Source organism: Pinus tabuliformis, chromosome J (genome assembly GCF_031772625.1).
Source record: "Pinus tabuliformis cultivar Carrire ecotype Pingquan chromosome J, CPIR1, whole genome shotgun sequence".
Classification (NCBI taxonomy): domain Eukaryota; kingdom Viridiplantae; phylum Streptophyta; class Pinopsida; order Pinales; family Pinaceae; genus Pinus; species Pinus tabuliformis.
The window spans coordinates 592,830,851-592,902,939 of NC_142295.1; positions in this window are offsets into that span (position 1 = coordinate 592,830,851).

The window sequence follows — 72,089 nt, forward strand, 5'->3', positions numbered from 1 at the left end:
ATATGTATTTCTCATTCCCGGTTCCATGGTTTGTTGGAATAAATGTTTGATTGCATTATGAAATGCTTGGAATAAAGATGCTTGAAATTAGATATATAGAAAGAATTGTTGTATGTGCAACATTTTTTAGATCACTTTGGGATGTTGTGAATCTTTGAAATGAAAATAACTGATTGAAATATCAGATTGCAGGTAGAGTGCTAGAATGGGGCATGAGATAGAAACCACCATGATAGCATAATACCACTTACAAAGGATCCTGTTTGGTCAATTTAATGTTCTTAAGTTGCAAGCATAAATTATCGACCAGAGTTGGTAAACTTATGAAGTGCAAGTGCACTATATATCCTAGAAGCCTTTCTTTTAATTTGTAAGATGATGGTTATATTTATTTTGGGGATTTTCATTGTTATCTAGGTTCCTATTTGTAAGCATTAGATTAGATTTATATTTCTACAAATTAATGAGTGGAAGTAGAGCTATTGTTAGACTAATCTACTAGGTCATATCTATATTGAGTATCGTTCTAAAAAATATTATGTTAATCATTCTAAAATTATGAACCTATCCTAAACACCTTGCTGCAATAAAACAGAGTATTGAGATTCAAATGATTCTAAGAGCAAGAAAAAAATCCTTTAAAATTTGTTTGCAAAGTATATACAAATTCTAATTCTAAACAACACGAAGACAATCTTTTAACGCTGACTGCAGAGTATATACAAGTTCTAATTCTAAAAGCATGAAAACAATATATTAATGTTGAATGTAATTCAACGAAAAACATTGAAGAAACTAAACCATTAAACGACTGCAAAAAAATTCAAATGCAAATGAAATAACGAGATTTAATTGACTTATAATGAAATGATAAAATAGTGAATTAAGGAAACTAATCTAGAATGAAATGACAATTCGATAACGAAAAGTGATAAAATGAAATAAACTTAACCTTGACTGTCTGCAGGGGCCCTTCACATACAGTAGGTGTAAATCACACTCAAATACACATCGAATAACAGAAATGTAACTTTAATTCAATATGAGAACAAAGGTTTGTTTCACACAATTTCTTCAGAGATTAACTATTACTTCCTTGTTATCCTTTACAGAGGATACATATTTATATATAAAAGGTGTGCTCAACAGTTTGAGACTTCTATGCCTACAGGTATTTAAATCAATCCTTATTCAAATTCCAAACTTCAACTATAAAAGCATGAGCTCGACGATTTTCTATTTGGAAAGCAAATCAGAGAAACATGATGCATTTAGACTTTTGCTGCTATGTGTTTGACCCATGCCCTTGACCGCACCACTGTGTGATTCCTTTAGTGAATTGGCTCGAGCGAATAGGAGGATATCCATGAAGAAATCGATCCTCAACCACCCATGTGGTTCCTTGCTTCGTTAGTGCACCAGAACCCTGTACACCATGGAGATAGCTGCAAATTTGTAAAATAGCTGCAGAATCATGTTAATTCTATAGCTAATGTGATATTTAACAACATAATAAGGCACATTAACGAATATGAAAAATAAGACATATGAGATTTTTTACCTTATCAAAATCTATGGTTTTACTGCTTTTATTGAGTTGATAGCGATGATGAAAGAGGAAAATGGAGGAAAAAGGGTGTCAAAACAAAACAGTTATGGAACTCTACATTCCCCCACACTGAAGATTTTGTATGTCCTCATACAAAACACAAAATTGGTATCTTTGTTTAACTACTGAATTTTCTTGGACACTTATGCTAGTACATCTAACTTCATCCTTTTCACTTTTTTACCAGTCATTGCCATCCTTGGTTTTCTCATGAGGATCTTGTATTTCAAGTTTATAACTTGTCTCTGTAAAGCCCTATTTTTCTTCTTCAGTTTCCTGTTCTTCTTATACCATAGACTCAGATGTAAAAGGAGGTTGTCACTCTTAGCTATTTGGATTTCATTTTGTGCTTGTAAGGCTTGATTTCATTTTTAATGTACCTGTTTAATGTCTCCAGTTAGAAGATTTCCTGTTTTAATACATTGATTACTGTAGGTTCTTGTGGTTCATTAAACTTGACTTCTTCTTCCTCTTGAATTGGAATCGATGTTCTTGTTGCAGGGTAAAAGCATGTTAATGTGTATCACTTTTTCCTTTTTTGTGGCAAAGAAGTTTTATAAAAATAAATGGAGTTGGAATGTTTACTCTTAAATTTACAAAATCATAAAAAATTAGGTGGTGGCAAAAGAAGACAAAACATGTCAATTTAAATTCAACTTCATGTCATATTTTTTCTAAAATTTAATATATAATTTTTATCTAATTTATTCATTTTCTTTAAAAGATATCATTAATATTTTACATAAATTTTTAAGTAGTGACAAAACTGCGACCCCCCATTTCTCTATTGATTTATGTTTTTTAATTCCAATTTCTTTAAGAGATGTGTTGTAAACATTCTAAAGATTGCTAAACAAACTTAAAAATAAAAGGTAAGCATATTTTTTAATTATTATTAAAATACTAGTAAAAACGTTCATATTTTCGTATATATAAAACCGCGACCCAAGAAACTACCCTTTCAAGTTTATAAAATCAATTTTTTTTAATAGAAATTTGAAAATAACATATAAGAAAATGTTAAAATTAATTTTTGAAAATTCTTAAAATATATTTTATATTTTTTATAATAAAATTTTTAATTATGATTATAATAACGTATTTTATACTATTCCAAATATAATATATAAAAATATTTGTTTAGAAATTCTACTTCTATTTTTATATATATTTTTAAAGAGTTTTAGCATTTCATTTAACTTTACATAAAGTTATTTATATTTTGTGAGTGATTAACCATAGTATTTACCAATATTTACTATCAGTTGACTTATTTGCAAATTTAGTATTTACTTTTTATAACATTATTTATATTTTCTAAACCCATTAAATAGGTTCACTATGGCTTTTACCAAAATTTATTGTGAGTTAGCTTTGTTACAAATTTAGCATTTATTTTTTATAATTAACAAGTATGAAACTCAACTCATTTAATTGATATTTTTATATTATTTTTTTTTATCTTTTTTCATTTGAGTACTTTTTTGCTTTTGCCATATAATGAGACACATTAACATGCTTTTACCCTGCATCCCTTTTCTCCAGGGATTCAATATAATCATAAATCTCTTACTACACAGGATCAATTTCTGGCGTTCTTCGACTTGGACACTGAGGAGGCGAGGTGAAATTTGGTGATGAAACTCTTGGAGATGTTTTAAGAGAAATTCCTGAATCTTCTTCTGCCTTTGATTTTTCTTTTGTCTCTTCATCGATATGCTCTATGATTTTTTAGGGTAATATTTTGCTGAGTTGAGTCTGGTACTCCTTTTGAGACCTGTGATATGGGTCTTTTGATTTTTCTTCCTTTCTGTTTTAGGCTTCTCTGTTTGAGGTGAAATCTCTATCTCTTTACTGGATTTCTTTCTTCTAACATCTCTTTTGTTTATTTTCTCTAAAATTTCTGTAAGAGGGATGTCATCCTCTGACAGTTCCTATGACTAAGTGGTTCTTTTTTCAGTGTTCTATCAATTTTTCTTTTCCTTCCTCTCTTAGTTCTGTTGTTATTTGGCTGCTCATGAGTATCCTCCTGAAAGTGATTCCTTACTAAAAAGCCTTCCCAATTATCACCTATGTTTTGGAGATGAAATTCAACAAGTATTTTGACTAGACCATGGTGATACATTGTATTATCTATGGATTGAATTCTCCTTTGAACATTCCCTGACATCTTTTTTAGACTATTCAACAAGAAATATGGAAGGTTTATCTCATTTTCTTCAAGAAAATTCATTAGCAGCCGAATATGATAGAAAAACATACATCCAAATCTTCCTTCGCAAGTAACAAATTTTTGGATTATTAAAAGTAAATTCCTCCACTTACTTTTCAATGTCATGCTTGGGATGCCCTTTTTGAAAATGGTGGTGTCCATGCTTGGTTTCTTCAGGAAAACCTTCTAGTCTTCTCTTTCAATACCTCTATTTTTGAACCATTTTTCTCCAATCTACGATAGTCTAGTAGCTTCAGCTATAAATGACTCTATCACTGTGAATTTGATGTCTCCTATCTCCACTTCGACTCCATAAAAAGCCTTGGCGAAGGATTTGGTCACTTCTTTATGGAAGCCATCAAATTTCTCTATAAATTCTAGCCATTGCGCCCTCTGCAACAATTCTTTTGTCTGTGGATACCCCTCCAAAAATTTCTTCCTTGTTGGCTCTGTTCTGACTATCACTCCCATGGTTGACAGGGTAGGATGGCTTGATAGGGTTTTTAGAGCGGAAAGGCCGAGGGTGTGAGTGATGGAATAATGAGAGTGTAGGTAGTGAGGGTATAAGGGAATGTGGCAGAATCTACTATTAAGAGCATTTATGTTTATGATTTAAGCGACTAGATCAATAAATTGGGATGTGAGTTGGGATATGAGTTATGATGAGGGGGAGTGAATGGAAGATTATACTCGATTTGACATGATACTATCAACACTTAGCAATAATGATTTTGATTTTTGGTAGTACCATGTCTATATAATTCATATATGAAATGTTTTGATCCTTATTATTAAATTAAATAGTTGCATATCTTTGAATTGTTTGCTTGCTAACCTTTGGTTGCCCTTTTTATGCTGTCTTCAAGTGCTTTGCAGTAGAGGGAGTCAATCATTCCTTCAATTGTATCATTAGAAATTTTTGCCAAATTGGTTGCAGAAATTTGTCAGAGCTGTAGAAAATCAGCGATTCTGTAGCCATTTTATTTATAAAAAAAAGAGCAAGGGATGCAAGAAAAATGGAATTCTAGAAAATGGGATACAAAGAAAATTTAAGATGCCAAGAATTCTTGGTTTTCGTCTTGAATTTTCTATATAAACATGACAACAATCATTGGTTATCATGTTTATACATATTAATTAATTTATTTTTATATATTTATTTATTATATATATATTAGATTGATTTTTTTTAATTTTTTAATTTATTTTTTATATATATGGAAAATAAAGTTTTTAAGATGGAGAAGAAGAAGAATTCTTCTTGACCAACTTCAAATTAGAGTTGTTCTGGAAAATCTTTACAAATTCTGGATGCTCCATTATCAAAAGCATTTTCAATCTCATAAGGCCCAAGCCAGTGAGTTTGAAACTTTCCTTGGAAATTTTTTAACTTTGAATCAAAAAGTAATGCCTAGTCTCCTGGCTGAAATTTTCTTTCTTTGATGTATTTATCATGCCATATGGATCTCTGTTGCTGGACTAAACTAGTCTTCTGGATAGCATCTTGCCTTATTTCATCAAGCTCATTGAGTTGTCCCATTCTTTGCTTTTGTGCTTCTGATAAGTCAAGTCCCAACTTGACTGCTGTCTTATAGGTCTGAATCTGGAACTCAATTGGAAATAGGACTTGCTTCCCATAAACAAGTTCATAGGGAGTATGTCCTGTAGTGCTTCTCCATGTGGTACGGTAGGCCCATAAAGCTTTTGGAAGCTTTTATGCCTAATCCTTTTTGTGCAAGTGAACTGTCTTGGTGAGGATTGCTTCAATCACTTTGTTGGTAGACTCTACTTGTCCATTTTCTTATGGATGGTATGGAGTAGATTTCTGATGCTTGATTTTATATTCTTCCACTATCTTTTGCACTACTCTGGATGTAAATTGCTTTCCTTGATCTGTTACAATTTCTCTTGGGACACTAAAACAAGTAAAAATATCCTAAAAAAGAAATGAAACTACAGCATTTTCAGTAGCAAAAGAAAGTGATTTAGCTTCTACCCATTTAGTAACATAATCAATGCATACAAGAATATATTTTTTTTGTTTTGAAGATGGATTAATTGGTCCAACAAAATCCAAAGCCCATTTTTCAAAAGGTTCAATGAGTACCTGAGGTTGTAGTGGCATTTCATTTGAAGGAATAGGTTTCCCCATTCTTTGATAGCTATCACACCTCTTAACATATTCCTTGGCATCCTTAAAAAGGGAAGGCCAATAATATCCTAAGAGAAGGACTTTATAAGCAGTTCTTTTGTCAGCAAAATGACCTCCACATGGTTCATCATGGCATGCTTTAAGTATCTCAGGTATTTCATCTTCTCTTACACACCTTTGAATGATGAGATCTGGTCATGTCTTGTATAATTCTTCATTTATCCATGAATAAGATGCACTTGTTTGGATTATTCTTCTCTTTTCTCTAGGAAACAAATAGGAGGGTAACTTCCCTGTAACCAAATAATTAGCAATATTTGCAAACCAAGGTGATTTAGTAGATATTGCAAAAAGATACTCATCAGGAAATTTATCCTCTATAGGTGTATCATTGTTATCATTTTGAATTCTAGATAAAAAGTCAGCAATTGTATTTTGTTTTCCAGGTCGGTCCAGAATGGTGATATTAAATTCTTGTAACAGTAATAACCATCTTGTTACTCTACCATTAGTAATTGGTTTTTTCATTAAATATCTAATGGCAGAATGGTCTGTATGAATGAAATCTTCATAGCCAATGATGTAATGTCTGAATTTATTAATGGCATGAATAACAGCTCAAAACTCCTTTTCAGTTATAGTATAATTTAGCTCTGCAAGAGTTAAATTTTTACCAATATAATAAATAGCATAAGGAGTGAGATATTTTTGTCCTAACATAGGTCCTAGAGCTGTGTCTGAAGCATCAACTGATATATGAAAAGGAAATTTCCAATTAGGTCCTTTTAAGATAGGTGCTTCAGAGATCTTTTTCAAAGTTTCAAAGGCCTTTTGACAATCAGAGTTCCAACTAAATTCATAGTCTTTGGTAAGTAATTTGAAGAGTGGAGATGCAATCTTTGTGAAGTTTTCTATAAATATTCTATAATATCCAGTGAAACCAAGAAATCTCCTAACATCTCGTTGACAACTTGGAATTGATAATTTGGAAATAATTTCTACCTTAGATGAGTCTATCTTAATTCCAATTCCTGAAATATGGTGACCTAAAAAATTCCCTCATTAAACATCATAAAACATTTCTCATGACTTAATTAAATATTTTCTTCTTTGCATCTTATGAGAACTTTTTCTAAATTTTCAAGTGTTTCTTCAAAAGAATTTCCATAAACTGTAAAATCATCCATATACACTTCCACACAATCATGAATAAGATCAAAGAAAATTCCTAGTACTGCTCTTTGGAATGTTGTTGGGGAATTGCATAATCCAAAAGGAAGTACTAAGTAAGCATAAGTCCCCCATGGATAGGTGAATGTGGTTTTGTCTCGATCTTTAGGTGCTATCTGAATTTGATTATACCCACTAAAACCATCCAATAATATGAAATATTTTTTCCTGCTAATGTATCTAAAACTTGATCTATGAAAGGAAGTGGAAAATGATCTTTCAAAGTATCTTTATTCAATTCCCTGTAATCAATGCATACTCTCCATTTTCCATATTTTTTAGGAACGATTACTAGGGGTGAAACCCATTGACTGTCTGATATTGGATAAATGAAATTTACATTTAACAGTTTTTGCAATTCCTCTATAACAATTTCCTTTAAGTTTGGATTCATTCTTATTTGTGGTTGTCAAACTGGTCTAGAATTTTCTTCGATATAAATATGATGCATGCAAGTTTTAGGATTGATTCCCTTCGTATCAATGTATTCCCATGCATATGCAGAAGAGTGTTTTTGCAATATTTCTAACAGTTTCTTTTTTCTGTAATTCTTCCAGGTTTTCATTAATGTTCAAAATTTTCCCGGGAAAAATTTATATTGAAGAGTTTCCCAAATTTCCATAGAATGTAAAGACATTTGTCTAGATGATAGATATTCAATATTACATTGTTCTTGAAAATCCTGACTATTGTCACAATATAAAGAGGGTTCATTATTTTCTATTGAATTTAAAATTTGATCCTCTTCATTTATTTGTGCAATAGTGAAAACCGGTTGAATATCATTATCATCATCTATCCATTTTTCATTTTCTACTTCTATCATTGTTTTTGTAGGTGGGTACAATGTAAATTTATTTATTGAGCTTCCATCTAAGATAAACATGTCTCATGATCTAAAACTAATAAAAGCATCAGTTGTAGCTAACCATGGCCTTGCTAAAATTAATTGGTGTCCTCCTAAATTATTCTTGGGTGTTAAAATAATGAAATCAACAGGATATTCCCAAGAATATAAGGATACATATATATCCTCTAACACACCATCGGGTTTAATTACATACCTATCTACTAATTGTAACAATGTTGGTGTGTATTGAAGATTAGGAAGATTCAATTTATCCATAGTTTGTTTGCTCATTATGTTTATGACTGCTCCTAGATCAATCAGCGTGTTTGGTATTTTAGTTCCATTGATGCGTGTTTTCACAATGGGGCTTCCTGGATCTAAATATTTTTGAATTGTTGTCTTCACCATCATGATATCTGCAATTCTCTCGACTAGTTGAATTCTTTTTATTTATTTCCTTTTTCTTCTTGATCCTTGAGTACTCAATTCCTTAATTATTTTTGCAAAAATCAGTATTTATTTCGTTGCTTGTAATAAAGAAATTTTTAAACCTATATTTTTCAATTCATCTAACATATCATAATCAGGCAATATTATTGTTTCTCTACTCCTTTATCGATTTTCAACCTTTCAGGAAAAGGTGGTCTTGAGACAAATACTAAAGGTTGTTCTATAATAGGAGTATTATTAGAATTTATAGGATTTCTTCTGTTTGAATATTTTCTTTCTGAGGAAGGGAAGCCTCTCCTTGAGAGTCATTATTATCTTTTTGGGAATTCTTTTCTATTTCCTTAATAACAACAGATGGTTTCTTCCTTTCTAATACTCTACCAGACCATAATTGAACATTATTCAAATCTAATGGAGTTATCATATAAGTTTGAGGATTCTGTTCTTCTAAGTTGTAAACATGTTGTGAATTTTTATTGTTTGGATTTGGGAGTGGTTGAGCAGGTAATTGATTTGGTCTTTATGGAAATGGCAAAGAAATTTTTTCATTTTGAGCTTGAGTTTGAGGTAACTGGTTGGGTTGAGGGAAGTATTGTGGTGGAAAATTTGGATAAGGTGGCGGATATTGTTGATATTGAGAATATCTTCCATAAGGATGTTTCCATCCTTGATTCCAATATTGTGGTTGATCCCAAGGATACCATGGCATAGGTGGATTCCAATTATTTTGTGAAGATTGTGCAAATTGTTGAGGATTTAAAGCCTTGAGTTTGATTTGTTTGAGGATTTTTCCACGTTCTTTTGGCAATAAAGTAAAGAGGGTCTACTTGATTCGGTATTCCTTCTTCACTAAACACATCCTTAAGACCTGGTATAGAGGGACATTCCTTTTTATCGTGATTTTCCGCACATATAACACATGTTTCTATGCTTTTTAAATATAAACGACATTCTCTCAGAGCATGTTTCTTTCTACACCTAGGAAAAAAGATGAATAATGTAGCATTTTCGGCTTTCTTCTTGTTTTTTATTTTAAGGGTGTTAGTTTTCTCATTGAGACTCCCTAAACTATCTGTCTTAAAATTATCAGTCAAACTGCCTAATTATGCCCTACTTACTGTCCCGGCTGCAGATTTATTTACTCTTGATAAAAGAGGATCCCTTGGAATTTTCCCTGTTTCTTGCTTTACCTCTTGAAATATGTACACATAGATCACAAATATCTGCAAATGGTAACTGAGAAATATCACCTTTTCCCATTAGATTGAGAATATCAATCCACTCATCTTTAATGAATTTTGGTAAGAGATATTTCGAAGTTTCCTCACCCAGATTATTCATTTTTTCCTTTTTGATATTATTAACAAATATTTCGACAAAATCTTCAAGATTTTCATCTTCTTTTTGTACCATTTTAAAGACTACATCTTTAATGCTATGAGACACACAATAATCCTTGTATTTCTCCAAGAATTCTTCTTTCATTTGTCCCCATGTTCTTATCGAATTCGTTCCTAAACTCATAAACCATTTTAATGTTGAATCCTTTAAGGTGGCAGGGAACAATTTTAGTTTTTGAGCATCATGCAGATAATCATATGATCTACATAATACTTCAAATTCAAAGAGAAATGTCTCTAGGTCTTCACTTCTTATTCCATGAAAATTAGGGATGATAGAAGGTGAGTTTTCATTGTTAATGTTGTATCCTCATCAAGAATAGGGAATCCAAAAGGTTCTGGATCTCCTCTCCCTCTTCCTCTACCACCACCTCTTCCACCTCCTCTATTTCCTCCTCCTCCTCCTCCAATCCTATGTTTCTCACCATTGACATTGTGTACTTCTCCTTCTCCCTCTTCAGCCATGACAGATTCCTTAGAATAAATATCCGGTTCTACAACAGGATTATCTAGCTTTTCTTCTAGTTCTTTTGGTTCCTCTATAAATGGTTTGAAGTAGGTTTCTTCTTCCTCTTCTTCAATAGGAACTTCCAACTCTTGAGCTAGAAGTTGTTCTCCAGTTGAAGATAGGAAAATTATTCCTGTTGTTGGGGATGTAGGATCTACTTCAATTACAACTTCTGTTGATGAATTTGGTGAATCTTTAGGTTGGATTTCAGATCTCAAGACTTCAGGAAGTCTATATTGTTAAATAATGAATCCATACAGGTGAGGATGGTTTTAGATAGAGGAGGAATGACCTGTTATAGAGTTTTGTGAACCCAACGTTTCGGACTGCCAAGTGAGTCCATCATCAGGGGATGCGACAATAGATATTCTTCAACCTTAATGATTTATCCATGAGCTATGTTTAGGGTATATATATAGGTTATTAAGGAATGATGTGAGAAATTAGGTCGGCCATTTTTTATTTTATTTTATAATATTTTTTATTTTAATTATAATATCATATATTATTATTTCTATTAATATTATTATTATTATTATTATTAATTAATTATTTTTAATTAATTATTTAATTAATTGATTTATTTATTATTGTGTTTAATTATCTAATTATTAAGTTAGATAGGTGGATTAATTAATTAATTAATTTAATAAATATGTTAAAGGGATAAATAGGTTAATTAATTAATTCTATATTTTATAGGTTTAATTATAATGTTTACTAATTTATTTATATATAAAATTAATTATTTTGAATAATGATTTACTTAATTTATTAATGTGTTTAAATTAATTATTATTATTATTATTAATTATTGATTAATTATTTATTTTATTTACTTATTTTATTTTAATTTTTAATTTTTTATTAAAAGAGTTGATTAAATAATATATATTTTTATTTTATTTTTTAAATATGTTTATTGATTTATTAATTCGATTAATTAAATAATTAATTGATGATATATAAATTAATTACTTAATTTTATTATTTATTGGTTTAATTATTATATTTATTACTTTTATGGAAAAATTATCAATCACTTAACTACTTTATTTGATTTAATTAATAAAAATTAACTTAATTTTAATAATATTTATTTATTTTCTTACCAATTAAAGTATTTATATTTGGTTAGTTGGTTTTATTTAATTTATATATTCAATTAATTAATTTCAATTAAATAATTAATCTTATAGGATTGGTGAGATATTTTTATAGTATTATCTATAATTTCTAGGGTTAATTCTTAATTGTTTAAATTTACAACTATATGTATTTTATTAGTTGTGTTTTAATGTTATCAAGTTATATGAGAAGTAATCTATTCCTGATTTATGTTTAGATTAGTCAAATGATTTAATGTTTAAGGAGGATGATTAAGGTAAATTTTATATTGATTTTTAAGAGAGGAGGGAATAGGTTAATATAAGGGGTAAGTGCTGATTATTGTTTATTTAAGATTTCAAGTAAAGGTTTCCAAGTGTTACTTAGTTTTAATCCATCATCCCGGTTAAAGTTGTTTTTCCTTTTTTCTATTTCAATGGCTTCTTTAATTTTCCTTTTAAGATAGTGTTCTTCTTTTCTAACAAGTTTGGCTTCTTCCATGCAGATGTAATGAGAGGAGGAGTGAACATGTTCTACTAAGGCTGATTTAGAAATTCTTTCTCTTCTTAAGTCAGCAGTGTGTTCTTTAATTCTAACATTAAGAGACCTACTTGTTTCACCTATGTATTCCTTACCGAATGAGCAAGGAATCACATAAATACCTTTTTGAAGGTTAGGAATTATGGGATCTTTAACAGAGTTGAATAATTGTCTGATGGTGTTAGCAGGGGTGAATGCTACATTAATGTTATGTTTATTGAGAACTTTAGTAATTTTATCCGTGGTACCTTTTATGTATGGAAGGGAGACCTTAGGAGTTGATAAATTTTGATCATTAATATTATTGTTATTTTTCTTTAGGGATAGGTGCATGGCTTTCTCGATGGTATTTCTATTATAGCCATTTAGCTCAAACACTTTGTGAAGAATATCTATTGTCGCATCCCCTGATGATGGAATCACTTAGTAGTCCGAAACGTTGGGTTAACAAAACTCTATAACAGTTCATTCCTCCTCTATCTAAAAGTCTATATTGGCCCGCTATGGATGAAATTCGAGTTTGTGTGGGTGGTGTGGCACTATGTGGTTGTGGTGGAGTGAGTGATGATGTGGGAATTAGACTTCTTCCTCGGCCTATAAACCTACCTCTAGAATCTCTTTCCCTATGCATATCATGTTTTTATTTGATTTTTTTTAAGACTTCTATTTACACTTCCCTGACAACGCCGCAAAAATGTTTTGTTAATTTAATGTTCTTAAATTGCAAGCATAAATTATCGGTTGGAGCTGGTAAACTTATGAAGTGCAAGTGAACTATATATGCTAGAATCCTTTCTTTTAATTTGTAAGATGATGGTTATATTTATTTTGGGGATTTTCGTTGTTATCTAGGTTCCTATTTGTAAGCATTATATTAGTGTTAGATTTCTACAAATTAATGAGCAGAAGTAGAGTTATTGTTAGACTAATCTACCAGGTCATATCTATATTGAGTATCATTCTAAAACATCTTATGTTAATCATTCTAAAATTATGAACCTATCCTAAACACCTTACTACAATAAAATAGAGTATTGAGATTCAAATGATTCTAAGAGAAAGAAAACGATCCTTTAAAATTTGTCTGCAAAGTATATACAAATTATGATTCTAAAAAGCATGAAGACAATATTTTAACGTTGACTATAGAGTATATATAAGTTTCGATTCTAAAAGCATGAAAATAATTTTTTAATGCTGACTGTAATTAAGAGAAAAACATTGAAGAAACTAAACCATTAAACGACTACAAAGAAATTCAAATGCAAACAAAATAATGAGATTTAACTGAGTTATAATGAAATGATAAAATAGTAAATTAAGGAAACTAAACTAGAAAGAAATGACAATGCAATAACATAAAGCGATAAAATGAAATAAAATTAACCTCGACTGTCTGTAGGGGCCCTCCGCATACAATAGGTGTAAATCATGCTCAAATACGCATTGAATAACAAAAATGTAACTTTAATTCAATATGAGAACAAAGGTTTGTTTCACACAATTTCTTCAGAGATTAACTATTACTTCCTTGTTATCCTTTACAGAGGATACATATTTATATATAAAATGTGTGCTCAATAGTTTGAGACTTCTACGCCTACATGTATTTTAATCAATCCTTATTCAAATTTGAAACTTAAATAGTAAAAGTGTTATCTCGATGATTTTCTATTTGGAAAGAAAATCAGAGAAATGTGATGCATTCAGACTTCTGCTGCTATGTGTTTGACCCATTTCCTTGACTGCGCCACTGTGTGATTCCTACAGGGAATTGGCTCGAGCGAATAGGAGGAGATCCATGAGGGAATCGATCCTCAACCGCCAATGTGCTTCCTTGCTTCGTTGGTGCACCAGGACCCCGTAAACCATGGAGATAGCTGCAGATTTGTAAAATAGCTACAGAATCATGTTAATTATGTAGCCAATGCAATATTTAACATATTAATATGGCACATTAACGAATATGAAAAATAAGACATATGAGAGTTTTTAGCTTATCAAAATCTATGGTTTTACTCCTTTTATTGAGTCTATAGCGATGATGAAAGAGGAAAATGGAGGAAAAAGGGTGTCAAAACAAAACAGTTATGGAACTCTACAAATCCCAACAACATGAATAAAAATCTCATTCCTATGACATTAGACATTTGAATGAAGCAAAGTTGGGTGGTTAAAATTTCTATTTGAAATTTTTGAGTATATCTCATGGAAAACTAAATGTTGTGACATAGGTGAAATGTTGGAGCATGAGCTCAGGAAGAAGACTTTTGTGATGGCATTGTGGCCCTATGGCACTTTGGGTATCTCATGGAAGCAAGTCATAATTGGTACCTTGATTATGTCTCCATAAGTAGTGTAGTGGATAAATCTAGACCGTTGCTTGGCCATAAGACTCCATGCACATGCCAAATCGATACTTGTTTGCAAGACTCTAATGATTACACCATGTGGGAAAATATTTAGACATGTATATTGCCTCAAATGGGATTTTATTAGTTCTGTAAAGGTGAGTAAGTAATCGGAGCCCATGCAGGAAAACCTTTGGATATGTAGACTACTCATAATGGGGGTGTCCTGGGCCCACCAAGGTGTGTAGTTGATGGGATCCCATGCAAGAAAACCCTTGGATAGGTAGACTACTGAAATGGGGGTTACTTGGGCTTAGAGAGGTGAGTAACTGGTGGGAGAAGAAATATGTCCCACTCTTACTAGGATATGAACACGAGGGGTCTTGTTTAGTAAATATAGATTGGAATGGAGATTGTTTAGTAAAAGTGAGGCTAGAATTATTACTTGAAAAGGCAAAAGAAGCAGAAAATAACGGTAAGATAAATATTGGTTTAAAGAATTATCTGCTAAAATTGTGGTTTAAGTTGATTTAAAATTTTATGATGAAATAGTATGATAATTGGATGGTTGTGATATAGGTGAAATATTGATATAACCAACAAATATATATGAGGTTAACCATAAGCAATGTCAGAGTGGTGTATCGAAAGAATAGTGGAGCTAAATACTTTAGGGACTATGCCATTAGGGTGACATTGGAACCTTATGATAAGCATTGATTTTCATGAGATATGACATGAAAAATGTGTTATGCCTTTAGAGAATTATAGAGGGACACCTTGGCTATGAGACTCCATAAAGCCTTAATATGCAAGCAAGCCTTGCTAAGGAATGGATCGCCTGATGGATTTGGGAGGCAGAGAAGGGAATACCTAAACTTGTAAGGTGTGTGACTGCAAGGAAGAGGAAACTTGAGTAAACTAGTTTTAAAGGAGTCATGTGCATACTCATTGGGATAATAAATTCATTGGGTGTGTCCCAGGAAGCGATGAGCTTATTTTATTCCATATGGAAGCCTTGAGGAGCAACAACAACTAGGCATAAATGGGCTAGAATTCTAGGTGATCTAGAGATAACTAGACTATGAAATATGAATGACATTGCTCAAAGTGGAAAATAGGGACATGGAAGAAGTCACTGATGTAACAGATGTAATTATAAAGGTCATACTTTTTTTTCTATTCCCTATTTATAAAACACCAAGGACGATGTTCCTTTAAGGGGGTGGGGTTTGTAACATCCCCTATTCTAACTCTGCTCTTTGTAATAATAATTAGGATTGCAATAGTAGCATGGGGGAAACCACAATTGGTTGAATATATGATTACACACTTGCTAATTATTACTTAAAACTTATTAATTAATCAACACAATTGAGGAAGGGAAAACCTTACATATCCTTGGTATGAAGGAAGCTTGCTTGCACACCTATTTTTCTTGAAGCCACTTGCTTGCCTTCCTGTTTGAAAAGCCATGACCCATACTAACTTAATTAAATGATGAAGTTACTTGAAAAACTTGAGAAGTCAATTTTATAATAGGTTTAATGAGATGTGATTGGGGCTAGACTGAAGCTGGAAGAGTTCACTGACAATTTGGATGAGATTGGACTAGGGCAGTGGAAGGGTGGGAAGTTCCCATTCCCTTTTTCCTTTGGAAAAATAAAAGATACAAGGCATTCGGTTATGTATGGAGATAACACAGAAGATCAAAAAATTCACACTCAGGGAACACATGAAGAGGGAATTTTGTGCTCTCTCTAGAACATGCAAAGGGATGCCCTTAGGGCACACAGAGAGGAAAAGTTTGGTTCTCTCTCTCTCTCTCATAATGCACCGAGATGTAGAGGAAATGTCTACATATATGCACAATAGAAGAGAAAATGATGTGTTTTGATTTCAACTGATGTACAAGTCATTTATTGTGTGGGAAATAAGGGTGTAGGGAACTATCTCTCACTCGTCTTGACTCAATCGAGCTTTAATATTTTTTTGGGTCAAACTTTGATGCTGGATTCTTGGTGGTTAGCCTTGGCTGAAGGCTTCTTGACTTTTTTTAGATAAAATGGAAGTTGTGGAGTATAACATGAATAACTGAGCAACATTAATGTAGTTGAATTTGGGCTTGTGCCCTGTACTCTTGAGTTGGTGCTCTATGGATTTTGGTGATAATTCTTGTGATTGTGTTTAATACCACTGAAATCCTTGTGAAATTCTATGTTCCCTGTGTAAAGTTTATTTATTGAACTCAGCTACTAAGTTCTTACCTTTGGCTAATGAACAACTTAGTGCTTGTCAAATGGGTTGATTGAACCACTGGGTGCTTGTAGTTAGGCATATGAACCACTTAGTTCTTGTTAAATAGTTGATGAACCACCCTCATAGTGGATTCAATCCCATGGAACTGAGTAACATACATCTCTTGATGTTGGGTGAAACCCTGTGTTTTGAAACTCAGAGAGTAAGTGAACCACTATGGTGCTTTGTAATATTCCTTAGTATGCTTTAACTAAAATATTAGGAAATTTATTTCAAAAAATTATACCACGAATTTCTATTCCAAAGACACCATAAAAATTACACAATTTCACACACTAGAAATTACCAGCAAATTAAATAAAATTTGTAATGTAAAACCCAGAAGTTAGATGAAATGTTGCAATTCCAACAATATTTTGTTAATGGGATTCTTGGGAGGAAATTTACATAAATTATTGAGATAGAACCTGGTGAATAAACCCTGAAAATTCTTTCCCTCAAACTTCTTGATAATTTGGTCCTTCATAAAGAATTTCAGCTAGACAATTTTACCCTTCCTGTCAATGTAATTCGACCCTTCAACAAATCAACTCAGACCTATAGTTTTGGCCTCAGAAAACTCAAGAAACTCATCTCCGCTGCTGGTGGGTAAATTTAGCCTTGATATAATAGTGATTCAACCTCCCACAATTTGTCTCGTCTCCGATATGAATTAGAAATTTGAACTTCAACTCAGCCTTCATGAATTTGTCCTTGGAAAATATGAAACTTGGTCTCCTGCAATAATTTCGTCCCTAAAAATTTAATTAATTCAGCCTCTAGTGATCTTCTCCCCAAGATGGTAAATTCACACTAGTTTCCTTGGAGAAATTAGACCTTTAGTAATCGATTATTTCAACCCTATTCTATTGGTCAATTCGCCCCCTGAGAAGGTAACTTAGCCTTGATAAACACAAAAAATTTGACCTCCTAGATAGATAATAAATTTACCTCTCTCATGATGGATATGTGTCCTCTCCGATGGATGGTTCAATCTTCCTACAAATTAGATAATCAAGTAGGGTGGCTTGAAAACCATTGAAACTTGCCACCACCAGCTAGGGCGTATATTTCTACATCGAAATTGGGAAATAACAAGGGTTGCGCTTTCTCTTAGTAAGCTACTTGATCTCCTTAACAAATTCACCAAGAATTCTTCACATATCTCCCCTTAAGCTCCTTATCTATTTAAAATATTTCCTCCTATGAAAACCATGGGTGGTGAGCAAAAACCATGGGTCACTTTATTTTTCTAAAATGACTTTTTACCATCATGCTTTAATTATTTATTACTTTATTTTGTTGACCCCCTTGTTTCCTGTCAATATCCCATGGGATAAAGATAGGCTATGACTCAAAACCTCTCATACTCATATGAGAGTAGGAAGATTCTCTTTGTGGATAGAGACAATCCCTCTAGCCTAGGGGAGAGGGTCTAGCCACAAACAAGACAATCATACATAAGTTTTCTTAGATTGAGAATGGATAATATCCTACCTCTTGTATCACTTATCCTTGTTTTATGAAGCCTTTGTGTCTTTTCTCCAGTGATCAACTCCTTAATGTCAATCAAGCACTTGAAACAAATAGATAAGAAACCAAAGCACACATGATAGCATAAAATAGTTTCAACCTACTTAAGAGGCTACGGAGTCTTAAGCTACAAAATACCATATGCAATTGATATAGGAAACAAAATATCAGTTGTATTATTATGACAAAAAGGAAAGTACAACCTTCGCCTTAGCGTTGCAAGTTTCCATCGACATGTCCCGATTCCAACACCACTGTTAGCATCTCATGATTCACCTCAAACAATAGAAATTCAAGGCTTCTTCCTCTTTGATTAAAATTAAACAAACTACAAACTTATTCTCCTTTTACAAGTGCGAACTAGAAGGCTAAGGCTATCAAGGATTGTTTAGGCTATCAAGATTTTGCAAATTATTCAAGCCCTTTCATTAGCTAGTTGAGGTTGGAATAGGAGAAGTTTATATAGATTGAGAGAGGGGACATGGATTCTCTTATGATAGGAGAGGTCTCATCCCAATTGGTTTGTTCCATTTTAATAGGGGAAAGGAGCCCATACAGTCTCTCTCAGCTCTATCTTGACTAACCATTTACTAGACTTTCATTCACGAAGCTTCTAGAGCTGGAAGCTCCGACTCTATTTTTAAAAAACTTTCCAAAAGAGGGTCAACACGGGTAATGGATGGATAAAAGCACTGATCGGTGCTAGGCTCATTGTTAAACTTTACGAATTAGCGTGGGGAAGAAACTGAGGGATAGCGCTAAGATTTAAAACTGATTTTGAAGGAATATTCTCTAGAAATGATGTAAGAGGGAAATTTTCTGCAGATGAAGAGTGATGTGAAGACATGTTCTTCATGATAGGAAAACACATGAGGTTCACTGTAGAGGTCCTCCAGGATCGAGGAACAGGGAGTACAGGGATAATGACAAAATGTTGTGTAACAGATGCCCCCTAAAGCATGAAGGTCGAACAAGAGTGAGGGGTGAAATGCCTTACGAGTAGATGCATGGAATCAGAAACTATCATCGGGAAACCTGAAAGAAAGCATAGATACATATACATTACTGAAATATCTGATAAAAGATGCATGAATCGTGGTATGGACGCAGCCATCTAGAAAAAGATCATGTAAATGGATCCAAGGTATGGGCGCAACCATCCAGTAAGAAGGATCATATCTAACCCAAGGTATGGTGGTAGCCATCCAGTAATGAGAGGGATCACATATAACAGACTCATGATATGGTTGCAGCCATCCATCTGAAAGAGACATGTGTGTAAGCATGATCATGCCACATTGCCTCGCAACTTGGACTTTTGTAATTTGAGCCTAGGGTCTTGCGCTCCAACACAACCTGATAAAAGCACAAATTCTAATATGTGAATAGATGTGTCGAAGTCAAACACACTAGAAAGTCACTTGATTACTGATCAATGATGTGAACCGTTAACAAGCGTGAGAGAAACCACCAATAATGGCAATGTCTCTCAAGATACTAGCAACACAATTCACGGAGTGTGAATAAGGAATTGAATTCGAACACCCGTGAAGTCACTCGATTGAAAGACAATGATGAGAACCTATCATCGAGTGCGAAGAACTTGTCATTAGGGCATGCAAGCTCTAAGGTACTGGAAGGGAGTCTCTCGGCCAACTTCCCAGATAATGAGTTGAAGTCGACAGGAAGTGACCTTGTTGAAGGAGGGCCATGATGTATCCCACATCATCGACGCAAGACAAGGGGATGCAATGATTATGGATGATACAGAGAATCAGGAATGAGTGTAAACTGCAAAAGGATTAACTCTTGAACATATTGGTGACACGACTTCGGAGTTTAGCAACTCTTTGGATCCATAGGATCAGAGGTCATGATGACGTGGCAAAGATAAAATGGAAAGGCAAAAAGTGGATGACCCAAACCTAGGAAGGTCAATGATGAAGTGAGGATATCCCAACCTGACACGAAGCAAAAGAGTGTCATGTTCAAGAGTGACAAGATATCGACACAACTAGTAAAAAAATTCCATTTTCCCCCACCATTCTTGGCAGGTACCCCAATTATTTTTTATCACAAGCTTGAAGGGGATAGCATATGCTTGTAATATAAGTCCATCCTTTAGATGGATCTGACCTAGTAAGATTAACGAGCCCTAGGAAGGAGAAGCTCATGTCCGTCATGGTGACGAATCTGATGGTGTTAAATTTTAACGAGTTCGGCAAAGGAAAAACTCGATATATGTTTCATGTTTAGAGAGTTTGAAAAAGACATGGAAAAGAAAGTTCCAAAAGGTCCCTTTTCGTAAAGTTGTCTCTTGAGCCCGAAAAGGTAGAAAACAATACTCGAGATAACCTCCTAGCCATGTTCGACTAAGGTGTTCATTTTTCGTACAATAGTCTATCTCAGTACGGAAAATGGTTAAAATTATATTGAGTAGACGCCAATTCATTTACTTTAACGAGTACAAAATGACAAGTACTCGACAATATTTTCATATTTTTGGACTCTGAAAAGAGCTAAAATATGACTCCTCCTAGAGGAACGAGTGGTAGAAAAGGATAGCAACTGGTTCCAGTAATGATGGAACTACTCAAAACATGTAATGGTCAAGAGGCTGGCTAATAAAACCACTCATCGCAGATGTTCCCCAGGCAAGGGTAAAAAAAACCAAGTGAAGGCATATGATCGGCCAAAGAGATGGTGACGATGGAATGAACAAACCAAGGCTCATCTAGCAAAAATAGGCTGATAAAATGGCAATCACGAGAGGTAAAATGGGAAATGGTTTCATTTTTACACAAGCTTGAAACATGAGAAACTATGCTTGAGTAGACTTGAAGATGGTTTCATCTTTTCACAAGCTTGAAACATAAGAAAAAACTATGCTTGGATTTGGTTTCATTTTACACAAGCTTGAAACAAAGATAAAATGTGCTTGAGATAAGTTTACATGCCCCCAGCATAATGACTCAATTCGAGGTACATTCCCCCCAAGCTTCATTTCATTCACCTAAGTAGACTACTGGTTACTAATAGGTGGATGGAATGAAGGTTCACTTACGAGATCAAGTGAAAGACTTGACTGGAATTTTACAAGATCTAATCAAAGACTCGAATTGGAAGGTAGATTTGTTTCATTTTTTAACGAGCTTGACACAGGAAAAGAACTATGCTCAGGACATCTATTTAATTTTTTAACGAGGTTGACATAGTAAAAGAACTATCCTCATGGGAACCTATTTCATTTTTTAACAAGGTTGACATAGTAAAAGAACTATCCTCATAATCCTTTGTTTCATTTTTAAAGGATTTTGATACAAGACAAAGAACTCTGCTCCAAGATCCTTTGGTCACAGACCAAAAGAGGACATGGCTTCTAAGAGGTTCTCATCAGATGGGAGAACAACACTATGGAAGGGATACAGGTCCAGGGATCTAAATGAAAAATTGGGTTCCAATGCCCCCAGTACATGGTGTACTACATCACCTACTAGATCATCAATAAATGTTGGCATGGAACAGGTAGCCACGTAATTAACCTATGGCGGGGGTGATACCGCTTGCATATGAGAACCACTTAGGGACGATGGTTGAGTGGGAGTTGATTCAGGACCAATGAATATAAGTTGATCAATGATCAAAATGCTTCTGTCATGTGGGAAACAAATCACTTGAAAGAGATAAGAGACAAGAGCTCCCATGACATAAACATAGTCACAGCCAAGGAGTAGATTAAAATCCAACAGGCCTTGGAAAACCATCACGTCTATATAGATAGTCTTTCCTCCCAAAGTAATAGGAAACTTAGGAAGGATCCCTAATGGTTGACTGGTTCCTCTATTAAAAGCTAACAAATTCTGAGTGATAGGAACAAGCTAAGGAGTACTAAAAGCTTGCCAAGCAATTGAGGACAAAATACTAACAGATGCACCCTTGTCAATGATAGTGCTAGGAACGACCATATGGTAAGCCTATACTATAATATGGAAAGGCACATAAGATGGAAGGCGATATCCTGTCAGTCGAATCCAATCAAAAGAAGTGACTAAACTACTCAAAGGGGGTGTCGTAGGAACGTGAGAGCTGCCTCCTTTCTTTATGGGAATAGGAGAAATTATCTCATGCACCTCAGGAACGAGAGGATTTCCCTCTAGTTCATTCGAAACTAAAGAAACTAGAAGAACCTGAGCAGTATGAGGTTCACTCTCTACCGGAAAGGTACGGTTAACTGAATATGGAGCCAAGTCTATTTTTTCCTCAACCAATGGTTAATCAAGAATGGACTCACGAGACTCACTTTCAGAGAGAGCTGGGTTGACCAAAGATGGATTTTGATCAATCACTTGATCAACTAGCAAAGGATTGGGGGAAAAATTTCGATACCAAGTCAGAAGATGAGGTTGAGAAGTTGTAAGGTTTTCCAACTCTTTGGAAGCTTCATCCATAAGAGGACAAAGGTGAATGGGATGATTACCTTCACACAACTTACAAGGAAATTTGACCTTTCCCTTTTTCCCATGAGCTTTACTAGTTAAAGGTTTATCACCAACATGATCACCAAAGGCTGATGAAAAAGGTCGATGTGAACCTGTGGACCACACTTCTAAGACCTTGGGAATACTAGATAATTCCGAAGAAGGTGGTCACCCTTACATAACATGCACGAGAATTTTACTTTTTGGGGCTGGTTGGAATATTTTTCTTCATCAGTTGCATTTGTAGAAATGACTGATTGGTTACACCCTTGCTTATTTGGCTTCTTCTTCTTCATCCTCTTCTTCTTCTTCTTAGATTCCTGGTTACTACAATCCATACTTTCACTAGGCGAAGAGGAAGAACGGGATGAAGAAACGGGTGAAGAAGGCAAGGGGTCAACTTCAGGATCAACATGAGGTTGATATTATTCAGATGGAGGAGAACTTGGTTGAAAATAAGTTTGGACACTCGAAACCATCGAGGTCAAAAACAACCAAACTAGAAGACTAATGGTCAATCCAGGAAGGGACAACATTGCCATATAGGGAGCACCAGTATTTCCAAAAGAAGGAAAAGGACTAGGATTCCCATCATAGGGGTTTCCTTGACTGGTAGACTCAGGAAATGTTGCCATTGGTACCAAACTAAGATGTACTAAGGAGTATTTCCACAGGAAGGATGTTGTTCTATGGTCAAATAATTTTTAGAATTTGAAACAAAAACTTGGCCTTTTTATGTTTTAAGAGTCAATAAAAGGACGAAAAGGTGACTCTAGTCGATTTCGTTGGTTTAGCGAGCTTAAAAGGACAAGTGCTCGATGATCTTTTAAATTTAAAGTGTCAAAAAGACCCAAATGACTGCTCAGGATAATCTAGGCAAAAGGGATTACTAGGTAACCATGAATTGCAGAATACCTCCCGACAAACCGAAAAGTACGAGCAGGAAATCTCCCTAAATGTTGTTTTCATTTTATCATGTTTACAAGGTGGAAGACTCAACTTCCTATGGATAAAGGATTGCAAGCCTAGTGGTGTCTCCCTTTATATACACGATTGTACGGGGAGCACAAGTATGTACTAGTGTTGTCTAATGCTGAAGCAAGCGACAGTTGCTAGGTTTAAAGATTCCGGAACACATCTCTATCCTAGACCTCGAAATGTAAGTGTTTAGTTTCAAATGAGCCTTAAGTTATTTGAATATATTTTAAAGGTTTATCTTGAAATTAAGTCTCAGTTTTTAGGTCTTATCAATGTCACCTAAAAAACTCTTATGTACAACTATATGAGACAAAACCCTTTCAATTCCATGAATTCTTACACTAATTGAGAGAAAAGAAAACAATCAATGCAACAAACAAGCAACTGAAAGTAAGATGACTCTTCACTACTTCGCTTTTCAAAACAAAACAATGAAAATTATTTCCACTTCCTACTCTTCCTATCAGATGCACTTCAACTAGTCCTTTTAACAGTAAAATAAGTTCATTTCATTTCAACTGCTCATGATGATGTAATTCTAGCTTTCAATGATGCTACTTAATGCAACATATCAATTAAACAAACTAGAATGATGTATTTTCTTCAATGGAATGCTAGAACGAATATTTCAGATAAAAATTTCAATGAAAATTTTCAAACAACCAAACATCAATCATATGCAAAGCACGATAAAAATAACTCCTTTCAAACCAAATATGCAAAGATTCAATCAAAACAAACCGAGCAATGTAATCTATGCTCAGAAAAGAGATGTTCAACAAGAGAAGAGCAAACAAAACTTTTTCACTCGTTCAATTGAAAACAGAGCAATATAGATGTAAGGAATAAAACATGAAATGCATGAAGCAGCAAATCACCAACTTTATTTAATGAGAATATAAGAAAATGAATGGACAATGACATAGATGCCCTAGGAACACAAACCATCCAAAAAACTAAAAAAATCAAGTAATGTAATCTCAAACAAATCAAGCTAAAAAAGCATTCTAGTCAAGGAGAATAAAGGAAAACAAGCCAAGAAATAGAAACTATGAGGACAAGACACATTGGCAATGATTTAAGAGAAACCATGATTTTAAACTACAAGAATCGGTGCGATTGTCTAATTAGAAACCAACGCCATAAGGGGTTGTGGCGCGACTATTCAAGAGGAACTCGCGCTGGTCGGTGCTACTGTTAGCAAAATAACAACGCTGATCGAGGGATTCAAAGAAAAACAAAAAATTTCCACACACCAAAACCAGACCTGTCACTCTAAATTAAAGAATCAAAGCAATATATAACGTAAAGTATAGATTACAAAAAAGAAAGAGTGATACGACAAAAGTCATCACAAATCATGAAATGAAAAAAAAATCCAAAGAGAGGGATGGCTCCCTAGAAGATTCACCAATTTGTGGACTAGGAAGATTCTCTCCGTGGACAGAGACAATCCTTCTAGCCTACGGTAGAGGGTCTAGACACAAACAAGACAATATGACATAAGTTCCCTTAGATTGAGAATGGATAAGATCCTACCTCTTGTATTTTTTATCCTTGTTTGATGAAGTCCTTGTGTCTTTGCTCCAACGATCAACTACTTAATGTTAATCAAGCACCTGAAACAAATAGACAATAAACCAAAACACACATGATAACATACAATAAATTCAACCTAATTAAGAGGCTAAGGAGTCTTAAGCTACCAAATACCATATGTGATTGATATAGGAAACAAAATATCAGTTGTATTATTATGACAAAAAGGAAAGTACAACCTTTGCCTTAGCGTTGCAGGTTTCCTTCGACGTGTCCGAGTTCTAGCACCACTGTTAGCATCTCATGATTCACCTCAAACAATAGAAGTTCAAGGCTTCTTCCTCTTTGCTCCAAACCAAACAAACTACAAACTTATTCTCCCTTTACAAGCACAAACTAGAAGGCTAAGGCTATCAAGAGTTGTTTAGGCTATCAAGATTTTGCAGATTATTCAAGCCCTTCCATTAGCTAGCTAAGGTTGGAATAGGAGAAGTTTATATAGCTTGAGAGAGGGGACATGGATCCTCTTATGATGGGAGAGGTCTCATCCCTTTTGGTTTGTTCCATTTTAATAGGGGAAAGGAGCCCAAACAGTGTCTCTCGTCTCTATCTTGACTAACCATTTACTAGATTTCCGTTCACGAAGCTTATAGACCTGGAAGCTTTGACTCCATTTAAAAAAATATACAAAAGAGGCTCGACGCGGGTAATGGATGGATACAATTGCTGATCGGTGCTAGGCTCAATGTTAAACTCGGTAAATTGGCATGGGGAAGAAATTGAGGGATAGCGTCGACCTTTAAAACTGAGTTTGAAGGAATATTCTTTGGAAATGATGTAAGAGGGAAATGTTCTGCAGATGAAGAGTGATGTAAAGACATGTTCTTCATGATAGGAAAACACATGAGGTTCACTGTAGAGGTCCTCTAGGATTAAGGAACGGGGAGTACAGGGAAAGTGACAAAATCTTGTGTAACACTCTGATGGATGGTTCAATCTTCCTGCAAATTAGATAATCAACTAGGGTGGCTTGAAAACCACTGAAACTTGCCACCACCAGCTAGGGCGTATATTTCAACATCGAAATTGGGAAATAACAAGGGTTTTTCTTTCTCTTAGTAAGCTACTTGAGCTCCTTAACAAATTCACCAATAATTCTTCATATATCTCCCCTTAAGCTCCTTATCTATTTATAATATTTCCTCCTCTAAAAACCATGGGTGGTGAGCAAAAACCATGGGTCACTTTATTTTTCTAAAATGACTTTTTACCATCATGCTTTAATTATTTATTACTTTATTTTATTGACCCCCTTGTTTCCTGTCAATATCCCATGGGATAAAGATAGGCTATGACTCAAAACCTCTCATGATGATATGAATTAGAAAGGGACATTATATAGTCCTCCCTTCTTGAACTTTCTTGTCCTCAAGAAACTACAAGTTGGGATGCTACAACATGTATTCACCTTTCCATGTAGCATATTCCACTGAAAAGCCCTTCCATTTAATTAAATAGTCCTGGATGACTCTACTCCTCAACTTCATTTCCCTCATGTCCATGACCTCCTTTGGAATGAGAACCAATTTCCTTCCTCGTCAAGTGGAGGAATCTTTGATGTGGGCTTGATCTGCTAATCAAGCACCTTTTTAAGGAAAGATGCATGGAAAACGTTGTGAATCTTGCTTTATTTTGGAAATTATATTTCATAAGCAACCTCCCAATCTTCCTGATCACCTTATAAGGTCCATAGAATCATGGATTTAATTTCTCATAGCCACTCTTACTTAAGGATGATTTCCTATATGGTTGAAGTCTTAAGAAAACAATATCCCCCTCATAGAATTTTCACTCCACCCTATGGCAATCTGCATACATATTCTATGGATTTTGGGTTACTTGTAGGTTATTCTTCAAGATTCTATGAATATCATGGCTCTCCTACTGGTGCCCTGCTATATCGTAGTGCCATCTCAATGCATGTGGGAGTGTTTATGGTCAAAATTGACCATAATCAACATTAAGGAAATCACCTAGTTATGGCCCCAGTTAAACCCTTATATGTTTGGAATGGTGATTTCGACTACTCGAATGGGTTCTAGATACCCCTCACTCTCCCATTTGATTTATGTTATTTTTCGTTATTGTCAAAAAGAAGAGGCATAAGACTTACCCTCTTGTAGCACGATTGTAAGAAGGTAGTCTGTAAGCTAATATATGGGCTCAACCAAGCCACCAGGGATATTGCTCCTATGAAAGGATACTTCTACTAAGATTTCAAAATTAAATCCTAATCTATCATAATTAGGAAAAGATATAAACCTCTTCCCAATCAAGAGCAAGAAAATGTAACATGGACCAGCTTGAACCTAAAATAAAATAAAGCTAATTGCCCAGAGAAAATAGTTCTAGAAATTGTTATTGTTTAAGAAGATATGAACATAAAATTATCTGACAAATAGTTATTAGATCTCTATATACATATATTTAGATTTAAGTGATATTTATATTTGAGCCAATATATCGTGTTAAACTATAGAAATAAATACTGTAGAACAACAAGAATAAAAAAATAACAAATATGACATTAAGTTGATAGATAGCTAGCAACTTAATGCATAAAATCCTGCTCAAATGTAATATTCAGCTCTAAATCTATCTCTGTTCAACCTTGCAAGATAGCTTAACAATGATTAAAATAAACATAAATTATTCTAATATAATAATAGTGTTGGAAAATATAATCATACCCATCAAACAGAGGGCAATCAAGAACTGAATGATCTCTTTATTAAGTCTCCAAAAAAAGGCAGTGGTGCTCAATAATTGCTACAACAAAGAGTTTTCTCCTTTTTGGTCCAATAATTAACTAATTTCCTACAAACAAACAAAAAAATTCTCCTACGATAATGCAAAAATCTTCTTTTGCAAACAAATTGGAACCCTTGGTTCATACATAGAGCTCATGTATATAATTTTACAAATCATATCCAAAAAAAGAATATGTTTCAATGGCAGTTGAATAAAAATCTAGAGATCTAAATTGAGAGATAGGAAAATCTACTTGGTTCTTTGTTTCTCCAATCTCTTTCCTCTGAAGCTCCAGGTCATGATAACATCAACCAATCAAACAACATCACAAAAATATGATTAAAAATATATCGAATTTTCAAACAAAATATAGCCCGATAATCGGTGGGACTGGATAAGATTTTTTACGTTATTAGTCCCTGCCATCTGGCAATGGCATGGGACTGTAGTAATCAGTTTTGGGTCATTTGACATTAGTTGGTGGCGCATTTGCGAAGCTTTTTAATTTCATGTTAGGTTATTTACCTTCTCATTCAATTGATGGTCTTATTTGGCCTCTTCTCAAGGCGGAAGAGGCTAGACCATAGGTTATTCTCGTTTTAGGCAGTTCATTATTAGTTACTATTTTGGACTACCGAACCATTAGTTTGAGTTGCTTGTAGGTTGGCTTATTGGTTTATTTGCAGGTTGGATTATTGGTTGTAGTTAGCTCGCAGGTTGTTACGTGTATGTGTGCATGCAGATGCAAGTGGATGGATGGACTTCCTGAAACTTCCTTTGCCTTGTCTTTCTCCTGCCCTTCCTGGATTCCTGCCTCATCTTTCTCTTGCCCTTCCTGGATTCCTGGATGGTCAGAAGGGTCTTCCCGAATGCAGTGTGAGGGCAGCCTTTAAGGGAGGGGTATTCTTGGATGCTTTGGTCAGAAGGGTCTTCCCGAACGTAGTGTGAGGGCAACCTTTAAGGGAGGGGTAATTAACAATTGAACCACTATAAGAATGAGAGCTTGTTCCGACCTTTAGCCCTATCTTTGGAAACCTAACCTGCTGCAGACCTCCTCATAGCAGCTACATCCAGATGAGGTGATGGCTTCCGAAACAGGGATACTAGGTGAGATGAAGGGATGTAAGGAGCTGGTATAGGAAGGAATGCAAGTGCTGGAAGGGACCCTAGGCAAGATGACGATGGTGGTGGTGGAAAGCTTACTCTAGGCCTCGATCCCTAATTGGGACCAGAAAGGATGCAGCGGGTGCTATTTCCTCCTCTGGTCATTCCCCAGCAGAGCAGGAGGCCCTGAATCTGTAAGCAGGATGGCATGACTGACACTGCAGAATTTTGAGAACAAGTGGTGGAGAAAATCATGCTGGAGTCGAGTACTCCGTTCCTCATGGGCCTGCGTTATCGTGAAATAAAGGCACTCTTTTCCTCCCTCTCATGATGGCTATGTTTGTACCTTGGTACGCCGTTAGGGTGAGCCGCGTCCAGGTCAACCCAACCTTGAGCTCTGCTCAGGTATTTGAAACAAATAGAGGGTATTTATGGTCAGATTAGACCCTGAGAATCTTACCCGTAGCTTCACTCCTTTCTTCTTCCTCCGTCCTTGTTTTCCTACTCTTAAAGACCTATGGTGCCTATACTAACCGGCCCCAGGTGCAGATGGCAGAGCATTCGTTCTTTTCTACAAGCAGATTGAAGGCAGTAGGTTGTGGGTGCAATGTTGGCATGGTTTGAACCAACATCCCAGTCGCCCGGCTCAAATATCACTGCTAGGGCCTACCGTCAAACCCTTGAATTGCACTCTGGATTGAAATCTCTGCAGGATGGAGAGAAGGAAGTGAACACACAGGAGAGACAAAGGGGAATGCAGTTGGGATATGGATCTGTGTGTAGCTTAGGGAAGGTGCTTGATAGCAGCAGTACCTGGTATTGTTTTGGGGCTTGCATTAATGGTTGCTCACTCATCATCTGAACAGGCAGGGAGCTTAGATAGTTAAACAACCAACAGCGTAAACATTTGAGCCAGCAGCTAAGGTAGCAAGAAGAGAAATGGTGCTGAACAGGGAATATGACATCTGTTTGGGAAGCTATGACATCTGTGTTGGTTAACCTGCAAGGCTGATTTGATGGAGGTTAACGTAAATCAGATCATTTGTATATGTTAGTTGCTAATAATTCATTGTGAACACATTTCATTCTATTCAGCATTATCCATGAAGCATCGGCATACATGTAAGTTACTTTTGTTGTTATATAATAAAGTTAAAAATCATTTAGTGATGACCTGAGCGCTTCCACTTTTGTTTTTGCTTCCGCTCAACTTCATTGGTTTATATCAGATAAGTAAAAGCATTACTAATTAATCTTATTACTGATTAAACTGTTCGCATAGGGTCACCAAATGTTCTTTGGAAGTCTTAGGGTTTTGCAGACTGTGAAGGCATTGTTTATGTTATCACATTGTATTGACATATTTTGCCCATTATTTTAGAGAATTTCTCTCCAATTGTGAAAGTATGGATACTTTTCATTTCGTAGTATATCCAGTGCCATACCCTCTTTTAATGTCATATATAGTGCACATTTTATTTTGCTTGCATGATAAAGTCTCTAATTTTGTTGTTAGACATATATCACAAAGAAAAACATGGTCTCTATTATCTTAAGCTTACCATGGCTTGATTTTCTATGATTGCATCTTTTTCATGCAGACTTGGTTATTGCTCACACCATCTGGATATCAAATAGCCAATCTCTGAATTTAGATTTTAGATTCATCCTTGTGGTTCTGCTTCTAGTAGTGGGAAAATTCTCCTAAGGAATGACCAAGAGATGAGGATGTAATTTATACATGTCTTACATTATTTTCATGCTATGATTTTAATGACTAACAGCAGCCATAACTTCTACAAAGCTTAAATAAGATGAAAGCAGAATTAGGAATAACAACATAGCTGTACTCATTCATTAAATTGAACACATTCAATATAAAGAGACTTGATTCCATTTTAGTGGGCATTATATACTCTACCCTCCCTCTCAATAATCTAGAAATATAAAATCACAAGTTCTAACAAAAGCTATTGTGTTTTCTTGGGTCAATCATGTTCTACTTCATTATAACCATAGGCATACTTGAAGGGCATGCCAAGAATCAATCAGGAATATTTGTGAGCGTGTATACCATGTTTTTTCATGCTTTCCTCCTTGATAATGTGATATGTAGAAGTTTAGAACAGTACCACCTTATGTCTATGGGTGTTCTTGTAGCTTTTGAGGCATTCCTTTCTTTCTAGCTTTTAAAAATTTTGTATAATTTGGATCTTTTGGGACTCTGTTGTTATTCAACTTCATTCGAGTTTGAAACCAAATTAATAGAAATATCCATGAGTTTTTGGCAGCTCCCTTGTTCCTTTCACACAGTTTTTATCTGTTTTACAATGCCCAAAGTAGCTACAATTTGGTGAATCTCTAACTAATCCGAAGAGAAAAATAGAACGACTGCCCAGCCATTACCCTTCTTCCTTGGGCCAAAGGAGTCAGGAGTTGATGGTGTGAGCTGTTACAACTTTATTGGTATCCCAATGCCATTGCCCACCATTTTTCAGACATTTGACAAGAGAAGTGTTCAATCATTGAGTTGAGGCCTCCATCTTTGGTTAGTGCCCACTACCTTTGAACTCCCTTCCCAAGTGTTCCTTTCCGAATGGATCATACCAATTCCAACAGACGTGGGTGTAGTAGATGCCAAAATTTCCCTATAAATAGAGCTTAGATTATTGCAGAGTCCTTTTCTTGGTCCTTCCATATGTAAATTCTATTATAAATCAAGTGAGCGCTTGAACTAGCAAAAACATAAGCTTATAACACTGATGAGAAAATTGATGTTAAATTTGTGTTTTGGATCCTAAATATTAAAAAAACCCATAGTAAAAAGAGTAAATATTATCAGGCCATTAACCTTTACCAATCGATAAAAACTATATGGATTTGGATCTGCTTGAACTCAATCTGTTTGAACCGCTGCTTATACCTCCGCTGCTGGATCATTTACTGGTTCTGGTCATGGATCGGCCTCTCGAACAATCGGATCTTCCATCTGTCCTCACCTCTACCTATGTATTTGACCTATATATGGAAATTTGAAAAGAAGCTTTGTGCCTACATAAGCTCTGGGTCAATAACTGGTTCAATTGCATATGCTGCTATTGGCTCTATAACTCAAAGGGACGGAGTCGCTCATCCATCATATGGGTGAGGGACCATGGTTGTACAGAGGGGCTTATCAAATTGGATATAGATTCTATTTTATTGAAGAAACCTGGCTTCCTAAAAACATCTAGACAAACCACACTCTATGGATAGGAATGACAGGCTAATGCTGGATCTTCTTGAGATATAACTACTTCTAACACCTTTTCTATTAGTTGTCATTTATACTAAAATTCAATTCTTTATTTCTTTATCAATTCTTTCTTGTTCAATAACTACATACATAAACAGGAATATAACAACACACATATAGGCATCTACCTCTTGATTGTATTCTCTAGATAATTGTATTCTTTAGGCTTCATATCCCATAGAAAGAAATTGACAGCCTTTTCTAGTTTATATCTCTCTTTCCTATATTGAGATGAGTAGGGATTAGATTGAAGTATCTCATCCCTCGATTCCTTATAGAGTCAAGATTCCCTATATAAAGTAGAAGGGTAAGTTGAGAGTCTTCTATGATAAGCTTTATCTACTACTTTATAAAGCCTTAGGAAATAGAATCTCTTTTTTAGTCTAGCAGATAGAAAGAATTGTGGGAATCAGTAGAAGAGAAAGAGACAAAGAGCATAACTGTTGTATTGGAATTTCATTGAATTTTGACATTTCAACTGCTTAGACTTGCTCAAATAAGACTTTCGATTTGAGACTTATGATTACTACTGCTGCTAAGGGATGCTTGACTGATGTTGCTAAGTCATTTCAGTTGACTGCTGATAGGCTAATAATAATGGAAGTTGACTGATAGGCTAATGATCCAAGCAGAGGGAAACATTTTTTTGGGAGAATTCTTTCCTGACACGCACTGGCAAGCAAAAAACTAGAATGTTAAGTACTACCCAGCCATTTCCCTTCTTCCTTGGACCAAAGGAGTCAGGAGTTGATGGGGTGAGCCGTTACAACTGTATTGGTATCCCAATGCCACTGCCCACCATTTGTCAGACATTTATGCAACTATTGCGACCATTACACCAGTACTTATAGTAGGATATATGACAAGTTCTACAATTTGTTAGCTGTGTTTAGGGTCAAGGTCAGCCACATTAAATTATATGTCAGGTAAGCTAGAATTTACTAAGGGACAACTAGATTAAACACTCCTCCAATTGTCAAAGTATGGATACTTTTCATTCCGTAGTATATCTAGTGCCATACCCTCTTTTAATGTCATATCCAATGCACATTTTATTTTGCTTGCATGATAAAGTCTCTAATTTTGTTTCTGGACAGATGTTGCAAAGAAAAACATGGTCTCTATTATCTTATTAAGATTAAGCTTACCATCGCTTGATTTTCTATGATTGCATATTTTTCACGCGGGCTTGGTTATTGCTCACACCATCTGGATATCAAATAGCCAATCTCTGAATTTAGATTTTAGATGTCCCTATGGTTCTGCTTCTAGTAGTGGGAAAATTCTCCTAAATAATGTGGTACATGACCAAGAGACGAGGATATAATTTATACATGTCTTACATTTTTTTCATGCTATGATTTTAATGACTAACAATGGCCATAACTTCTATAAAAATTAAATAAGATGAAAGCAGAATTAGGGATAACAACATAGTTGTACTCATTCATTAAGCTGGACACATTCAATATAAAGAGACCTGATTCCATTTTAGCAGAGTATAATTGCACTCTTCCTATTACTCTTATTCCAATTGTAGTTAAATCTTTGTTCAACATGATTACCAATGAACGAAGTTTTAGATGTTTAAAAGACTCACAGAGCAATGTTAATTTGCAGCTTATCAAAACTTTTACTGTCTAGCCTTGTATTTTTGGTCGAAAAGGTCCTGCTTATGCATGATTTCTTATTGTTGCACGATAGGGCAACAGGTTGTTCCTTCATTTCAATTGCCTCCCTTGCATGAGAAAGGGCATTTACATGAGCAATAAATGAATTTTTAATCTATAAATCTTGCTCTAGGGCTAAGTCTCTAATAAGCTAGAAATCCTCCCTAAAAGGCTCTGGCTCATATCCCTATTGCTCTCACCTAAGCTTAGAAAAAGGACTATCACCTTTCGAGAGCTAGAAGAATCTCTTTAACAAGTAGGATATACAAAGCGAGATGCAGATTCTGACTTTTGATGAGATCGAGACCCAGTTAATGATGCTAGTGATCCAGATTGAATCCTACAGTGGATGGACTGAGGCCTTGGCAGAAGACTATCAATGGAGTTTTATCAGGTCACGAGGGCAACCAACAAATTAGGTCACTAACTTGCCAACGTGGAATTATGTGGCAAACTCATAACTTTCAAAATTAGAGGTAGAGGAAGTTGGGGATTAGGTAACAGAAATATTGAAATCAGTAGAGAGTGAGAATACTGAGAGTTTCAAAATAGATTTGGACTTAAGCGGCTAAGCTCCTAGGTATCTTAGATTTTTTAATTGGGAAAATTAAGATGACAAGCTTAGGCTTGAAATACCTTGAGAAATTGGATTTCGAATTGAAGGGGAAGATTTGCAAATATCTCTATAATTCTTGGTGGTAGCCATTAATGGTCATGTTTCCCCTCAAAATCAAAGGTGATTTTGAGATCTTTAGAGGCATGCCAACAGCCTTACTTGAAGACAAAAGTGATATTCTCATTGTAGAAAACGGTGCTACCATTTCCTTGGACTTATTGTGACAGTAGTAAAGGAATTATTTCCTATATGATTGAGAATCATCTTCCAACATTTGTTTAATCCTTTAGTAGTCGATACAATTTGAGTGGCTAAGCTACTTATTGCAGGCTCAATAAAGGATATGTTATTTTCGATGCAAAGAATACTTTCTCCAGAAGAGTTGTTATCTATAAATGAATGCACAACAATTGAAGATGATTAAGACAAACCTTCTAGCATTTATTGAAGCCTATAGTAATCGATACAATTTGATTGCCTAAGCTACTTATTCCAGAATTTTAGATTACATATCTATTTGATGTTGGCACTATGACACAGGTGTTGTCCTTGATGGCAACTGACTCAGATAACAGATCATAGTTCAGACTCTCAGAATTAAGAAAGAGAGGTATACACAGGTTCCTCATTGACCAAGCCACGTGTACACGTGGGTTCGCAGACCAAAATGCACGTATAGCATACACGCGCACTTTCTCGGAAGGAAAGGCACGTACATGTTGGAAAACTTAGTTTTGGTCCATGGTATTTTGATCCATGGTATTGGTCCAAGGTATCCTGTTCAAAGTGTTGACCCCAAGTATTTGGTCCAAGGTATTGGTTCTGAGTTGTTTTGGTCCATGGTATTGAGTAAGGCCTAAAACTATAAAAGGAGGAGAAGATAATTAGGCAAAGGCACTCATGTATTGAATATCTAATGAAGAGAAAGATCTAGAATATAGGTTATTGGGTTATGGTGCACAGCTGGATTTGAATCAAGGATGAACCTTAGCGCTTGAGGAAGGATAAGATCTAATGATGGGTCAAGATCTTAAAGCTTGAAGTGAAGTATCTTTGTGTGTTTTGATCTTTTATCTGAATAACTGGCACATGTTGTAGACTATAAATATGATGATCTGGGTATAACTGAAGTTTGGAATTGTTGTAAAGATTAAATCATCATTTATAGATCTGTATGCAGGTTCACCTTAGAAAAGGCACGTATACACACTAGTTCTGCATATCAAAACAACATATACATCTTAAAATTGATTTGCATATCTGTACACAGGTTCGCCTTGAGAAAAGTGCGTATGCACGTAGGTTCGACACATTGAAGTAGCATATACCTCATAAAATATGCTTTAGCTACTTCTAGTTGCTGTTACAGTGTTCTGGGTTCTGGTTACTATTTCTGGTTACTGTATTCTGGTTACAACATTCTGAAAAGTGATTGATTGATTCAGTTGTGGTTGGTGCAAAGGAGATTGATTGATGCAGATGTATTTGATGTTTGAATGATGTTATTGATGGATCCAATCTGAAAATTTATGAAACGTGGTCCCTGGAAGAAAAGAGAAGGTTCCAACCTTCTGTAGGCAGGCACCTACGTACTAGTAAAAATATCAGCTAGTACAAGAGCTGGGGGTTGTAGCTCCCTTTCAGGAGAAGCTGGAGAATGAGAGAAGGTTGTAGCCTTCTGCAGGTAGAAGCCTGCATATTGGTATAAGACTACACCAGTACAAAAATTGTAAAAATAAGTTTCTTATTAAAAAGAAGATAGAGACGAATGCAGCAGGTGGTTTTCACCCACATTGGACTTCCACCTTATATCTTGTGTTCATGTGTGTGTGATTTTCTGTTCTATTTTACTACACCTGGTTACTATTTATATGGTTTTGATGCACTGATTAAAGATCAACATATGATAAATTAACTGAATCATAAGTTTGCAGGATATATGCTAGTTGCCTTAAATACAGTTGTGTATACACGCAAGTTCCATTAACTAAAGTAGCATATATGAATCTGATTATGGAAATGAAATATTATTGACTTGATAATACTGATTCATCCCCCCCCCAAGTATTATTTCCAACAATTGGAATCAGAGCAAGTCCTTCAGAAGAAGCTTGATCGCTTAAAGGAAGATCTATCATCATGAGTAACTACGAAAGAGAGGGATCCATTAGACCACCAATCTTTGATGGGAGCAACTTTTTTTATTGGAAGGTAAGAACCACAGCCTATATTCAATCTCTTAGAACAGATGTCTGGGAAATTGTGGAAGGAGGATATACATTTCCATCAGCAATTCCTACAGATACGGCAAGTAAAAAGCAATATGAAACCAATGCCAAGGCTGTCAATACATTATTGGGGAGTCTGTCACAATCAGAATTTGTCAAAGTTATGCAGATCAAAACCGCCAAGGAAATATGGGACAATATCGTTCTAAGCTATGAAGGAGATAATTAAGTAAAATGTGCAAAACTGCAATCTCTCAGAATTCAATATGAAACTCTCAAAATGCAATGAAAGTATCACTAGTTACTTCTTACATATAGATGAGATTGTTAATTGCATGAAGAACTTGGGTGAAGAGATAAAATAAGTTACTTTAGTTGAAAATTTTTTAAGATCCTTATCTACTAAGTTTGAATCAAAAGTATCTGCCATAGAAGAAAAATAGGATCTTCGGACTATTACTATGACACAGTTGCACAGAATCTTAACTGCTTTCGAAATGAGAAAAGGAGGTCCATCAGATATGAGAGAAGCTGCATTCAAAGCTTCAGGAAGAGAAGAACTCAATGAATCAGGACATATTTCAGAAGGAGAGGAAGAAGCAAACTTTGTCAAGAACCTTCAATGGGGTTCCAGGAGATTCATAGGTAAACTACCTTTCAAATGTTTTGCTTGTGGAAGAGTCGGTCATTATGCTGCCAAATGTCCTCATAAAGATAAGCTTGATAAAGGTAAGGAATCATCAAAATGGAATAGAAAACAAAGTGCAAGTAAGAAGAGCTACTATGCTCATGAATATAGCGATGGTTTATCAAATAGTGATGAAGATGAAAATAGTAATGACTATAGACTTCTAATGGCTTTTGAAGATGATGATTTCTCGGATGCTTTAGATGAATATGACCTTTATGAAGAAATCTCTAAACTCAAAATCTGTTTGGAAGAAAAGAATATGGTTATAGATACTCTGACATTCCAACTTGCTGAAAGAGAAAAACACAATGAAAAACTAGAATGTGAAATTGTGGGTCTAAGAAAGGATATTGAGAAAACAAAAGCTCTCAATCTTAGATCTACTAAAGGATCAGAAACCTTAAATGAAATTATCAAAGTGCAACGTTCTCCTCTGATAAAGAACAGGTCTTGGATATACTGAAGAAGCATCCCAAGCACAGAAGCCGTCAACCTCCACTAAAAGTTATCTTGATGCAGCAAAGAGCAGTGAACAGTTTGACAATTGACAACAAAGGCATAATGCAAATCACCAGGTAAATCAGGTTCAGTTTACTTCAAGGATGAACAAAAGCTACAAACCTCAGGTAAATCATACTCAATCTACTTCAAGAATGAATATCAATAGCAACTACAATCACCAGGTCAGTAGATTCGATAATTGCAGGAACTTCTTTAATGGCCAATGTTTTTCATGTCATAAATTTGGACACAAAGTTGCTCAATGTGTTTCTTACAAGACCATCATGACTAGAGAATCACAAAATCAAAGGAATGTGACGGGGATCATGAAACGGACCTACAATAACTTTTCACTTCTTGAAAATGAAGTAGAATGCCCTATCTGCAACAACTTTGGTCACGAAGAATCTGAATGCAAGAGTAAATTTCGGAAAACATCTCAGAAGGAGAAAACTTCATTAAATCCCAAAATATGGAGAAAGAAAGAACCACAAACAGAAAGATGTGGTTTAGCCTGTATGTAGAAGGACAAGAAAATTAGTGGTACATCGACAGTGGATGCTCGAAACACATGACAGGTGATAAAGAAAAACTTCAGTCATATAATGCCCTAGAAAAGGAAAAGAAGGTCTCATTTGGAAATGGCACTCCTACTGTCATAAAAGGTAAAAGTTCTGTTATTTTAAAAGAAAAATTTAAAGCTGGGAATGTTATGTATGTTGATGGTCTAAAGCATAACCTGTTGAGTGTCAGTAAAATGTGTGATCAAGGAAATGAAGTAGTATTTCAATCAAATGGATGTGTTGTTCATGAGCTTGATATAGGAGAAACCGTGATCAAAGGTATAAGAACTCCAAACAACTTATATATACTCAAGGGAGGACAACAACAGTGCTATCTAAGCAAAAATGATGAACACTGGCTATGGCACAGAAGATTGGGGCATCTAAGCTTCTCTCAAATAAGAAAAGCAAGCAAATTCCAGGCTGTTCGTGATCTTCCTGATATCAGCATTCCAGAAAATACAATATGCAAATCATGTCAATTTGGTAAGCAAACTAGGTCACAATTCCCTGAAAAGGAAGGATCAACTAGTAAGCCTCTTGAACTTGTTCATACTGATTTATGTGGTCCATCAAGGAAAAAGTCACCTTGTGGAGAGGAATACTTTATATTGTTCATTGATGATTTTTCCAGAATGTGTTGGATAGGGCTTCTAAAGCATAAAGATGAAGCATTTGAAAAATTCAAAGCCTTCAAAGCCCTGGTTGAAAATGAATCAGATCGCAAAATCAAATGTCTCAGATTCGATCGAGGAGGGGAATTTACCTTGGATGAATTCTTTGACTTTTGTGAAGAACATGGAATAAAAATGCAATTCTCCATTGCAAAGGACTCCTCAAAAAAATGGAGTGGTAGAAAGGATGAACATAACTGTTCAACAAATGGCTTGTGCTATGCTAGATGATTCTGGTACTCTTACAACCTTCTGGGGTGAAGCTGCATTTGCTGCCGTCACTATTCTCAACAAAGAAAATGTTCAGGTAAACAACACTCAAACTCCACATGAACTTTGGTATGGTAAGAATCCTACTGTAAAATACTTCAAAGTTTTTGGAAGCAAATGTTACATCAAAAGGACTGATGAAAAACTTGGCAAGTTTGAACCCAGAGCAGATGAAGGCATTCTCCTCAGTTACTCTTCCCAAAGTAAAGGATATAAGTGTTGTAATAAAAGACTTAGGAAAATTATTGAAAGTATTGATGTTGTGGTTGATGAAGCATGCAAAAATCCAAAGCAGGTAAAAACTGAAGATTGTGGAGAAGATGAGGATTATCCTTCCACATCAAATCAGACTAATTCTGAAGAAGAAACCAATGAAGCACCAGAAGAACAGATAACAGCAAAAGAAAAGACTCCATCCAGGTATGTTCAGAAAAATCATCCAGAGACTCAAATTTTGGGACAGAAAGAGGCAGGTGTGCAGATAAGAAGAACTATTACAGAAGCTTCAAGCTATCTAACATTTCTTTCCTCCATCAAACCACAAAATGTAAATGAAGCATGCAAAGATGAATTTTGGGTCAAGGCCATGAATGAAGAGCTTGAGCAGATTGAAAAGAATAATACTTGGGAACTAGTTCCTAGACCTCATGATAAGAATATCATAGGAACCAAATGGATATTCAAAAACAAGCTGAATGAAAATGGAGAAGTTATTAGAAACAAGGCCAAACTTGTTTGTAAAGGGTATGCTCAACAAGAAGGTATAGATTTTGAAGAAACTTTTGCACTTGTTGCTAGACTTGAAGCCATAAGAATGTTCCTTGCTCTCTCTAACTTTCAGAAATTCAAAGTATACCAAATGGATGTAAAATCTGCCTTTCTTAAAGGGGACTTAGAAGAAGAAGTATATATTGAGCAACCAGATGGATTCATTCTTGGAAATGATCCAAAACTTGTATGCAGACTTAGAAAGGCTCTCTATGGTCTAAAACAATATCCAAGGGCCTGGTATTACCGTCTTGACAAATATCTCCATCAACAAGGTTTTTCAAAAGGATCAGTCGATAGCAATCTATATACAAAGATTGACAATAATAAATTGCTAATACTTGTTGTGTATGTTGATGATATCATTTTTGGTAGCAATGAAGAAGCCACGAGTCAAAAATTTTCTTTGGTAATGCAGCAAGAATTTGAAATGTCCCTGCTTGGTGAGCTCACATATTTTCTTGGTCTACAAGTTCAACAAAAGAAAGATGGTATTTTTTTGTCACAAGCCAAGTATCTCAAGCAGATCTTGAAAAAATACGGCATGGAAGATTCTAAACCAGTATGTACCCCTATGGTAACAAGATGCAGTCTCAGCTCAAATGATGAATTAGCAGCATTACATCAACCAACCTACAGATCCATGATTGGCAGTCTGCTTTATCTAATAGGTACTCCACCAGACATCATGCATGCAGTGGGTATAGTTGGAAGATTCCAAGCCAATCCAAAGGAATCACACCTTCAAGCAGTCAAAAGGATTTTAAAATATCTTCAAGGCACACAGAATTTTGGTTTATGGTATCCTAGAGATACAGATCTTACACTTCATGCATATACAAATGCAGATTGGGCAGGAAGCGTTGATGACAGAAAAAACACTAATGGTGGTGCATTCTATATGGGTTCCATATTAGTATCTTGGTTTAGCAAGAAGCAAAGTTCAATTGCATTATCTACAGCTGAAGCAGAATATGTGGCTGTTGCATCTTGCTGCACACAACTCCTTTGGATGATGCAAACATTGCAAGACATTCAGATCACATGTACTCCACCTATCTCCATTTTATGTGATAATACAAGTGCAATCAGTATTTCAAAGAATCTAGTCATGCATTCCAAGACCAAGCACATACCCATCAAATATCATTTTCTACGTGAACAAGTGCTTGGAAAAAAGGTCAAATTGGAGTATGTTCCCTCCAAAGAATAGGTTTCTGATATATTCACCAAACCACTACCTAGAGATACATTTGAATATCTCATATAGAAGCTGGGAGTATTTGATGCGTCATATTGCGGTTAAAACTTATCTGTTTCAAAGAAAAGTGGTTATACGCGAGTTCCATGAAGCGTATCCGCATACATACGCCGGTTTCTGTGGATACAGTCGCGTATATGTTGGTTTGAAGAAAACAGTGGGCTAGACTCAGGATGAAAGGAGTCTGATATGGGTCTGACAGTGATCATCTGGCACAGGGGGAGCATATACTTCTAATAATACATTATTGGCATTATCTTAGAAGATCTTGGTATAAATTCACAATTGTTTTTTATTCAGGTGGAACATGTCCAGGGGGAGATCATGGTTGCTGGTCTGGATGGTGATTGACAGATGCTTGTGATGATAGTTGTTGATAACTATCATGGTCTTATTTTAGATATTTGGTCTTTATGTCATGTATATATTTTAATGTCAAGGTCATGAAACAACCTATTTTTTCCCCACTATGCATGGGATGGATGATGTAATGTTCTTGTTTTGACATGTATAAACATTTGGTATATCCTCACTTGGTTGGGTGGATGAGTCAAACTTGGTATATCCCCACTTAGTTGGGAGATGGATGTATGTATGAGTCATTGGTGATAGGAAGGTCATTTATGATGTATAGAGTCATATTCTTCTTTTAGAACATCTTTTTACAGACCTTGCTTATTTTCAGGGGGAGCATGGACTCGAGCATGGAGCTCAATCAACACTTTTTAGCATATCAGAGCATTCAGCATGTACTCAAGGGGAGCATAACCCTTTGCCCTTGATGACAAAGGGGGAGAGTGACTTGGGTTTGCCATCAAGTCCAAAGGGGGAGATTGTTGGCACTATGACACAGGTGTTGTCCTTGATGGCAACTCACTCAGATGATAGATCACAGTTCAGACTCTTAGAATGAAGAAAGTGAGGTATACGCAAGTTCCTCATTGACCAAGTCATGTGTACATGCGGGTTCTCAGACCAAAAGGCACGTATAGCGTACACACGCACTTTCACTGAAGGAAAGGTGCGTACATGTTGGAAAACTTAGTTTTGGTCTGTGGTATTTGGTCCATGGTATTTTTCTCCATGGTATTGGTCCAAGGTATCCTATCTGAAGTGTTGACCACAAGTATTTGGTCCAAGGTATTGGTTCTAAGTGGTTTTGGTCCATGGTATTGAGTAAGGCCTAAGACTATAAAAGGAGGAGAAGATCATTAGGCAAAGGCACTCATGTATTGAATATCTAATGAAGTGCAAGATCTAGAATACAAGTTATTGGGTTATGGTGCACAGCTGGATTTGAATCAAGGATGAACCTTAGCGCTTAAGGAAGGATAAGATCTAATGATGGGTCAAGATATTAAAGCTTGAAGTGAAGTATCTTTGTGTGTTTTTATCTTTTATCTGAATAACTGGCGCATGTTGTAGACTATAAATATGATGATCTGGGTATAACTAAAGTCTGGAATTGTTGTAAATATTAAATCATCATTTATAGATCTGTACGCAGGTTCACCTTAGAAAAGGCGCGTATACACATTGGTTCTGCATATCAAAACAACGTATACATCTTAAAATTGATTTGTAGATCTGTACGTAGGTTCGCCTTGAGAAAAGTGCGTATGCATGTAGGTTCGACACATTGAAGTAGCTTATACCTCATAAAATATGATTTAGCTACTTCTGGTTGCTGTTACAGTGTTCTGGGTTCTGGTTACTGTTTTTGGTTACTGTATTCTGGTTACAACATTTTGAAATGTGATTGATTGATTCAGTTGTGGTTGGTGCAAAGGAGATTGATTGATGCAGATGTATTTGATTCTTGAATGATGTTATTGATGGATCCAGTCTGAAAATTTATGAAACGTGGTCCCTGGAAGAAAAGAGAAGGTTGTAGCCTTCTGTAGGCTGACACCTACGTACTAGTAAACATATCAGCTAGTACAAGAGCTAGGGGGTTGTAGGTCCCTTCTAGGAGAAGCTGGAGAATGAGAGAAGGTTGTAGCCTTTTGCAGGTAGAAGCCTGTGTACTGGTATAAGACTGCACCAATACAAAAATTGTAAAAAGAAGTTTCTTATTAAAAAGAAGATAGAGACGATTACAACAGGTGGTTTTCACCCACATTGGGTTTCCACCTTATATCTTGTGTTCATGTGTGTGTGATTGTTTGTTCTGTTTTACTGCACTTGGTTACTGTTTATATGGTTCTGATGCACTGATCAAAGATCAACATATGATAAATTAACTGAATCATAAGTTTGCAGGATATACGCTAGTTTCCTTAAATACAATTGCATATACATGCAAGTTCCATTAACTAAAGTAGCGTATATGAATCTGATTATGGAAATGAAATATTATTAACTTGATAATACTGATTCACCCCCCCATCTCAATATTATTTCCAACATTTGACCTGATCCTTCAGCTACTGGAGAAAGTTGAAGTCCTGAGGTGGTCAGTACGGCACAGGGTGAAGTTGCTAAAATCTTTTCAGATATGGGTTAGTGTTGTGCAGAACTAATTTATGACAAAGAAATCAGTGCTATCATGCTAAGGTTTCAATTTCAAAGGAATAATTCCTATTGCATACTATAGAAGTATGGATGGTTGAATACATGGGTATACGTGAAGACACTAAGCCAGGAAGCATCAGGCCATCGAGAAATTGTGTTGTCTCGACAATACAGTGAAATGACTTTGACTAAATCGCACCTTATGACCAATTATAGCTTGTATAAGGTCAGTGAATATTGCAAACCGCAATCTAGAGAAGAAGATTTAAAAAAATAATGAAACTTGCATTCTAAAATGAAAGCTTATTAATACTAGCAGAGCATAACTCCTGTATTGGAATTTCACTGAATTTTGACATTTCAATTTCTTAGACTTGGTCAAACAAGACTTCTAATTTCAGACTTATGATTACTACTGCTGCTAAGGGATGGTTGACTGATGTTGCTAAGTCATTTCAGTTAACTGCTGATAGGCTAATAATAATGGAAGTTGACTGGTAGGCTAATGATAAGGAGAAAGTAGTTTCATGATCATACAATATAGAGTAATTACTGATCATATGATGTTGGTTTTTGCATATACACTTTTACGTAGTTGCATTGATGTGATTTGATATAAAGTGGAGAGTTGCAATGTAATATCTACTAGTGGTAAGAGCACTAGTTCCTCTTATTTTGTGTCCTTGTAGTAGGTGTTCTGCCAATCGACCACAAGTTTTGTCCACTACTATTGGGTTGGCCGTTGTAATTGGCAAGAGGTTGAGAACAGGAAGCCAATGTCTTCTGATTGGTAGGATTGGATTTAGGTATCTCAGCTTCTATGTTGGAAGTAAGATGGAAGGTATGCTATAAGGAACTAACATAGAATAGCTCTAGTGCCTTCCTCAAATGTGGCACTATTTCAAAAATGAACTTAACATGGACGGTGTCTTTGGAGTCTCTTATCTCGAGCTTGATTGACATTTTGTTGAAAAATCAATAAACTGTTGGATGGATTTTGACACCAAGATAACAGTGATGAAGATGATCAGAATGAAAGTGAGACAAACATTTATATAAGGATAACTTGTATTCGTATAAACTGGACCGAGAAGAAAAATAAAACAAGATTAGCTATTTATTTTCATTTTTCTAGTATCCACATAGCATCCTCCTTGAAAATTGAAATCATCTGAGAAACCAATGTTTAGATAGTGATTGCTTAGGTCATATTAAATACTAGTTCAGGCAAGTCAGATTACTATATAAAGGCCTCAGATTCTATTAATTCATGGTTTCTATGTAGGATTAATAGCATTAATAGTATACTCGAATTATCATAGTAGAGTTAATTGGGTGACTAGATGGATTTCTTTTATTGCTTGCTTTGTTGGTTATTATTGCTTCCTGACTTACTTGGAGATCGAATCAGCAATTGCCGCTACCACCCTTCTTTGGTTACTGTGTTTTCTGTGCAGTTAATATTAAGCTTTATGTTTTGGTGGTGGAGAACTGAATTTGTGTTTTCTGTGCAATCTATTGACCCAAATTTATTAACATTGGTTTTGTTTAACATTAGCAAGGTTAGCATTGAGAAATATCAACAATTCACTATTTCATTAATGTAGCAGACTACTTTTCTTAGATTGTAGGATTATTTCATTAATCTAATACACTATTCATCAATTCCTGTACTGATGATCAATGTGTTTTTTTTCAATGTCTTCTAATGGACTTGTTCACTTGATGTTGATATTGGCAGTCTGAACAACACAGTACACATTTCCAGTTCCAAAGGTACACAATAATCACTTCCTATTCTACATCGAGTTTCAGTTAACACTGACATAAGCACTCTGAGCAGCTCAGTACACATTTGTAGTTCCAAAGGTACACAACAATCACTTCCTGTTCTACATCCAGTTTCATTGTTCAACTTGTTGTTATGATTCTGTGACTTGTAATTGCATTGCATTACTAAACATATTATTGCATCGAACACTTAGTCATCATCATGTCTGCTATGTCTGAGAAAGACAAATTGCAATTAGTCTTGGAAAAGCATCACTTATTTCGTGTGAACAATTTCTCATATCTGATTGGAGACTGTTTATTCGATAGTTTAGAACTTTTGTTAGGATTTTGTTGCACATCAGTAGAGCTAAGTAAAGGAACAATAGAGTATTTTAGAGACTGTCTCGAAAAACAAGATAGAGAGGCAATTTTATCTTATGAACCTGAACTGCATGAAGAGACACTTAAAGAAATGAACAACATTAGCAACCGTGAAATCTATTTAGACAAAATGGCTAGATCTGCCTTAAAAAATATACCATTAGGATCTAGAGGTCTATGGGGAGATATTTTCTATATCCATTGGCTCTCAAATTGGCTGAAAATTCCAATTAGGGTTTGGTCCAAAACAAACATGAGAATTTATTTGCACTTCAATTCAAGTGTTGGAACAAATACTCATGACATATTATTCCATGATGAGGATCCTCTGAATGGGCACTTCGAACCTTTGGTTCGTAGGCACTCTATAATGGATTGTACCTTCCAAAAATAAAGCAACACCTCATATGAACAAATGAACTTATCCAGTAAACAAGATAACATAGAAACATGTCTTCTTCGAAGTAAAGAAGATACAAGTGAAATAAAGATATCTCGTGCTAACACTGAAACATCTGATGTAGCAACTGCGACAAATACTGAGGAAGTTGTGATGTTTCATTCAGCACATTCCTCAAAGAACAATACTGAAACACAACCTGAAACAAAATGTCAATTTGTTGAAACTAAATTAAAACCATCTTGTCACTTAAACAAGCACAAGAGAAGTTTATCTTTGTGTGTGCTTAAGGACATTGCAAATGGGCATTGGATATAACAAAATCACAATGAAACAACAAGTAGTTCTAGAAAACGTAGAAGACGTTAGTGAGACACCGAGATTTCAGTCACTTAGAAACTTGAAACAACACATTAGAAACAGAGCATAAATAGAAATTTTAACTTCTTGTCTGTCAAGCAAACAGACGAAAAGGTTATCTCTGAATTTGCTTAAAGGCATTATTAAAAAAAAATGAAAACACAGAAAATAAAACTTGCATTCAACACAAAAACAATGAAACAAGAGATAGTCATAGAAAACTTGGATTGCAGTCCATCTGCAACAAGATCAAAGGATCTTTCAGCACAATAAAAGAAATCAGGAAAATTTGATCTATTGATTCAATCAAGATCAATGAACAAACTAGCATCTATTGATTCAATCAAGATCAATGAACAAACTAACAGAATTGTCAAAGTTTGAACAAAAATATCGAACACAAATAACTGACACACCTATTTTCGATTGTTCATCATGTGAAAGAACTTTTTTCAAAAGAGACATTTTCTTCGTGAAACAAGCAAATCAAACAACACAAAATAAGATTAGGAAACTATCGACTAGTTTCGAGAATGTCAAATCTAGTGTTGCAAATGGCTATATTTGTAAACATTGCAAAAAAGCAATTGAACATGAAACAATCGCTAAATATGTAGTTCCTGAACAGATAAGAAGAAACAATGCCACTAGAACACTCACACAACTCACTGAACTAGAAGAAAGACTAGTTGCATTAAGGTTGCCCTTCTTGAAAATAAAAGAAATGGGCCATCGACATAAGAAGCCGCAATTAGGCTTAACTGGAGGAGTCATCAATGTCCCCACTAACATTTCCAGAATTCAATCTACATTGCCAACCGATCAATCTGACTGATCCGGTTCCTTGCTTACCGAAATGAGTCAACCCAACCGATCAATCTGACTGATCTAGTCGGAAACCCCACCTTTATAGTATAGCGGCCACAACAACAAGCATCTCAGACATTTCTTCATGGTTGTCCTGCCTACTTTAGTCTCTCCCTGGCTTTATTACATCAATGGGTTAGAGATAACTCCACAGTCGATGTTTGATGGCTGATCTGTCGTACTCTAGATTTAGAGACCATAAGGGTATTGGAGATGACATATTATGAAACTCTGTAAAAACCCCAAGCGTTCATCCAGACCACGTTGGTTATAACCACCCTTCAAGTAAACAGTTCCAAGGCCTACCCCTGCAACTATTGCCCGCATAGTTCTCGCAAGGAATAACCTGCATGACAAACATCTCCATCATCATCTGTGGCAACCCCTGCTCTGTGAAAACTTGATTTCCAAATGCACACTAGGTTATGAAAATATGAGCAGTTTATCATAGAAACTACGAGCAGTTTATCATAGTTATAGTGTTTTCTTTAGAATAGGATAAGAAAAACCTCAATTGTAGGTTGGATCCTTGAAAAATCAGATTCAAAATCTGCTATTCCTCGTAAATGCACTTAAGGATTTCAAAGAGATGACATCAAAAGCTCTAGCAATCAATCAAGAGCATATAAAACAGTTTCAAATCGCATTGCAAGAACTTAAATAATTAAGTAACAGCTTGATGCTCGATAAAACAACACCGGAAGCAAAGCATCAAGACATATATGAATAGCTTGGAGACTATTAGCATAAGCTGAAGCCACAAGAAAAGCAGGTAGGGACTAGCTGTCGTGCAACCCCCCTTGTTTGTCTTGAAATATATCTATCTGTCGACGGTGTCTATCTATTTTAGGTCTCAACTATGCAGTTATATTGGACAAGGGTGAATGAGGACTAGTGGACGATTGAATATTTAACGAGGTGATGGTTTTCATATGTAATATTTTTATTGGCCCCCCCATGTTTACGTATGGATTGTCCCCTCCTTTCATATATATAACAAGACTTATATACATCCTTTATATCATTAACATTGGCTTTATATGTGGGTTCCGATGGAGAGGGTTATGGTAGTTTTATTTATATATAATAAAATTTATCCCTGTGTTATGTGCATGTGGGGAGGATTAAAATAGTACATTTATAATATATATATATTATGTATTTTGTTATTTAAATAATTAATTATTTAAATATATTTCACAATATAAATTTTTAAAATAATTCAATAATAAATTTAATTTATAAATAATTATTTACATATTTATTAAATAAATAATTAGAAATTGTATTTATAAGTGTTGAGAAATGGCAATAAGAAATTCTAGTTTAAATGTATCCTTGAATTTAAACTGTGAATTAAAATCGAATTCTAATCTCATAGCAACTTGTATATAGTTAATTAAGTTTAATTAACTTAATTAACTTAGGAATTTCGAGTTGGAAGTCATATATATGTTCTCCCTAAATTTTAGGGGTCTAGTATGAGTTTAGATTGAGTTGTAATTATATAACTCAGTTTACTGAGTTATAGTAAGTTAAACTAGTTCTAACTGTTTATTGAACTGGTATAGGATTAGTAGTCAGTTAGCGCACTGGTGCATTCACAAGTGCTACTCCAGATAACTGAAGATTCACTCATCGGAAACTCATGCATATCAGTTCTGAGAAAGACCCATTTGAGACTAGAGTGCAGGGACAATGTACTATCAGTTATATGATTTACTGAGTTGTAAATATCATGCATGCAATCAAGAAGAGGACTAAATTCAGATTGTGTAGTTTTGGAAGCATGAATTCCCTTTAAATATGGGCTATTCATCCTAGGAATTGCACAAGGAAATAGGGGCTTAGCAGTCAGTGGAAATTGGTTAAGTGTTGGCTAATAGTGGGCTTGTGAGGTAGAGAGTTGAGCATACTTGTGCGAAATTGTTCTAGTGAGAACAAGCTTTGTATCTTTATTCATATTTATGATTTAATGCAATATAGATAGACAGGGTTTTGAGAAATGGCTTCCCCAAGAAAACTTATTGTGTTATGTGCCATTGATTTTTCTTCTTCTTGTCCATATTGTTTTAATCGATCTATTGGCTTCTGTTGGTTGAAAGTAGAATTAGATTATTGTCCTTTGCTTTAGTAAATTGCATGAGCTTGTGAATCTACAGGAAAATTTACATGGTATTAGAGTCAAAGACAGTATACTAGAGGAGATTTCAAAGTTTTGAGTTTTGGGTTATAGGTGAAATTTGAATTTGTAATACATACTTTAGGATTGACAAATGACATTCTACGGTTTGCGGCTCAAGTATTCCTTGGAAGGTAGCTCAAATTATATAGCCTGGAAGGATAGAATGGAGGCTATGCTAGATGATAATGGCTTGAAGGAATTCATTGATCAAGACATTCCTAAGCCAACATCATCAGATGCACAAAATCTAGTCGAATGGAAGAAGTGTGTAGCAAAGGCAAGGCGAATAATCCTTGAGGGAGTTCGAGACCACATTGTCTCAAGTATCCATGGCATGGAAAATCCATACACTATGTGGAAAGCATTGACGGACTTGTATCAGAACAACAGTAAGAAAGGAAACTCGCACTGAAGGATAAAATTTTAAAAATCAAAATGGAGAAAGGTGAGACTATTCCAAAATATTTGACCAAGTTCATTCAATGTCATGATAAACTTAGAAGTGTTGGAATCACTGTTGCTGAGGATGATATGGTGAGTCTTGCTCTTCTAGGACTCCTAAAGAGTTGGCATAGTTATCAAGACTTTGTCAATGGTCGAGAGAAGTTGCCAGATTGGGAACGACTGTGGTCAGATTTGATGCAGGAGGAGATCAGGAGGAACACTAGGGATGGCTCTCCATGAAAGACTGATGATGAAGAGAACTGTGCCTTAGAGATTAAGGCAAAGAAGGGGAAAGGGAAAGCTTTCCATTCCAAATCGTATTCTTGTCATAGAGGCAGGAAGAAAGACATGGTGAAAGTGAAATGTTTTCATTGTCATGAGATGGGACATTTTGTTACAAATTTTCCACTCAAGAAGTCCAAGAATAAGTCCTCAGGAGGAGTGGCAGGTGAGGCTTTTGCCTCTCAATTCGAATTAGACTTTTCCCTCATTGCATGCATGGTTTCATCAATGATGGGAAGTGCATGGTACTTAGACAGTGGAGCTTCATTCCACATGATTTGCGGCAATGAGTTATTCAGTGACCAGGAGGAGAAACATCTCTAGATGCATATCGAGATGGGTGACGACGAGAGGTATAGTGATACTGGATTGGGCATGATTACTTTTCAGAGGGAGCATGGGGCTCCACTCACCTTGAAGAATGTTATGTATGTGCTTGGATTGAAGAAGAACTTGGTATCTGTTTCCATGCTTGAGGATAGAGGGTATGATGTGATCTTCTCGAAAGGAAAGGTGTTCCTTTGACACATAGCCACAGGTCAGGTAAAGAAGATAGGGATTTAGATGAAGAATCTATATAAGTTAGAGGTAGAGGATTGTGTTGATTTGAGCATGAAAGCAGAGATGGTGCAGAGTCGAGATGTTGGCGAGTTGTGGCATATGTGATTGGGTCACTTGCATCATGGGGCTTTGAAGATCATGCAACAGATCTCCATTGGTTTGCCCAAAAGTACACTAGATCAAGTTGATACATGCAAGGGGTGTACTTTGGGTAAATACACCAAGTATTCCTTTCATGATAGAGATAGTCGAGCAGAGCTATTCTAGAGTGAGTCCATTCAGATGTGTGTGGACCATTCTCAACATCATCCATGGCCAAACACAGGTATTATGTTATATTTTTTGCTGACTTTCCTCGAAAATCATGGATATTTTTTATGCAAAAAAAGGATCAAATCTTCACAAAGTTTTGTGATTTTAAAGCATTGGTGGAGAAAGAGTCGGGAAATAAGGTTAAATATTTACGGATTGATAACGGTGGTGAGTATTTATCAAATGAGTTTAAGAAATTTTGTGCAGCAGAAGGGATTAAACGAGAGTTGACGACACCCCATAACCCCCCGTGGAATGGGGTGGTCGAGAGGAAGAACATAAGCATAGTAGGGGTAGCGAGGATGATGTTGCATGATTAGGGTCTCCCACTACACTTGTGGGTTGAGTCATGAAACACAACAGTTTATGTTTAGACCTGTAGCCCGCATTGGATACTTGGGATGAAGACACCAGAGGAGGCTTATTCCGGTAAGAGGTCAGATGTTAGTCACTTAAGTATTTTTGGGTCATCGGTATATTTCCATGTGACCAAATATGCACGAAAGAAGCTTGAGCCTACAGTAGAGTTGGAGATATTTGTGGGGTACATTGATACACCTCACAACTATTGGGTGTACTTGCCAAGCAACAGGATGACAGTGGTTCACAGGGATGTCAGATTCGATGAGAAGAAGGCCATGTGAGTTTCCCTTGAGAGGGAGCTTCAACTATATGAAGTTGAGGAGCTTTTAGCTCCTAAGGTTGAGGAGCCTCAGATTTATGTGGAGTGGCCACATGGAAAGGATCTGGGAATGGAGACATCCACTCAGGCAGAGTCTTCAAGAGATGGAAGGAAGTGCACGAGAGAGGTAGATAGATTGTTGTCGGATGCTAGAGAGAATGTGGGAGCACCCACATCACAGCACAGACATAGGAGGTCACTTGACAGGTACACTGGATACATGGCTCTTATGAGAAGATGTGTTATGATAGAGTCATCTTCCTTTGAGGAAGTAGTGCAACAGCCGGTTTGGGTTGATGCCATGGTGGAGGAGTATGACTCCATAGTTCATAACAATGTTTGGGATGTGGTCTCGAGACTGGAGGATAAGTCCGTGGTGAGGTCCTGTTGGCTTTACAAGGTAAAGTAAGATGCAAATGATAGTGTTGAGAAGCATAAGGATAGATTTTTGGCCCGTGGATTTTCACAGGTAGAGGGGATTGAATATGATGAGACCTTTGCTCCTGTTGCAAGGTACTCATTGATTAGATCTATATTGGCACTATCAGCATAGATGGGTTGGAAGATACATCAAATGGATGTGAAGGCAACCTTCCTTAATAACACAATTGAGGAAGAGGTGTACATAGAACAGCCTAAAGGTTTTGAAACCTTTGACATTGAGTCACATGTTTTCTAGCTCAAGAGAGCATTGTATGCGTTAAAGCAAGCACCTAATTCTTGGTACACCATAATAGATAGCTACTTCACCAGGTTGGGCTTCATGAAGAGTGAAGCGAATGCGAACCTATACCATATAGTGGTAGAAGGTAAATTATTGATAATTGGAATTTATGTTGATGATCTCATACTGATAGGTGATGATCAACTGATAAAATCTTGCAAGGAGGACCTTGCAAGAGAGTTTTAGATGGACTTGGGGCTCATACGTTACTTTATGGGCATGAAAGTATGGCAGGGTGATGGGGAGATGTTTGTGTCTCAAGGCAAGTATGCCAACAAGATACTTAGGAGGTTCCGCATGGAGAGCTGCAACTCTATGGAGACTCTTATAGCTGGTAACTGGAGGAAGGAGGTTGTTACTTCAGGAGAGGTAGTGGAATTTATTGTTTATAAGCGACTTGTGGGTTCACTCATGTACTTGGTGAACACGCGATTGGATTTATGCTATGCAGTTAACCAACTGAGTCAAGCGATGATTAGGCCTACCAAGTTGTATTGGAAGGCGGAAAATCATGTATTGAAATACCTCAGGGGCACTACTTAGTAATATTATGGTAAAAATGGATAGAGGGAGTGAAGCTTCAAGGCTTCATGGATGCAGATTGGGCAGGGAGTCCATCCAACTGAAAAAGCACATCAGGAGGGATTTTTAGTATTGGGTCGACGACAGTTTCCTGGTACAATAGGAAACAAATATTGGTTGCACTCAGTTCGGTAGAGGCAAAGTACATGGTTGCAAGTTAGGCAACATGTGAGGCCATTTGGATGAGTAAGATCCTAGTTGGTATGTTTGGTAATCAGATGGATCTGATAGTGATTTACTGCGATAATTAGAGTTGTATCGAACTCTCTGAAAATCCAGTTTTTCATAATAGGTCCAAGCATATTGATGTTCAATATCATCATCTCATAGATTGCATATTGAGGCAGATCATGTTGTTAGAGTACATCCCCACGGAGGAGCAAGATGCTGACATTTTGACAAATGCATTGTCAAGATGTAAATTTGAGTTTCACAAAGACAGGATCGGGTAGCAGATAATCCATTTCTTGTTGAGAGGGAGTGTTGAGAAATGGCAACAAGAAATTTCAGTTTAAATTTGTCCTTGAATTTAAATTGTGAATAAAAATTGAATTCTATTCCCATAGCAACTTGTAAATAGTTAATTAAGTTTAATTAACTTAATTAACATAGGAATTTAGAGTTGGAAGTCCTTTGGAAATCGTGTATATGTTCTCCCTAAGTTTTAGGGGTCCAGTATGAGTTTGGATTGAGTTGTAATTAGATAACTCAATTTACTGAGTTATAGTCAGTTAAAATAGTTCTATCTGTTTGCTAAACTAGCAGAGGATTAATAGTCAGTTAGTGCATTGGTGCATCCACAAGTGCTACTCCAGATAACTGAAGATTCACTTGTCAGAAACTCATGCATGTCAGTTCTGAGAAAGACCCAGTTGAGACTAGAGTGCAGGGACAGTGTACTATCATTTGTATGATTTATTGAGTTGTAAATATCATGCATGTAATGAAGAAGAGGACCTAATTAAGATTGTGCATATTTGTAAGAATTAATTCCCTTTAAATGCGAGCTATTCATCCTAGGAATTACGTAAAGAAATAGGGGCTTGTAAGGCAGTGGAAATTGGCTAAGTGTTGGCTAACTGTGGGCTTGTGAGGTAGAGAGTTGAGAATACTTATGTGGAATCGTTCTAGTGAGAACAATATTTGTATCTTCACTCATATTTCTGATTTAATGCAATACAGATAGGCAGGGTTTTGAGCAGTGGCTTTCCCCAGGAAAACTTATTGTGTTATGTGCCATTGATTTGTCTTCTTCTTGTCGATATTGTTTTCATCGATCTATTGGCTTCCGCCAGTTGAAAGTAAAAGTAGATTCTTGTCTCGTGCTTTAGTAAATTGCATGAGCTTGTGAATCTACAGGAAAATTTACAACAAGCTATATATGTGTGTGTGTGTGTGTGTGTTTTAATTCCCATGTGATGAAAATGACCCAACTTTAACCAATCACAACTCTCAAATCGTGTGACAAAATCAAGTAAAATTTCTATCATCGGAAAGCTTGTAGGGAAATGGGAGCGATGGAAGCATCAAATGAAAACCAAAGAAAAGTTAAAATCACTCAAAATGAAGCAAACCAAAGTGTTGTAAAGGTGATATTAACAAAAATTATATGGAGCACCTCAATAGGGACCATCATACCCATACAATTCTCTAAAGGGAGTCATCGCGATAGACATATGGTAGGTGGTGTTATAATAATACTCACCCAAGTGCAATCACCTAATCCAAGTTTTGTGTTGCATGACCACATAGTTCCTCAAACCACCCAACTATTGACAATTTCTATTTGGCCATTCATTTGTGGATGGTAAATGGTACTTGAGGTTAACCCTCTATTGGCTAATCAAAATAGTTCCTGATAGAATGTGCTAAGGAATTTTCGCTCTCTTTCATTGACAATGTTTTTTTGGGAATCCTGTGCAATCTAAAGATCTCCTAAAAGAATGTATCTACCACGTGTGTTGTTGAGTAGTTTGAATATATGGCCATGAAATGGTAAAAATTTGTTAACCTATCAACCACCACGAAGATACAATCTCTCCCTTGCACCTCAAAAATCCCTTTGATGAAGTCCATCATATTGCTTTCCCATTTTTTATCTAAGATTGACAGTGGTTGTAATAGTCTTGCTAGATTGGTATGCTCTATTTTATTTTGTTGGAAATTGGAACATTCTACTACATGTCTCCAACCATCACCCTTGAGGCCCTTCCATACAATTCTCTCTCGTATCTATCTATATGTTTTAAAGGATCCTTGGTGTTCAGATAGAGGTCAGTCATGGATGGCCCTTGCGATCCTCTCCTTGAGCTACAACTCGGGAACTAAGAATATCCTCCCTTTGTAATAGATAATTTCATTAACCATAATGTGCCTATCATCTTGAATTAATCCATTAATTAACTTGGATGCAAATTTATTCTTTGAGTACTCAAATAGTAGAAGTGATCTCCAATCACTGTTGATCTCCAATCACTGTTGATCTCCATGAGAGAAAAAGCTACTAGTATCCTGGAGAGAGAATTGGCCACCAAATTCTTCTTCCCCTTCACTTACTTGATGTCGAAGTGACTCATATGCCTAAATTTTGCTGACACATTTGTACTGCCTCTCATTGAGATCCTTTCCCTAAGGCATCACACTCTAAAACATAGGGTTGTGATAACTTTGGAAGTGCGACAATGGGACAAGAACTTATTAACTCTTTACATCTTTCAAAAGTGTGCAATGCTTCTTCTATTCATTTCAAAGCCCCTTTCTTCATCAAGTTGGTTAGGGGTTCCACAATCTGAGAGTATCCCTTGAAAAATTACCAATAGTAATTTCATATCCCCATGAATCCCCTAAACTCTGTGAGGTTGTTGGGTGTTGGCCACTCAATTATTTCTTAGATATTTTCCTATTCTACTTTTACTCCTCCTGCACTGATGATGTGTCCAAGATACAAAATCTCTTTCATTCCAAGCTTGTACTTGGACTCTTCAGAAAAGTGATATTGATCCTCCAATATTCTTAGCACCCCGTATAAGTGTCTCAAATGCTCCCCCCAGGTTTTGTTGTGAATGAGAATATCATCAAAGAAAAATAAGAAAAATTTTCATATTTTCCTCTTGAATATATGATTCATAAATGACTGGAAGGTAGCTGGCACATTCATTAGCTAAAATGGCATGACGAGAAACTCATAATTCCCATAGTGGCTTTTTAATGTTGTCTTCTATATGTCTTGATCTCGAACCCTGATCTGATGATAGTCTAACCTCAAATCATTTTTGGAGAAATACACTGCCCCTTGAAGCTCACCTAATAACTTATCGATCCATGGTATTGGGTAACTATTCTTTATTGTCTTCTTATTGAGGGCTTTGTAATATATGCACATCCTTATTATCCCATATTTATTATTAACCGGTACTATAAAGGATGAAAATGGGCTAGTGCTAGGATTTATGTGCCTCATATCCAACAGTTCCTTAATGGCCTTATAAATCTCCTCTGTAAATATTTTGGGTTTCCTATATGGTGTGGTGATGACTAGCTTGGCCCTCTCTTCCAATGTTATAGTATGCTCAAAATCCCTATCCAGTGGTCTTCCTAGTGGAGTATTCCTAAATACCTTATGGTGCTTATTAAACAAGGCCTGAATATGTATTGGGTAACCCTTACCCTCATTTGATGCCTTTTGTTACATCACCATGCACTGTGATGTCTCCATGTTGGAATATGGATTCCAGTTTCTTGGCAGTGACCACACTTTGAGCATCAATGGCCATTCCTCTTATAAGAACCATTTGTCCTTTTTGTGTGACCCCCTCCATTTCCATGGCATGGTAATCCTTCCAATGCTTCCCTATAGAAATGAGCCAATGTACATCCAAAGCCACATATGTGTAAACAAGATCTACGACATAAAAATCATCCACTAGGGTGTAGTTTCCCATCTTTAATTCCATTTGAGGAACCTTCCTCAAATAATCCATCCTTCATCCTCTTGGTACCTCTACATCAAAACCCTTGAATTATTTTATATCCAAATGACTCTAAGCTACTACAGACACATCTATAAAATTATGAGTAAATCCTCCATCGATGAGGATTGTATCCCATTTCCATTGTATTACTCCCCTTACTCTAAAGGTATTGTACCTATGAATGCATGAGAACTTGGTTATGGTGGTTGCAGTTTGTTTTCTCTTTGGTGGCTCTTCATCACTTCCGCTATTGTTATGTTGTGCCTCCTATGTTGTTATGTATTCTTCCTCCTCTTCATTATCCAACATTACTTCTATATAATGGACCTTTCCCTTACCCATGCATCTATGTCCTTGGACCCAAGGTTATTTGTAGTTGTAGCAAAGCTTCTTTCTTCTCAACCCATCCCTGGTTTCTTCCATCTAATTCTTCCCCTGCCGACACTTCTTCTCTTTATTCTTTTGTGGGGGAATAAATTTATATTGTGCCTTCTTGGGCATCGCATCTTCCATATCCCTGGTTCTAGAAATATCATCCTAAAGTGTACTAGGCTTAAAATCCTTCACCCAACTGTGTTGTGGATCACTTAACACCTCCAAAAAAAACATCACCAATAGATACTGGGATATATCTGTCACCATCACTATTAATATCTGGAACTTTGTGATGTAACTATCTGGGATCCATATTTTCTTAAGTTGTGCGAGATCCCTGAAGTGTAGCTCTATATTTTTCTTGTTAAATCTTTGGATCTAACTATATGTAAACACCTAATACGAGGTGAGGTTGATGTTCCAAAGTATGGGAAACTTGTGATACCACCATTCATGTATTATACCCTTCATGTTCCCTCTAACTCCCTCATGGGGTTGAGTTGGAAATATGTATCCATCTTCTATACCCATGCTCTAGGTATGCTACCAAAAGTCCCATTGAAGGTTGGGATATTTAAATTTCTTGCTTTCATCAAGACAATCGTCCACCACTTGTTATGATCCCTTTATTTATTCCTATGATTGATGGCACAATAATCATGGAGTGACATTTATGAGTGGAAATAGTCCCCCAATGCCTCGTACTCCCTCATATGGTGCAAGAAATTCTGATCTCATCGTTGTTGATTATATACTAGTTCCTCCAAAAATTTGGGTAGTAGTGGCCTGGATGTATCCTTAGATCCCAGATTTCTTAAATTAATTTTTTCTACTTATGCATGTAATAGATAAAATACGGAAAATAGATAATAATGAAATACAGTCGCACACTAGACACAATGAACACAAGTTATGCTTCGGGAAACCCTTACAAGAGCAAACCCGGCTAGAAAGTGAGGTTGTTCTACTCTCTTTTTCACTGCAATGGAAATAATGCAAGTACAAAAGGAGAAGGCACTCTCTGTGGAGTTAACTAAGACTTGTGGCCTAATACGTTGCTACAAACACTAGACTTCCTTTGTTATGTTCTCTCTCCCACTCCCAATTTGTTCTGCTTTACTGTGGAATAAGTTATAATAGAAATGAATGGAACCCCTTTTCCTCGTAGTCCGCATGTTATAGCATATTGTGATAGTTGACTACGGATCAAGTTTGACTCCCTCAACTCTCAATTAGAATTAGAAATTTGACACTTCTAAAGTTTCCTTGATAGCCTTCATGTGGTTGGCCCCATTTTCATGAGTAATGGGGGGTGACGTGGCATCCTTTCAAATTATGGTGGTCAATAACGATAGGTCAACTTTTGGGAGGCATAACTTTTGCATACAAACTCCACTTGATGTCTTTAGTGCATCGTTGGAAACGCCTCTGAGTTTAGAATAACATCACGGTTAAGCAAGAACGCTAGAAAGCACCATTTAAGGCCTCAAAATGACCCCAAAAGGTTTTAGACCTTAATTTTCCAAATTGGTCTTGTTGACAAAATCGCTCTTGCAAGTTTATTTATCCACTCTTAAAGCATCAAGATGGATCACAAATAAAATAATGATCCAATCTAGATCATTCCATAGTTTCCCAAGTCTTCATGTATCATATTTTGAAGATATAGACATGCTCACTGCCATTGTTTCAAATAGCGATCTCTCATTTACCAACAAATTTTGGCAAGAGTTGTTTAAACTTCACAATACCCTGTTGAAAAATGAAAATGGGAAATCTTGAGGTCCAAAATGGGCCTCCTAAGGAATATTATAAAATAATAATGAAAATAATAAAATAAGATTAGATGACATCATCAAACTTTAGAGGGAAAAAGGAAAAAAATATTTTTTCAACTTATCTCCTTACAGGTTTAGTCAAATTTTGAGTGAGGGAACTCATTGGATGCAGAATTAAATTCCTCATCTAATGAGTACCCATGTTGCATACTTTCGATGGACCATGTTACAAGAAAAATGATAAATACATGAAAAACGTGATTGCAATCATGTTTTTCATGTATTTATCATTTCTCTTGTAGCAGGGTCCATCGAAAGTATGCAACATGGGTACTCCTTGGATGAGGAATTTAATTATGCATCCAACGAGTTCCCTCACTCGAAATTTGACTAAACCCGTAGGGAGATAAGTTGAAAATAAGAGTTGAATTTTTTTTAATCTTTTTACTTTTTTACTCCAAAAATGATGAATCATCTGCCATGGTTGACATCATCATATTGACTTATATAAAGTTGAATTTGGTTGTACATTTTTGTTTTGAGGCCCATTTTAGACCTCAAAATTTCTCTAATGGCTTAGAAATTTGTTTATGATGCTTCACTTTGGAAAAATTGCATCAATGGGCACAACGATTATTCCTTGTAAAATGTTGGTACAATACCACGTACCTTATTGCTACCAAAATGACACCGTATAAAGTTTTTTTTGGCTCAAATCTCTTGTCAATGGCTTCCTATTTACTAGTGACTTCCAAGGTTCATGTAGTGGATCACACTTCACAAGAAAAAAGGCATTCTCTATACACTTAAGGATAATTTGGTTATGTCTTAAAATAGAATGAAGAAAAAAGTTGACCAACATTGTTAGGAGTATTTGTTTGTAGAAAGTGGTCAAATGTTTCCTCTTTCAACCCACTAAACAAACATCCCTCAAAGATAAAAATCCATTAAAACCTAGCACCAACCCTATAAGATTATTCAATGCACTAGACAAATTGCCTTCGAATTGGCTCTTCCAACACACTCTAAGATACATCTAGTATTTCATGTATCTTGTCTAAAAAAGGTAGTGGTATAGAATTGTGGGGTGCAAACTAGTGTACCATAACATTATGAACAAGGCTCCATTTGGATGCAATATTTGCTACTAGAGAGCATTAATTACACTATTGCATGGTTTGAGAAATAATGGTATAGTGTAAAATATATACTTTGAAGATTCCACATGGAAACTAGCAGGGATTCTCCAACGATGTCCAGACCTCTATCCTTGAGGACAACACTACTTTTGAAAGGGAAAGGAATTATGGTGTCCTATCATAACCTCTCTACTTTAGAGTACTTAGAAAATTAATGCATGTGACCATTTCTTTGAATAAGTCCCATTAGATAGTTAGTGGTTAGTTAATTAAGTAAAATGATCATGTTTATCAAATAAGCTCCATTTGGTAATTTATAATCATTAATGATAAGATCACAAGTAGTTAGATTTGGTATTTAAAATCTATTAATAGAGATAGAAGGCTATATAATGTTTTTAGTTAAATATTTTTGTGATAAAAGCTTTGTTGAGTGAGAAATTTCTCTACCTTAAAAAACAAGTGAACATTACTTAAAAAATAAACTAATAATAATAATAAACATTGATAATTTTACCTATCTCATATATATATATATATATAAATTAAAGATCACTACAAAATTTATCCTAAAAACATTTTTTTTAATAAAATGACCAATATACCATTTCTAATTCATCTCACTTAGCACTCTCATTATCTTAACTTGTCCCATTATCTTAACTTATCAACTTGGAGAAAATATTAAATAAATATAGCCTTACAATCTTAATAACAAATGCATTCCAAATTTCTACCTTGCAATTTTGTTAACTTACAATGTTGTTAGTATTTGTGTCTAATTTAAATATATTTTTATTTCCTTTATTTTAAAAATGCATTGTTGATATTATACAAAACATATGTTAACTTCATTTACATATAAAAGCTACGGTGTTAGTTCAAATTAGGTTGTGCATTAATTTTTGTTTTAATGAAATTTCCTTCGTTGCGGTTAGTAATTGCTACTTGCTATATAATATTGTGTGATCGTGTGATCATATGAGAAAGTTTTAATGGTTAATGTATTGATTATTTTGTTGCAGATATTGTGTGATCATATGAGAAAGTGCTAATGGTTAATGTATTGATTGTTAATGTATTGATTATTTTGTTGTAGAGTTTGTCTATATATAATTAATTTAATTTTAAGTTTTAAGAGTTTGTTAGATTTAGTTGTTGTGTGATCATATGAGAAAGTGCTAATGGTTAATGTATTGATTGTTAATGTATTGATTATTTTGTTGTAGAGTTTGTCTATATATAATTAATTTAATTTTAAGTTTTAAGAGTTTGTTAGATTTAGTTGGATATGGGATATTTTCTTGATTACTTGTTAGATTGTGAAGATAGTGTGTCTCTATTGAGACAAACCGGATTGATATTACATATCATGAGACAATTATGTTATTACATGATATTATTACATAAACCTTCATGTTATCAATAAGTGACATAGATTTGATGTGTGGAAACCATGCCTACTCTCTTGTTTGTTAACATGGTATTGGAGATCATAAGATTTTGACTCTCTCGTGAGAGGAGTCCATGACAATGGGGGCTTTCTGCATCTCTAAGCCTTTGTATATTTAGGATTAGCGTAGGCAAGAGTGGATTGTTTTGTGAGTGAGTATTATGGTGTGTCCATTTTAGTGTGAGTCATGGTTTTATGTGTTGTTTTGTGTTGTAAGAGTTGTCTGTTGATTTGGTGCATTTATCCAAGCATAATTGTGATTAGTTGTGCTTCATGTTCTATATTGCAATCAATGCATTATGCATGGAAATTGGATAGTTGATTGATTGATCGAGATTTTCTCAGCTACCGGAATTAACCAAGATCTTTTACTTCAGTGATGTTAGCAGAATTGCATGTGAAAGAGTATGAAAAACCACATGTGCGTACTTTAAAGAAGATGAAACATAAATACAACCATCAAATCAAAGAACACATACAACTTGATAACGGAGTTCACCTAGTGAGGGTTACGTCTTCGGGCCCGGTGTCAAGAGTGGGGAGGTTGCTTCATTAATTGCTACAAAATGATGATGAATACATGATGTGTTCTTTGTCAATACAAGAAAGAACTCCCTTAACTAGAGTGACTTGTCTCTCCATGAGACGCTCTTCTATAAGAAATATCACTCATAAAATCTTTCCTTCAGCATGACAAGATAGCAATCTCTCACATAAAGTGACATACAAGGATCCTCTCACAAAGTGGCATACATAGATCTCAAAATAAAATCATCATCTCAACAACAATTAAAAGAAGACATGGCATTAGTGCATCTTATACCTCCACTTCTAGAGATGACCTAAAAATACACACTTCTGATGAAGAAATGGATTGCATTGTTGAATTCCTAGTTGAAAAACCATGAAATATGACTATGAACATGACCCCCTTCTGATTCGGTCACATTTGGGTTCCCCGGGAATCTTAAAGATTCTCTTTTGTAGGTTGATTGAATATCAACTACTCAGATGAAGAAAATGATCTCACCATCACGCTTCTTGCGAAAAACTGAGAAAAATGAGTTTAAAATTGGTCTAGTTCTGAAATTGTCATTTTCAGGCCTCTAGGCAATCTTTCAGATTCACGTAGATTCTTGCATCAAGGTTCCACCTTCATGGTTTTGCCCTCAACATTTTGCTTCTGAAAATTTTGATGCTAATATCAGAAAACCAATCACGTCATCAGTCTCCTCACGAAATTCTAGTTCATTTGACTATAATCTTGACATAATTCTGACTCTGTCAAAAATTGGCTCAAGGGAATCTTAAGGATTCCTCCAAGATTCTTCTGCTCATGGTTCCACCTCGTAGAACTGCGTGCCTTCTCAGGGTTCCACTGTGAATACATGGTTTTGTTCGCTTCTTCTTCCCCTGGGTTAATAAGTGAAATTGGTTTATATACATTATAATTTTTTGGTTGATTACCCAACAAACTAGACTGATGATTTGGTTGGTTGTAGTTTGATTAAAGAATGAGGATGGGTAGTTCTGGGTTCCACACTTGTCGCATCATTATTGGCGTTGGTTGGGAATTTTTTTTTTTTTTAATGTGTTAGTGTCATTATATGGGGTTTCTCGTTGAGTGGGCCGACCAAACTGCTCATGTGGGTTCGATCCCCGCTAGCCCCAAACTACATATGTGACGGTCGTTTCATTCAATCGGGCCACTGCGAGGTCCACCCATTTTCATTATTTTTTTTGTTTTATATAATTACAAATTCAAAAACCCGTCGACAAAATTTTAGGTCACCAGTTTTTTTAAGTAGGCGAAAATTTTTCCCTTTCCAACTGCCAGAAACCATCACCATTAAGTGTCAATTTTTTGCCTCGTTAGTGGCTGCCAAATTTAGTAGACCTCCAGATTTGGCGAGCCTCCAAATTTACTTGGCGCTCTGCCAAATTTAGTTAGTGGGCCTAGTTGACCAAAACTTTGATTGGCCATAACTTTCACATACAATATCAAATTGAGGTGTCATTTGCGTCGTTGGAAATATTGCAATGATATCTTCGATCTAACCCTAGTTTCATTACAATTCAAGGACTTTTAATTTTGAGCTTTTTCAAAGCCACCTTTGATCTTGGAACTACCTGGATCATTCCTCCCCACTTAGGAGCTTTTGGTTCTCCAAAAGCATAAACACAATTTGCAATTTGTTGTACTCCCTCTTTTGCACAATAAGTTCCCTAACATGCCACACTTCCTTCCCCTTCACCTTTGTACTTCAGAACCATAAGTAATAAATTGACACTTGTATCATATGCAAACTTGTAGTACATCTTGCAAAATACATGTTCAATTACATGACCTACCATGACCCAAGAAAATTCCCATACTTGCCAAGAGTTTATAACACACTCTTTGGCTAAGTTTACATCAACATCATAACAAAAACCAATACCCCATTTATCAACAAAAACAGCCAAAAACTATCATTGTGTTGCACTCATAAGTGATGGAAAACACTACATCACTTTTACAAACATCTCACAACATGTGATTTACAAAATGTCGCCAAACTCAACTACTAAAAAAATATACCATTTTCTTAATACAAAGTGAATGGGTCATCTTTCTATAGTTGATTCACTTATTGAACTTCACTGACGTGTTATTTTTCAGGTTTTTTCTGGTTTTTCAGTCATTGCTCTGGATGGAGCTCCCAACATGTGGCTCTCTTATGTCCACTCTTGTTGCAATTGCTGCAAAATTTCTTCTTCCTCCAGACCTGATTTACCTTATTCCTTCCCTGATGTGGAGAGGAGTCTACATGTCTTTTTATCTTCCTTGCTGCCATTCTTTTCCAACACTTGGAAACAACATGGTTAATATACAAGCCACAAAAAGAACATGGTTTTCTATGCAATAATTTCCGCTCTTCATTAACAATATTCTTGTAATCAAAAGGAACATTAGTATAATGATACCTCTTATACCTTGTTTGGTTGTCTTTGGTGCAATCCTAGTGATGAGAGCTTGCCTTGGCCATTATTTTGCAATGTGCACTATCATGGGAAGATTGTGATGTGTTTCCATCATCCTCTTTCCTCGATGGTTTTGGCAATGTATTGGATGCTTTTTTTGCCTTTGAATACTCCACTTTGTAGAAATTCTGACTGTAGATTAATTTGATAATGCAATATAACTAAAGAAAAATACTTTAATCTACTTCTACAATCAAACTTGTGGAAGCTTAATAGATTTGAGCAAGATCAAGCTGAACACATATAACTAGAAAAAGAATCAATGCACATGAAACACATAAGAATACTCAGGGGAAAGCCTCAGCTACAAACCCCACTATCTGTATTATCATACAAGGTGGAAATATCTCAGAATAATACAAAGCCTTAGCTAAAACAACTAACCAACTCTCAGTACAATCCTCCTAGATGCTCACAGGCAAATAAGGCTTCTCACAAACCTTCTCCTCTACCCTCCAAGCCTCTTATTTCCTTGCGCTGTTTCTCCTAGGTGATCCTACTATTACCAAGTGTAACACTGATCACTCACACTGATCTCACACCTTGTAAAACTGCACAATCCTCAAGGAATCTTATTCCCTCTACATGGATGAGTTTCCTTTAAGGAAAACTCATTGCAACTAATAGTAACATGTCCTTGACATTTAGCTCAACTGGGTCTTTCTCTGAATAGACATGCATGAGTTTCTGATGAGAGAATCTTCAGTTATCTGGAGTACACTAGTTGGATGCATGCATGCATTAACTGACTGAACTCACAATTAGTTACTCAAATAGTTTGGAACTAAATTAATTGGACTTAACTCAGTAAATTGAGCTAACTAATTACAACTCAAATACAACTCAATCTTATCTCCTTAATTAAGGGATAATCTCCTTAATTTAAGGGATAACTATTGCATGACTTCACAAAGACTTCTAGCTTGAATTTCTCCAACCAATTAATCCAGCTGGTGAGACTAAATTCAAATTTTAATTCTCAATTTTAACTCAAGGACAAATTAAAATTGGAATATAATGGATTCTATTTTTATCATGTCTTGTTGCTATTTTCAACACTCCCTCTCAACAAGAAAGGAATTCAACTCGATCTTGATCCTGAACCTTTGGAATGTTCTGCATGCAACACTTCTCTCTAGTTTTGTTGCTCCAGCAATCTCCATAAAAAAAAAAAATAAAAAAAATAAAAAAAAAAATCCAACCTGAATCAGAATGATGCCTCTGTCATCAAAGTCTCTAACTGCTATTGCCTTTGTCGACTGAAAAATTTTGCGCTTCTACTGACTCAACCTTTCTGCACTATTGTTAATCCTTCTCTGCGCTCTTTAGTATCTGACTACTCTAGCCTCTGTCACTTTTATCTCTGATTGCATTAATCGCACTGATTCCTCCCGCTACTATGTACTTTGGGCTCCCGTAGCAAGGTATGATCCATGAGATAAAACCTATCAATGAACCCTGCCCAATTTCAGCCTTCTCAGGACTATCACTTCACATTGCCCCACCTCACACCTGGAGGTATGGTTGCATGTGATCCCTCTTCCCACTTGGCTTGAAATTTCCCCCCACTGGAGGTCTTTGCATGAGTGAATGCCTCCACTCGGTCTCCTCTCAGCATCTCCAATTGTGGCTCCTCCACAATTGTCTAAGACTTCTTCTAGGGCTGCATGTTGAGAGGTAATTTACTCTCCCTCTCAACCACCAAGTCTCTAACATTTGCCTTGCTCCTCAGGGCTTTGCATGCATCTTGAACCTCAAGATCATATAGGTTCTTGACTCGTGAACCGATCTGTTTCACCTGTCTCGTGGTGATGTGTCTAAAGAAAACCTTTCCCTTACTGAAGACAACATCGTAGCCTTTGTCCTCCAACATCGCAATCAATACCAAATTCTTCTTCAGTCCAAGCACATACTTCACATTTGTCAAGGTGATAAGAGCACCATGCTTCCTCTGAAAAGAAACTGTGCCCACTCCTGAAACATTATACCTTTCATTGTCACCCATCTCTATGCGCATCTTGAGGTCTTTTTCCTCCAAGGTACTGAATAAAATTTTATCACTGGTCATGTGGAATAAGGCTCCACTGTCAAGAAACCAACCAAAACCCATCATTGATGACACCATGCATGTGATGAGGGTGAAGTCCATTTCGAACTGAGAGGCTAATGCCTCACCTTCCAATCCTTTTGAGGGTCCCTTCTTGGACTTATTCGATGGGCAATTAGTCGCATAATGACCCATATCGTGACAATTTAAAGCATCTCACTTTAGACTTGTGAACCTTCTTCCCTCCATGAGAAGAATTCGACTTGGAATGAGAATCCTTCTCCTTCCCTTTCCTTGCCTTACTTGCTAAGGCCAGATTTTCTTCATCATCCTTGGATGAAGAACCATCTCGTGTGCTCCTCCTAATCTCCTCCTGCATGAGATCCAACCACAGTCGTTCCCAACCCGGCACTTTCTCCCTTCCATTCACAGAGTCCTGGTAGCTATTCCAACTCTTTGGAAGTCCAAGGAGAGCAAGGCTCACCATATCATAATCAACAATAGTTATTCCCACACTGCTAAACTCATCTCTGCAAGTGGTGAGCTTGTTCAGATATGTGGAAATATTATCGCAGTTCTCCATCTTGATTCTTCGAAGTTTATCCTTAAGTGCCAATTTCCTCTAGTCGCTATTGTTCTGGTATAGGTCCTTCAATGTCTTCCACATTGAATATGGAGTATCCTTCCCATGGAGACTCGAGACAATATGGTCTTGAACTCCCCCTAGAAGAATCTGTCTCGCCTTCGCCACACACTTCTTCCATTTAGCCAAATCTTGTGCATTAGTTGCAGCTAGCTTGGGGATTTCTTGATCAATGAAATCCTTAAAACCATTCTCTTCTAATACAGCTTCCATTCTATCTTTCCATGCTATGTAATTGGAGCTGCCTTCCAAGACATACTCGAGTCTCAAGCCATAGCATGCCATTGACCAACCCGAAGTATGAGATGAATTTGATTTGTACCTGCAATCCCGAACTTCAAACTTCAAATTCTCTTCTCTGTATACTGTTCAAAACTCTGATACCATGTAGAAATTCTGATTGTATATTAACCTGAAAATGCAATATAACTAAAGAAAAATACTTTAATCTACTTCTACAATCAAACTTGCGGAAGCTTAATAGATTTGAGCAAGATCAAGCTGAACACATATAACCAGAAGAAGAATCAATGCACATGAAACATAGAAGAATACTCAGGGTAAAGTCTCGGCTAAAAACCCCACTATCTGTATTATCATACATGATGGAAATATCTCAGAATAATACAAAGCCTTAGCTAAAAAAGCTAACCAGCTCTCAGTACAATCCTCTTGGATGCTCACAGGCAAACAAGGCTTCTCACAAACCTTCTCCTCTACCCTCCAAGCCTCTCATTTCCTTGCATTGTTTCTCCTAGGTGATCCTACTGTTACCAAGTGTAACACTGATCACTCACACTGATCTCACACCCTGTAAAACTGTGCAATCCTCAAGGAACCTTATTCCTTCTGCATGGAGGAGTTTCCTTTATAGGAAAACTCATGCAACTAATAGTAACCTGTCCTTGACATTTATCTCAACTGCATCTTTCTATAAATAGACATGCATGAGTTTCTGATGAGAGAATATTCAATTATCTGGAGTACAGTAGTTGGATGCATGTATGCATTAACTGACTGAACTCACAATTAGTTCCTCAAACAATTTGGAACTAATTTAACTGAACTTAACTCAGTAAACTGAGCTAACTAATTACAACTCAAATACAACTCAATCTTATCTCCTTAATTAAGGGATAATATCCTTAATTTAAGGGATAACTGTTGCATGACTTCACAAAGACTTAGCATGAATTTCTCCGACTAATTCATCCAACTTGTGAGACTAAATTCAAATTTTAATTCTCAATTTTAATTCAAGGACAAATTAAAATTGGAATATACTGGATTCTATTTTTATCATTTCTTGTTGCTATTTTCAACACTCTTCAATGTATCTCAATCCTGCGAATCGAGGCATTTTTACAACCTCCAATGGCTTAGTCATTCCTTGGCCATTAACACCAATTCCTCCTCCTTTATACCCCATCTTGGTAAGGAGTCTCATGTTGGTTCTTGAAATGGGTAACTCTATGCTTCCAACAGAAATAACATCATGTGAAATTGAAATTGAAGAATTACCAACATTGTTTACCTCAACATTTTATTTTGAAGCAGATGATGGCGGCTTCGTGAAGCCTTCATTGCACTTCAACTTTTCCAAGGCCTCTTCCATGGCTCGTAATTGGAGCTGCATTCTTTGCTTATCCTCTTCCGCTTCTTGTAGAAGTCTTTTCAATTCAACATTCTTTTCTTGAAGGCTTTCATTGATTTCTTCATTTGAATGATGAGAAGAAGATGAAGATGAATTATATTCACTTGAAGATGGGGATGAAGCATATCCCTCTGCTTTGTCTTTCTCATGTTCCTCTTTTGTCATTTTCTCCTCATAATTTGCATACATTATATCTACCATGCTAGTCATCCTATAGAAGGCCTCGTAGATATATTTGGGATCCTCCATTTTCTTTTCTTGTTGCACGTTTAACCTTTGGTTATCATTCACACTCGTAATTTGCATCAGCAAGAAGACTACTCTGATACCAAACTTGATTCAGATTTTCTCAGCTATCAAAATTAACCAAGATCTTTTACTTATGTGACGTTAGCAGAATTGCATGTGAAAGAGTATGAAAAAACACATGTGCATACTTTAAAGAAGAAGAAACATAAATACAACCATCAAATCAAAGAACACGCACAACTTGATAACAGAGTTCACCAAGTGTGGGTTACGTCTCCGAGCCCGTTGTCAAGAGTGGGGAGTGTTGACAAATCTAGGGCATCAATAGTTGGGTGATTTCTCTACTCATGATAATTGCTTCTGATAGTATTTTTTTCTTCTTGATTACGATCTTCTCTTCTAGAGTTATTATTGTGTTCTTTTCATCAATGCAATTACCAAATCATGAACAATAAAGAGACAAGAGACACAATATATAGGTTGTTAGCTAGCGCCAAAACCTATCACTCTATGAGAGGAAAACCCAAATGAAATTATTCTTATCGAACCTTCAATTGGCGAATACCAAGACCATGACAAAGACCCTTGACACTAGAGTCTTCCCAAGACCAAATCACTAGCCTCATCTTCAATGCTTCTCTTCCTCTTCCACTTCTCGACTTCCTTCAGATTCTAGGCCTCTTCTTGTAGGTCTACAACCCTACAACAGAAACCCTAGATGGTTTTCTCTCCTTGAATGGTCTCCTCAAGAAGGAGACTCCTTTCAATTTTCTTACTCAGCTTCCTTAAGCGATATCCTTTCTCAAACTTAATCACCCTTGTATGAATGCAAACTTCGGTCTTATCCTTGTCTGTTGGGTATGGAGCCTGATTATCTTCTGTATTCAAAGGTATCACTGCATTGGACCCCAGTTCAAAATGGGGCAGCAACGCCGCCTGTAAAATATTCGCTACAGGGGGGTCCAGGGGGGCGGTTGCAACCTTTGGGGAGCCCCCCCCTAGCGGGGGGTTTCGGGGGCAATGCCCCCGAAGCTAAAAACAGATGTAAAATTGCTTTGTAAAAGTATAGTAGTTTCTAGTCAATCTGGGCCGTTCATTAGGCAGATGATCTGATGGTAGAACTTATGTTTAGTTTAGGGTTTTTTTCCCTAGAAGGAAACCCCTCTCTTTGTATGAGGGTATTGTATTTAGGCTGTATAATAGATGTGTATTCTCCAAGCGAGAAATAGAGAGGTTAGACTGTGAGAGAAAACAGAGGATATTACAGCGGATCTGCGGTAGGTTGTGTCACTTCATTTTGCTGGATAATAGAAAGGAAGGACTGGCTGTTTAGGGTGGACGTAGCCCAAACTAGGTGAACCACGTATATATGTGTCTCTCTGGTTTTATGCGTTTTCTGTGTTTATATTTATGCAATATTCTATGTGTTCCATTGCTCTGTAATATATAATAATATAACATTGCCAACTTCAGACCTACAATTTCTCACACGTGTGAGGGTAATTTGGCCCAAAAACAGTCCTCCAATGATGACCCTCTCCTTCGCTTTTTTTCCTTCCTTCCTCACATGCTTTAAGACTCTTTCTATGATGATTTGTGCACTTGATGTTGGAGACGTGCTTCACCGAATTTCTTGCTTCCAAATGAGTCTAAGCATGGGTATATATAGTCGTTGATTCATGACTGTTTAGCCGAAATGATCTTTAGAGTAAGTGGACTTCACCTTTCTTGGATTATCCCTTCATTGTAGGCCAACTTGACGTAGGGTTAGTGACAAGGTCTTGGAGGGTTACTTACAAAGACAAGTGTAACATGCCTTCATTACATGACAATGACTCTTTTATAAGTTTATGACTAGATGATAATATCCCTAAGGGCTCTTAATGGGAGCCTTAACTAAAAATAAAATCTCTTTCTCATGAAACCCATGATGCAAGCATTACAATAATTTTTTTATTATTCTTTACATCTCTTACATAAAATCACAATTACATGTCATTAT